The following is a 60948-nucleotide window of genomic DNA, read 5'->3' as shown; positions in this document are numbered from 1 at the left end:
CTGCCGTGGTGCCGGGCTTGGGCCTGCCCCCTCTGCCACAGGACATTTTTGGCCATAGTCCTCCAAACGCAGGACTTGCCCCCACCTTCTCTGGGTGGGAGCAGGTAGGGGGAGCACGGGGCGGGCAGCTGTCCTGCCTGGGCCAGGTCTGTGCTCTGCTGGGAGATGATGTCCCAGGGTAATAGAAAGTAAAAGCCAGGCAAAGCCAAGCACCGCACGGCTTCACGTACAGCCAGTCTCCAGCTCAGCCAGACAGGCACCAATGGCACGAGGTAAGGTGTTTATTTCTGCCTCTCCAGCAGGAAGGGGGTGAGATGCTGAGGGCTCCGAGTCCAGTTTGGCAGTAACTGCGTGACCTTTGATAAGGTGAGTTGGAAGAGAAAACGATGGAGCTGCTGATGGGAAACCAGCCTTCTCCTGCTACCCTGTGCTTTCCTGTAGGTGATGTGGCTTCATCCTCAGCCTGGGGCTGGAGAGTGAGATAAGAGCTACGGATGCACTCGGCTCGCTCCAGTTCCTCAGGCGCTCGGCTAGAGTTCATTCTTGCAGGAACCTGAGAAGATGAAAAAAACCAAAACCCAATCCAGCAATGTTGTTAGCCGGGGTCTGGTTTGTCTCTTTCCCTGAGAAGGATGAGGTTGACCTCAGCCTCTGTGAATGCCACCCACACTTTCTGCTTTCCTTTTGCGAAGCACCCCCAGGCTGGCTCTGTCCCACCACGTTTGGGAGCGTCACCCTCCCCTCCCTGGCATGCTCCAGTCCTCGACAGCCTCACCTGGGCCTGGGAAGCATCCCGAGGAGGGGGAGAAAGCCAGTGACAACACCACTGGCTGCTCTAGGGTGAGACCAGGCTGTCCCCACTGCAGACAACCTTGTACCTTCAGTGGTGGTTTAAAGAAGATAAAATGTTGGTTTTTTTTTAGTCCTTACACCTATCCCCACGGGGCAGATAATTGGAGGGTGCAGTTGTATCTTAGTATTCAGTTGTGAAACGCTTCACAAGGCACAGAAAAGGGATGGCTACTTAGATCTTCATGGGATGCCCTGCAAGCCCCAGTGCTTGCTGGAGGATGAAAGGACAGTGTTGTGTCCTCCAGGGACTTTCAAGACCATGAGAGAGGGAGGGAAAAAAAACAAGTCTTACTTGCCGGCACAGACTTGGCAGAAGTTAATTTCAGGACTTTGGAGTCATCCCTTGGAATAAATCCATGTTACCTTGTGATACTGCTCAGTCCTTGGTGCTGTCACTAATAATATGTACGGGGCACTACAAGGAAACTCGGTCTGCTGGAACACTCGGGGGTTCTGATGATCACCCCTTTCTGAACTGGTTTTTAAGTGTCTATTTGCAGGTATTTTGTCTTCAAACAAGTTCTTTGAAGTCTTTTATATCTAAGCCATTACTGCAAGCAGTGAACTGGGACTGGGTATGCACTGAAACAGTTTCCCCTGAGTGTTCCCAAGCACTCTCACCCCTCTCTGCTGCGAGCACCAGGCTGCTGCTGCACACCAGCTCCCGAGTCGGCCCGGCCATGCCTCGTTTCTGGGTGTGTTTGGAATTATTTAATGGGGAAATGAGCTGCAAAGAGCTGCCTATCAAAACAGTGTTGATACAGGTTGTTCTCTACTCTGAGTTGAGCTGCAGGGAGGGGGTTGCGCACATCCCAGTGACCCGAGGGGACACTGCCCTGCTCTGTGGGGGAGTGTGCCAGGCAGGACCCCCCACACCTTCAGCCATTTCACACGTGACAGCTCTCACCAGTGTCTCTTCTTCAGCGTTTGCTACTTAGGAGACCCTCTCTGGTCCACTGCTTGGCAAAGAGCTGGGCTGTAGACTTCAAAAAGAAATGCCTAAAACTTCCCAGGCTCATAAATCTGCCACCTTCTGCACGCTCCCTAAACTTTCCTGATTGACTTTTTGGGCTGTTAATTTCCTAAGAGCTGGGGTTTCTTTTGTAAGGACCAAGTTATAACGGTACAGGAAGGGAACACAGCTGGTGAGGGTGCTGATTGCAAGGCATGAACCGCTGCTTGTAGCGGGTTCCCTCCACTTCTGCCCCAGAGCCACGTTTCCATGTGCCAATCTTATGATTTTTGGCTGCTACAAGGGCAGTCAGATGGTGCAGCCATAGAAGCAGCTTTGAAATGAAGCTAATGGGCTGTTTGTGTTCATCTTTTATTAATTACAGGCTGCTGAGCTTGAGGGAGATAGAGATTAATAGTGGCATGTGTGTTACTGATCTCGCTGGCCCGCATCTGCTCACTGTGGCCAGCGTGGGTGGAGTGAAATACTTCAACCCTGCTTTTTCCAGGCACTTACATGTCTCCAGCCGCTCCTCGAGGAAGGAGATCTGCTCGCTCAGGGAGTCGATTCTGTCCAGTTGCTGGAGGGAGTGGGACAGGCGGCTGATGGGGTCTGCGCCGACGTCCTCGGGCGCAGAGGGCATGAGGTTGTGGAAGGGGGCCAGCACCAGCTGGAGCTTCTGCAGGGAGAAGGGGAGCCATGAGCGTGTCCTCAGCCACAAGGACCACCCAGGGGGTGTAGCACGCTGTCTGATGGGGTGCACCCCACGGGGGCGGCACGCGGGGCTTTGGTTGTGTTCAAAGGGCCGCGGGGCTGGAAGAGCTGCAGCGTGGGCGCTGCCAGCAGCGCGGAGCACAGCTGGGATCGCTGCGGCACGAGGCCAGCACGGCATCAAAAATAGAGCCGGGGAGAGGGAAACCCTGGCTGCAAAGAGCCCGGGGTGGGAGCTGGCTGACGTGGCCTCGAGCTGCCACAGGGCAGGGGTGTGTGCTGAGAGCTCACCTGCTCCAGCGCTTCCACTCTGCTCTTCAGGTCTTTCATTTCTTCCTTCATTTCACTGGGGGCACCTGAAAAAGTGGCCAAGAAAAGGTCAGTGAGTAAAAGCTCATTGCGTGAGGTGAAGCGGAAGGCGCTGGGGAGAGACGTTGCTGCAGGGCTCAGGTCAAGCTCTGCTGCTTTCCTCTCCCTTCCTCGTGAGCCCCAGGATCTGCCCCGCTGGGACCAGCCCCCAGAGCATCAACCGGGTCTACCGGCTGCTGCAAGCGCTGGCATCTAGTCCTGCTGCTAATGAGCACAAGCCTCTCCTTGCTGCTGGAGTACCTGCAACGAAGAGGGGAATTTTTCAGGCAGTGGGGTGATGCTTAAAGGATTAAGACGTCTGGTGAAGCCTGGCCTTTCGTGCCTGTGTGCCACATTAGTTAGCATCCGGGTCTGCCCCGTCCTGGGGTGGGCACAAAGGCCCCGCTGAGGGCCCTGGACAGGGGATAAAGGCAGGTGGCTTGTGGGGCACGTGCAGATGGTGCCCTGCTCTTCCAGGTGTTTCCCACGTGATGCCCGTGCTGGCCACAGCGCATTATTACTCACGGTACGAGTTTGAAGTGTCACAGCGCGTACCAAAAGTAATAATGGGCTGTCACCAGCGGTGCCCGCTGCTCCTCGTGGCTCCGGACTTGCCCTGCGGGAAGGACGATGACGATGACGATGACACAGAGAACAGCTGCATCCCGGCCACTGCACACCACGGATGGGCTCTGGCACCCTTGCAGATGGAGAAGTGGCTGGATTTGTGCACGGGGAGGTTGTTTGGGTGGTAGAGGGACTCCCAGGTCACTGGGAATAAAGCTGAGAGGTTCTGGCTGTCGTCCCCTCTCCTGTCTCTTGCCATTCCTGCTCCAGCCACCCTGTAATGCTGAGTGTTAATCCCAGCTTCCATCGAAGGCCCGGAGCAGCCAGGTGACTGCAACGGGTGACAGGTTACCTGTTTGGCTGATGGTTTCTGGCTCCAGGGCTGGCACCAGGGGCTGGCACACCCTGTCGTCTGCAGCGAGGCTGAAGCCGTCCCGGCAGGCGCAGCGGTAGCTCCCGGCCGTGTTGATGCAGAGCTGCCCGCACCCGTGGCTCTGCCCGGCACACTCATCCACGTCTGGAAGCACAGAGAGGGCTCAGTGAGGCCAGGGGTGGTGAGGAGGTGCTTACTGGGGGTGAGGGGCAGGGAGGGCTCAGCCTGCTCCCCCCCTACAGCTGCATGGGCTCCTGCAGGGTGGGGGTGCGATGGGACCCCAGACCGAGCTGGCGTTTGTGCTGGGCACAGCTCTGGGTGCTCTCGGTGCTGCAGGGTGTGAGCACAAGACCCACCAGCACCTGGGAGAGCCTTTTCTCTTGCACCTGGGTGGAGTAAGGGAGATCTGGCCTCCTCCCCTCCACCTGCTCTACCCACAAAAGAGCCAGAAACAAAAGCTGTGGTCAGCAATGTCCCAGCTCTGGCCAGGCGGGTGCAGGCAGCACTCGGCTCTCATCCCGGATTTATGGCCAGGGTTTTGGTTCCAGCCAGCCGTGGCAAGGAGCTATCAGCCTTTCAAGTGTGTACAAAACCCAGTAACCTCTCCTCACACGGGGGAGTTATTAAAGCTGTTCCCACAAAGCAAAATGAGCTGAACCGCTTCCCACGCCCAGGCGAATCAGTTTTAGGCAGTGGGAAAAATCCTTCCTCCCCCTGCGCCGGAGCTGTCAGCGATGTGCTCAGCCCTGCCTGGCCCAGCGTGGGTCAATGCCACCGTGGCAGGGGTTTGCACCACGCTGGTGTGCTGGGGGCTGCAGAGCACCGCTGCCCTCCCCACTGCCCCATTTCCCTGCGCTCTGGTGAGGAGCATTGGGCTGCTGGAGAGGAGCTCGGTGCCTGGAGATCACCAGGCTTTCCCTCCACCCCCGGATATTTTTGGTTTAGTATCTGCAGTAAATGGGTGTCTTAGTTTACAGCGAGAGTTTACAAAGCTTGGGAGATAGACACAATCTCCAGCCGACCCCACAAGTGTAACGGCTGCTCTGCAGAAAGCCTTTTGCTGTCTGTGCGGTCACGGCAGAGCACAGCTCTGCTCACGCTGACCCAGCAGCGGAGAGAAAACGAGGTCAGAGCTCCTCCGGGAGCTTCCCAGCTTCTGTCCATTCCTGGCCAGACCATCGGGCATCACTGCCCTGGAGCAATACGTGGGGGGGTGGTGTGTGTGTGGAGGGGTAACGCACTGGTTCCCCTCTGTGGTCTGAGTAGCACCAGGTGTGCGCCCAGGCTTGGTGAGGAGCCACGGTGCTGGTCCCCGTCCCCCACCAAGGGGTCGGTCCGTGGGCAGAGGACCCCCAGAGCCCTGCAGCAGGCCCAACGCAGGGAGCCCAGAGGGGAGCAGCACGGCTGGTACCTGTCTGGCAGGCTCGCCCCATCCAGCCGAGCGGGCAGGCGCATCTGCCGGGGAAGGCGCAGCTCCCGCCGTTCTGGCACGGCACCCAGCAGAGAGCTGCAGGACCAAACACAAGCACAGCATCACCGGGCAGCTCTGGGGGTCCCAAGCTCCCTCCCCTGTCACTGTGGGTGCGTGTACACACACAGTGCACACACACACACACACAGCGCAAACCACACACCAGCACCAGCCCGGGGCCAGGATGCTCCGCTCTGAGTGATGCTGCGCTCTGAGCTCGTCTGGGGACGGACTGGCTGCTGCTGGTTTGCATTTGGTTTGTGCTGTACATCACAATTGCCTCCTGAAAGCATCCCTCTTCCATTACTGCTGATTTATATGGAAAGGACTTGCTCGTTTTATTTATCCTCTGGTAACTATAAAGTTAATAAGCGATCCCAAAGGACAAAGGCCTGTGAGGCAGCAGAGGAAGGCTGGGAATTAATCAGAAATTGAACCACATTTGGTTGTGACATCGAAAATTTAAATGCTTTTCTACAGGGAGAATCTGCCTGACAGGCAGAGTGCTGGTAAATGAGAGAGCTGGCTGTGGGGCTCACCCAGGGTCCTGAGCCCAGGGGCTCTGCGGGACGGGCAAGCGCTGGCCCCGTGGTGGCACAGCAGCCTCTTACCTCTGTTGCAGCTGAGTGCGTGGCTGGTGGCTCTGCTCCAGCCGGGACAGCACGAGGCCGCAGGCTGGGGCAGCTGCCTGTACACCTGCCGGTAGGCAACCTTGTAGATGGTCCTGCAACGCAAAGATGGGGCTGAGATGGGTGACTGAGAATCCACCCCCAGCCCCCCAGCCCGCTCCCACGCCAGCGGGTCAGACCCCTGTGCTGGTCGCTGCCACGCTGGGACGGGTCCGGCTCCCTCGCAGGGACCAGAAGGGCGGCGCGGGCAGGTGGCCTCACCTGTAAGTGCTGCAGAGGCGGTGGCCAGGGCACGTGGTGAGGTAGGGCTGGTAGACGGGCTGGACGTGGGACTCGGCATAGGTGGCCACCCGGCTCTGCGGGGCCGCGGCACAGACCCTGCGGCTGAGCAGAGGGGAGCGGGTCAGACCCCGGTTAAAACCAACCCACTGCTTCTCCCTTGGGGGCAGAGGGGCTCCACCGATCTACACCAGCCCAGGACGCGGCCTGACAGCCCCTCTCTGCAGAGGGCTATTTAAACAGCAGTGGCTAATTGCCCGAGTGACCCGGGAGGCTACTTCAAGCCTCCTCATACGCTCACCCCAGCACAGACCCTCCGTCCCGGGGGAGCAGTCGGGGCCCAGATGTAGTGGGGATTTACTCAAAGCAGTTCTCCTTCCATTCATCGCCTCCCTTCCCCTAAAGTCACTCACTTTCTGGGTGGATTTTTCCTGTCTGAGACTTCTGCACTCCTGAAACTGATGCCCCGGTGATCACCAACAAATTAATGATTTCACAGGAAGGGTCAGGCTCACCACAAAAAAAGGAGAGGCCAGATGAAAGTCGCTTTCCAGTCTTCCCAAGATAACTGTGATCCAGTCAAAAACTTTGCCAAGGTCAACAGCCAAAATGCTCTTGGTTAAAAATTCTTTTTTTCAACATTTTCCAGCCCAAGCAGGTCAGCCCCACTAAGGAACTCATCTACATGTCTCAGCCTCCCAGCCCAATTAGAAACTAGAATAAAAAGCCTGGGAATTAGCATGGACATCAGATGGCTTCCATTAACTCCAGCAAACTCCTCTCAGCCTCACAGATTAATGCTATAGGAGATGCAATTTTTAAATAGCAATTGTTTGCTTTGCAAAATTTAGAATAAAGCTATAGCTGCAGCCTGTGCGTGCAAGCGAGGAATTCAGCTTGTGGGTTCAGTCACGATCAGAATGCAAAAGGTTTAACACTAGAGGAGAGTATTTCGATGTAAAAACAAACTTTGTAGAATATGTGAGCTGTATGTGGGGGAGCAGGCACTGAGCTCGAGCTCCTTTTGGCTGGGGAGAAACTGGGGCACCGAGCTCTGGGCTTCCTCTGAGCTGTGCCTGCCTGGGCTGTGCTGGCATCCAGGGCGCCGTGTGGGACCCGTTTGCTGGAAAGGGAAGGGGAATTGCTGGAACTGGCATGACAGCAAGGTTGCGCCTGTATTTTTGTGCAAGGATGTGCTTTAAAGAGACAATAACAATTCAGAAACAGTTCAGGGCCTGTTTAGTTTTTGACTCTCCCTGACAAAAAGCCCAGAGTGTCTTTGTGTCCCCTCCATGGAGCTCAACTGAGCCAGGGCATTTCTTCTGAGAGGTTTTTTTGCTTCAGTGACAAAGCAAATAACCACCAGTGAAGGGCTGTCGAGCCCCAGTTGCCCTAGGAGCACTCGGATGAGCCTTTTCCCACCTCCTCGCCAGCTGCCCGTGTATGTGTAGCTGGCTGGCTGACCCAGGCTCTTCATCACCCAGAGAGGATGCACCTCGCTTACCCTGCCCGGGCAAAGCCGTCCGTGCTGGTTGTGCTGAGGATGAAGAGGAGTCCCGAGAGGAGGCAGCCGATGCGGCACATGTCCTGTCTCTCCTGCGGCACCCTGGGCTGTGCGGTACGACCGAGTCTCGCTCTTCGGTGGGAAGCGCCGGCTCCTACCGCATGTCTCGCCCTTCAGCTGGGAACCCTGCAACCGAGAGGAGAGCAGTGTGAACATGTGGTGTCCATCCCCAGCTGGTGACATCCCATGGAGCCGTGGGGACAGGGCCAGCCCCCGCTCCCAGGGTCAGAGGGATGGCGCTGGGTGTGCACAGACCCTCCGAGGGCAGCACAAGGAGCTGGGGCAGGAGCAGACTTGCTGGCAACAGAGCAGGGTGATGTGCCAAAGCGCAGAGGGAGAGGGGACATGAGGGACCTATGAACCCCTCGCAAGACGGGCGCTCCTCCAGGCACAAACCCGCTTTGCCCCACTCGAGTCACCGGCGTGGCAGTGGTTGACCCCGGCGGGATGCCTGTCCCAGAACATGGGAGATGCTCTCCTGGGCCAGGGACCAAGGGACAGGGGAGGGACCTGTGTTGCCCTGAAATACGCTGCCAATTCCAGGCAGTGAGGGCAAAACAATGCCCTGTAATTTCTTAATCCATACAGCATTGTAAAGCTGCATTTTCCCACCACATAACACACTGAAATCTGATCTTCTTCTCTTTAAAATACAAATTCTTGCCAGAGAAAAGTGCTGTGAGGGCCATATGTACTGTCTGCAGAGTCAGTACTAACCGAGTCGCAAATAAAGAGGCTTTGATTTTCTAGCAGAGGACAAATATGAAACAAGGCTGAAGAAGGTCAATAACAATATCTAATTTTAAAAATATCTAATTTAAACCAAACAGTTGGCCTCCGGATGGCAGCAGTTAAAGGAGGAAGAAATAAAGAAACCCACCTTAAATATAGGCCAATTAAAGAAAGCATCAGTCTTTCTGATTAAACCTTGAGAAAGAAGCGGCTTTATGGGGAAGCAACACAAAATGAAACATCCTTCTGAAACTGGAAATACGGTGAGCTGCAAATAAACCTTCTAAAATCCCCAGGTGATGCGGGATTGGGGATTGCAGGTTCATCCCCAGACTCCTTTGGGACAATTCCTAACTCCAAGCCAAGCTGTTGGGAATAACTGGCACAACTGGCGGGCGGCTGGCTGGGCAGCTCCTTCCCCTCCCCACAGCCCCCGAGCAGGTCACACGGCTCTGCCAGGCTGAGCGATAGGGAGGTTTCATGTCACAGAAAATCGACTGTATTGCTATAAAACGCAATTGGGACCTCACTCAGTCCCTGAATTCAGCAGTTCTGCGGAAGCTGAGGGTCAGGCTCCAGGACAGGGAGGGATGGCCACGTGCCCACCCTGCTCCTACAGCCATTCGAGCTATTCCTATGGAGCCGCAGCCCAGCAAGGAATCGCAGATGCCCAGACCCACCTTAACCTCCGTACAGCTTTGAGGATGTAAGGAGGATTTTGATGATATAAAGCCTATAGTCCTCCACTCTCCTCCAAAAATAGCGATAAATTTCATCTTCTAATGATTAATATGTGGTATCTCCACCATCAGGAAATCAAATCTTGGTTAACCTGCAGGAAAGTTTTTAAAAGCAGTGAAGAAACTGTCCTTCTCCCCAGTCCTTCTGGAGACATCCCAGGGACACGAGCGTACACAGATGTACTAACTCCCCACTGCTCAGCCAGCCACCCTTTCCCAGGGCTATACTGGGACACTTCCGTGCCTTACAATCACAGATCCCCAGGCTGGCCGTGCTTCTCCAGAAGGCTGCAAGTCAGACTCTGCCAACCATCTCCGTCCTCCCACGGGATTCCCGTGACTGCTGTGGGAGCTTTCCCTGTGGGGAAGGCAAGAAGTGCAGGGCACAAGCCTAAAATATAGACGGTTTGGTTTTTTTGCTTTGAACTGGAACAGCATTGCCCTACCTCAAGTGGTCAGAGTATACCCCTGGGTCATAAAATTATGGTTGCTTCATGCCAGAAAAAGTTTCAAAAGCAGAAAATATAATAGTCTATACTTGTATTTTCTATGAGTTTATAAAAATCAGCCTCTTTAAAGCCGCTGAAAATCCTCCAACCTGTTGCTACTACCTATTGTAATACTTCTCTTTTAAAGCACATAACTTAAGGAAAATCTTTCATGATTAAGAAAAAAAATAGTGGTTTTTTTTTGTCACTGGCTTTCTAGTCTCTCAAATGAAGAGGTGAAGCCCTATGGGCTGACAAGTGAAACGATGTGGGTGCATCTGAGCTTCTGCAGTTTCTGGGGGCAGCAAAGCCTCCTTGGCTGGCCATGTGCTCCTGCGAGGCTGGGGGTCCCTCTCCCACCAGCCAAAAATGTTCCTGTAACTCTCCTAAGTCTGCTCTTGCCTCACCCACTGCAGCAACCAAGGGGAAAACACAACCCACCGTGCGGGTGAGCAGTGCTTTGTCCAGCTCTGCCCATGAAACCAAGGCTAAAACTCCAGCTGATGGCAGCAGCAGGACTTGGGGTCTGTCTGCAAAGCGGTGCAAGAGAATCCAGTCCCTCACGAGGATGAAATCACCCTCCCGAGAACCCAACAACTGCACTTCGTCAAACAGCCTGGCCTGGCTCTGCAGGTGACACCGCTTCTCCCGACTGCGCGCTGGACCTGGTCTGCACCCTTAGAGCCAAACCCTCCCGGAGAGGGTCAGCAGCAGCAGCAGGGAGATGGATCTTCCCTTCCAAACACCTCCAGCTGCTCCCTGCTTAGGCTGGGATGGAGGCACGGCGCAGCGCAGGCACAGGGATGCGGGCGCGATGGAGCGGGGCATGGGGACGCGGGCACGGCGGAGCGGGGCGCAGCGAGAGGGGCACGGCGGCGGAGGCTGCGGGGATGCGGGCACCGCGGAGCGGGCTGCGGGGGGCCGGCACCGTGCGGCAGGGCGCAGGGACGGGGACTGCAGGGACGGGGGCTGCAGGGACGGGGGCTGCAGGGACGCGGGCACGGCGGAGCGGGGCGCAGGGACGCGGGTCCCGGGGGTCCCGGCGCAGGGATGCTCCCCCGGCCCGCAGCAGGCCGAGCCCCGCTCCGCCAGGCGCTGCGCCCCCCGGGGCAGGGGCAGCCCTGCCCGCCGGCCCGGGCACCGCCCGCAGCCCAGCCGCCGCAGGGGCACCTCCCGGGACGCCCCCCCCCCCGCCCCCGGCCGCGCCGGGACCCCCGGGAGCCCCCGCTGCGGCAGCGAGTCCCGCTCGGCCAAACGCCGCCCCGCTCCCCCCGTCCCTCCCCGCCGGGGGATGCGGCCGCGGCCCCCCCCGGGCGTGCCGGGCCCCGGGCGGCGCCCGCCGGGACTCACCGGTGGCGGTGCCGGAGCCGCGGAGTCGCCGCCGCGCCGCGGCCCCCCGCGCATTTCCTCCCCCGGCCCGAGCCGGTCCCTCCGCCCCGGCCCAATGAGCTCCCGGCGGGGAGGAAAGCGGAGCCTCCCGGCCGGGGGGGAAGCGCCGGGGCCCGGGGAGCCTCCGCCTGCCCCCGCCCCGCCGGCCCCCGCCGGCCGCCACCTGCCCCCGCGCCCCCGCCGAGGTGCCCCGGCTGCCCGGGGGACACGCAGGGACGGGGCAGTGCCCCCCGGAGAAGCCCAGCCCAGGGTGGGGGCCATGCTGGCGTTGTGCCCCATACGTTGTTGCTGCCACGCTGACCCCGATGGAGAGAGGGCTGCAGGGGACCCCTGCCCTGGCATCCACCTGGAGCCTTACCTACGGCGGGCTGAGCCCCGCTGCCCCACCAGACCGGTTCTGTGTGCCCCACACTCCGAGGACACAAGGTCTCTGGCCCCCTGCACAGACCAGATTAATGGCAAGAGAAGGAGATGCCACCATAGCCCCCAGACCCTCGCCCAGGAGTGTTCAGGCTCCCAGGTGAAATGGTCCATCGCCAGTGCAGTGGCCAGGGCAAATTTATTTCTCATTGCTAAAAACTACTGTAGCTGGTTCTGCACTCCCCAAGAGGACACGTAATTATATGAGGAGACATCATCTTTCCCTAGGTTAGAGACCTAACGCACCATACTGGTCCACAGCTTCCCACCGTGCCCATTAATCCCCCTAAGCTCATTACAACAGCAAAGTCCTCCAGAAGCAGGCGGTGAACTGCCAGGACAGGGAGGCTGGTTTCCAGCGAGCCCTAAAGGATGCTGAAAGGATTCCTTGGCCACCCCCCCAAGCTGTGGAGCGGCGTGAGATTGACCAGGAGAGATGCCCAAATTCAACCGACAGACCCACGCAGGGCACAGCTCTGCCCCATTGCCAGCACCTGCCCAGGGACAGATTGGGCTGGCCGATCCCCAGCTGCCTGCAGGTTTCTCGTGTTAAATGCCCAGTTATTTATCGAAGAAAATTCTGCAGTTTGGTTTGTGCCAAACTGCCACTTATTTTGTCTGCATTTTTCATTGGGAAATTAGAGCACAGAGGCTTAGTGTTTTTTTAAACGACGTAGGCACCTACCCACACACAGAACCAGCCGTACAGATAGCAAGGGTCTGATGTGCAAACGAGTGGCAGGATACAACCCCTGTGGAATATTTGTTCCCATTAAGCTTTGCAACTTTTTTGAAAGCACGTGGGCATTTAAAAGAAATATTTACCAGTTAAACAATAACGGCTCCAAAAGAGCAATTGAGATCCCTGGCCCGTCCCCTCTATTTCCTCATGGATACGCTGAGGCTGCTGATTGAACTGGAGATGTCTCAGGCCACGCTGCGCTCTCCAGGGAAGCTGGTGGATGCTGGATGTGCTGGTGTGGGGCTCTTGGGTGGACCCGTGTAAAAGGAGCATAAATTGCTTTGGTGAGATCCTCCCTGGGGAAGGGAGCAGAGCAGAGGGGAATCAGCTCTGGGACGTGCTGGTGAAGATGGAGCTCGTTGCCAGGGAGGAAGGAGCACACGGGAGAAGGGATCCCTCCCAGCAGCGAGGGAAGGGCTAGCTGATGTGGGTGGGAGTGCAGCTCCACGTTACTCAGCATCTCACATGGCACAAATAGGTTTGCCTGCTCTGTCTGGATCCAGCCTACCTCTGGGGAATGATTTCAGCTCACTTAATCTCACAAGCACAAAGCACAGGCAACTTTTCCCAAGAGCCTTGAAGGGACGGTAATTATCTCATTATGTAGAGAGCATTATTGTCTTTTCTGGTGTATGGGGGAGATGAACAGTTCCTGATACCCAACTTGTCTAATAATTGCAAAATGCAGTTGGAAGCCAATGTAAAGCTTCTCCATCTGACCATACTGAAAGCACAGGATCTAATTTCACAGCCGAGACACTCACCTTATCCGTGGTGCTCCATCATTTGTCCTGGGCAGGGACTCTTTCCTTATGGAACATCTTGGTTTCTTACTGTAAGAAGAAAAAAAGCCTGCTGTTACCCTCCCCTTGTCGTGCAGGCAGAGACCAGTGATCCAGCCCTTGCCCGTGACGGACCTGGTGTGGGGTTCCCTGCATGCTCCCAAAGGTCCTTGCAGAGTGGGGTGGAGGATGAAAGCAGGATCGTGGCCACAGAGTGCCCCAGTGCATTGGCACTGAGCTCACACCGCAGAGGCTCCCTGGCGTGCTGGAGAGGCACGGACACCGTGATACCAGGGGTAGGGCACGGAGAGCACTGTCCCTTCCCTCCTGCGCAGTGCAGATTGCACAGCGGGTGTTTTAGGAACATCCTATGGGGGTTGATCCTCCCCTTGCTCACACAAGCTTGTAGTGTGGGTCACCCTGCTGTGACCCCGGTGGGAAAGGCCAGGCAGACCCGCGGTGCCTTTGCACCCTTTGGGGTAGAGCAGGCAGGGGTACGAGCAAGGACCGAGCAGAGCAGAAGCCCTGGCTCCAGCTAACACAGCGCTGGGGCATCGCTGAACACCGAGCTGTCCCCTCCAGCAGCCTCCCCAGGGCCCAAGGCTGGGATTTTCCGAGAACCCAAGAGAACGGGGTGCCCTGATCCTGCTGACACTCACCGGGGTGTATCCGAGTTCCCTTACGCTCATTTGTGATCCCATCTGCTGTACCCCAACACTGTATTTTACCATCTTACACACGCTCATTTAAGGACAAAGACCCCTAACTGCCCAGGCAACCTTTGCTCGAGTTCCCGGGATCCCAAGTGTAAATTTGGTGGTGAGGAAGGGGATGGGCTCGCTGACACCCAGCATCCCACACAGCACTGGGCTTCCAGCTCCTTGTGGGACAATGACACCCAGCGCAGGACTAAGCACACCCCGTTCAGGGTCTCCGTTAGAGCCTTCTCAGCCGTCAGACAATTATTCCCCGTGTGTTGCAGCATTTTAAAATTCTGCAGTTATTTTAATGGCAAAATGTTAGCTTTTCAGTTCCATTTAGTGGGTCAAATCTTTGCTCAAGCAAGTGCTCGTGTCAGCTGCTTAAGAACTGCACATAACCCAGTAAAAGAGCATTTAATCCTCCGCTCATTGGGAGGGTTCAGTGTGTTATGTACTAATATTCATTATGCGGGGAGGAAATCCCCCAGGACACAGCCTGTCAAAGTTCCCTTGGAAGCAGAGGAGTGATGCCAGTTCAGAGTGGGGGAAGATCAGATCTGTTGGCTCTGTTAATATCGGTGTGACGAGCTTCTGACAAAGGCGGTAAGGGATTTTGGCTCCTGACTGCAAGCCTGTCTGAATTTGAAGTCCTCCCTGGGCCGGTGTTTTACATGTTTGCTCCAAAGCTTTCTCCCTTGCACACTAGAAGTGCACTCCCACGACATCTAATATTAATGCTTGTCTCCAGGCCAAGAAAGCAATGTTTCTGCCCAACCTCCCTCCTAGATTTAACAATGTCGAAATCTCCTTGCCTCCCACTGGTTTTACCACCAGTGTGAGCTGAGGCACGCTGAGTGCTGGCCCAGAGCAGGTCTCAGGCTGAGCACCAGGCTGGCTGCAAAGGTGAGATGTTCACCCACCTCCCCGATTCCTAGAGCCTGTCTCACAGACCTGCCAAGCACATTGCACCCGCCCAGGCAGCAGCGCCAGATCCGACATCACCCCGAGAGCATCCGTGGTGGACTGAGGGCTGGAGGTGCGGGCTGGGCTTCCAGCCGGTCCCCCATGTGGTAGGTGAACTGGGAGGGGGTGAGGGTGTCTGGGGCTGGGGTGGGAGGACTCAACTTTGCTCTCTCTCTGTGGGCATGAAAAAGGAATGATTAACAGAGGAGACAATAGGAGACCAGCACTAAGGTCCCACACCAGGAAACCTCTCTTAGAGAGGAGGGCTTACTACCCATCGCAGTGAACGGGACATGCCCAAGCACACGAGTGCTTCCCCAGACTGGGGCCAGAGGTGCTGAAGTGGCAGATGGAGATGGATGGATTGGGGGACAGACAGAAGAGTGACACACATACAGATGCAAAACTTTTCAGCTACTACAAGCCATGGCTGACCCCGTACCTGCTGCGTACAATGGGCTCTCGCTGGCCTCTGCAGGGGTCTTGCACAGAACTGGAAGTACTTGCTAAAGCAACAGGAATTTTTGGTGCTTCTGAAAAAAGGGGGAATGGCTTTTCCTGTTTTAGGACAAGCTCTTCTGCTCAGGCTTTTCATGAGGCTGTTTGTAAACTTTACGCTTAAGTTTAGGCTTTGGAGCAGCCCCTGTTCTGCAGAGCTCTGTAAGGAAAACGACCTCCCACTATTGTATTATGTCCCATATTGTTCTTGGTTGCGTCAGCTGCAGACCACTTATCTCAGTGGAAATCTAGAGGAGTCCATTGATGTCAGTGGGATCAAAGCAGGTCAAACCAAGAAAAGTACTTGGCCCATAGCTCTCGGTCTGTCGTCACCAGTTGCCCAGTGCTGTGTGTATTATGACCCAGATCTGATTCCCACAAAGTGATTTTTTTTTTTTTTCCTAAGGACTTTGCAAGCATTAAGTGTCTCGGGACCGGTATGTTACAACTTAAGGCGATCATAGACACATACAGCAGCCTAGCTGTAGCTGTGCAAAAACAAACATGTGAACAGGGCAACATCCTGTAGCCAGGTTTATTTTCTCTTATGTGCACACAGATGAGTTCTTATTTACATTTAGAGGATGCAGTAATGGCTGCTGCATAAAAACTGGGAAATTATTCAACTCACCAAGGAATAAACTGAATTTCGCGGCTTTCTGTGAAATTTCCTTGGCAAAAAGTGGCATTAGTCAGCGAGGAATGGTCCCCCTCCCCGCCGTTCCCCTCCGTGTTTTCCCAGTGAATCACTCCCCAAGGAGCACATGAAAAGTGTGGTGGGAATAGCTGTGAGCTGCGTGCACGGCTCGGTCCCTTCATCACGGCCATCCCAGCGAGCAGCTCCAGAGAGAGCATTTTGTGCAAGATGGTTTTTTTTGCTCTGATTATCCTTCTCTATCAGGAGAAAGTCTCCAGCTGCAGAAACCTGCACTAAGCAGAGCTCCTCTCTGCAGTCACCTCCCAGGCTATGGGCAGGACGGGAACCCAAGCGTTTGCCTTGTGAGAGAGGATGGAGAGTGAAATAACATTTCTGATCATCCACTTCTGCTTGCAGAGACCCTTTCCTTTTCTTTCTCTGTCTGGTCTGAAACCTCAAGTTAAATCTTCCCTTGTGTTTCACTATGCCCTTCTGCTGCTGGTGTGACTGAGAGTCAGGTTTGTTTACTCTAATTTGTTGCAGTTTGTAAATCTGTCTCCCCAGAGCCAGCCCCATCCGCAGCAGCAGAGTCTGGGAAACGGCTCAGATCAGCCTGCAGCCCAGATTCAATTTCTCTTCCTTACCTCTAGGGAAACTTGTGCAGAGCTGGTAGTTTAACAGCATAGAGGGGGACTAACTCAATCAGCAGAATGAATGCCTCGTCACAGGGAATAACATTCAAAATCTGCCAGCGCAGACGCGGTGTTTGCTGCTGCTACCCAGAGGAGAGGCGGATTGTCGAGGAGGCTCAGGATCCAGGCACCGCATCTGCGCTCCTGTCTCGCATGGCTTCCCAAGCAGTGGCAGAGCTTCCCAATCTGCTTTTAAATTAATTTTGTCACTGACAAAGCCTTGTTATTTCTTCTTATGTCTGATTCTCTGCCCAGTAATGATTCCGTGATTGTTAGACCCTGGGAAAAAGTATGCCAGGTTATTTCTGTCGAGAGCCATTCACTGGCATGGTGCTGCTCCATATTCCCGCACTGCCAGGGTATCCCAGCTGCTCCTGCCCACAGCCATCCTTTTACCTCCAAATACCCCCCGTGCCTCACTGAAAGCCTCCTGCCTGCCTTGTGTAATGCCACAGATCAGGACGGTGGGACCCACAGGTCTGCAGGTAGCTGAAAACAAATAGCATGCAAATCACCCAGCTCCACAGTTATAAATCTGAGAGGCTTCGCTGAGCTCCTGGCATGCAAACACCATCACGCTCCATGCTCGGTGGCTAGCCAGGGCAAGCCTCAGGTCCGTGTGAGAGCAGGGACGGTCCCTGCCCGCAGCCCCATCCAGCCCCGCGTCCTGCCCGCTCCCCGGGGGCCGAACTCTGCCGCGGTGCAATCCGAAATCAGCAGCACAGCGTAACGGCTCGGGGTCCTGCTGCGTCGAGAGCGAGCGGCACCGCTGCGTGCTGTGCAGAGGGGAGTGAGGGCGGACGGGGGGAGGATGGACAACGTGGTGGTGTGTCAGAGGTGTTCAGAGAGCAGGCAGGTGGAAAGAGAGAACGAGTTATGGAAAGAAAGGAGATTTGCTAAGAATTTCCAGCTATCTCGCAGGTGTCTGTGCAAGCGTTTGGAGCCTTCCTCTACATGCACAGGAGGTAAAATTTACCCTCTGAGCTCTCTGCTCCTGGAAAACGTCCTGAGTGCCAGTGGGGTGAATTAAAAATAACAGTGCTGCAGGTTGGGCTCTGCTCTGAGTGAACCAGAGCTGGAGACGCTCCTCGGCTCGGCACGTGTGTGCCTGACAGCAGGGCCAGCCTTGCTGGGAGCAGCCGAAGGAGGCTTTAAAAACCTTTTTGCTCCAACAGCCCTTTGCCAGCGCTGTGTGCGACCAGGCTCCCTCCATCATCTCCACCTGAGCTGGGGCAAAAACCCACCCGCACCCCATGGGGTCTGGCCTGGTGCGGACACACTCCCGCTGCCCCCAGCACCAGCTCCCCATCCCATCCCCTCTCATCCCATCCCATCCACCTCATTCCCTCTGCAGGGACGGCCATTGTACGGTACCTGCGGTGCCCCACTGTCCCCCGCCGCGCCAGGAGCAGCCCCGCTGCCGTGCTCCCCCATGGCTCCCGGCGGCCATCCCTGCCCGGCCGCCCCGGGTCCGGCGGGCCTGGGCACCCGCCTCGCGCCCCCGGCATGGCCAGCCACCGGCCGCGCACAGGCAGGAGGTGGCTGCTGAGGTGGAAGGGCGGCTTTTTATGCTTTTCTTCCTGTATAAATCAGGCCGGGGATGGACAATCCCAGACAGGACTTCCTGTGTGTGTTGTGTGCTGATAACGGGCGCCGCAAGGAGAACAAACACGGCCGCCCCGCGTCTGGAGGGGGAGAGGGGCCACAGGGCGGCACCCCCACACTGTGCCCACTGGGGATGGCCATGGGGTGCAAACATGGAGAGGAGGCAGCCATGTGTCCCTGGGGACAGGGGAGGGAGAGGGCCGCCCGCTTGGGCTCCCCGCCTGCACCTCGCACCAGGCCTAAGATGGCTGCTGCCCCCCCGCCCTCCCACCTCACTGGCACGGGGCACGTTTTGGCAGCCCCCACCACAGCCACACCTCATTTCCCCTTGGAAGGGGCAGGTGGGGGGGCCGATGGGGACCCCCGCAGCGCCAGGGCCTCCCTCACAGCCCGTGCCAAGCATGGCAGGGCCGTCGGCCATCTTCTCCGGAGGGGTCCATGTTGGCGTTAGGCCCCAGTGAAGCACGTCCTGGGGTACTTGCGACCCCCTGGAATTTGGGTTACAATGCAGCAGTCAGTCAGTTTGTTGGATGTCTTGTCACCCCGTCACACTGTCCCTGTGTTAGGCAAGAGCGAGGTACGGGCAGTTTGGGCCACTAAACCTGCAGGACATCACCCAGCAAAGATGGCGTCTTCAGCGCCGGGCAGCAGAGAGAGGTGTGGAAACAACTGCCCTGGCTCCGTGATGTTCAAGGCCATTCTCGTGCAAAGCTGAATGTGAGTTCAAATTAAATATATGTGTATGTGTGACCTTGGTTCTGGGTAGCCAAAGGAGGAACAGCACACTTTTTAATTGGAATTTGAAACTTTGATCCAGACTTTATGCTAGGAAAGGAGACACTTTGGAACACGGGGGCTGTGGAGGCGGTAATTATTTCTCAATTCTCTCAGAGGACACGATCAGCCCACCAAGCGAGTGGTCCCATGGCTGCGAGACCCCCACGGCAGCCTGTGTGCTTTCTTCCTGGCAAGGCAGAGCGCACGGCGCGGGTCTGGGGACGCGTGTCATCGGGGGCTCCCCTGGAGCAGAGCCATGTCCCCGGCTCGCGCCGCGTGTGCCTGGATCCTGCTGGTCTGTGCAGTGCAGAGAGCTTGTGCGCAGGCTTACGGTGAGCAGAGGATTACTCCCACCCTTATTCAGCAAAATATTACCCTGGGCAAATCCCCTGGGAGTTGCAAAATATTCCTGTGTTTATTTATATAAGTGCACGGCTAAAGAAAGACCCCACTTGTTTTCCTTGGCAGACGGGTTTTTAAAGGCTGTTTTCTGCTGCCCATCGTTCTCTCCAGCAGCAGTAGGTGATTTTATACTGTGTGCTGCTTGCCACGGGCATTGCCAGCTGATGGACTCCATGGGAGCGTGTCTGTCCAGGGGAGTCTCTTCTAGGCATAAGCGTGTGTCTGTGCTCAGTCGTGTGTGTTTGTGTGTGCATGCTACACTAACCTGGAGGGAGGGTGCACCTCTGTCCGTTTTTGTGCTCAGTGCTGAGCTGAGTTTTAAGCTGCAGCTCTCTGAGGAAAGTTACCGGGCTTGCACAGATGGCACACGCTGCCTGCGAGAAGAGGCAGCATGGGATGCTCCTTTCAGATCAGAGATGCTGGACACTGGAAACTCAGGCCCAGAGCTGACAGCTTTCTCCACCATCAGCAGACACACAGGCTCAGTCCTGCATCGTGCAGAGCCTTCACAAAGGCTCCCAGCATCCTCAGTCTCCTCCTCACCTCCTCCAAACTGAAGCCTGTGAACTCTGGGAAAAACTCTAGACCCAAATTTTATCAGTTGCAGCAACCACCACTTGGCCCTATTCCATCTCTCCCATGTCCTCTGCCCCAGGATGGACGCAGGTCACGGTGCATGGCTGGGACATCGGCCACCCACACCTCCCCGTGCACGCGGAGCTGAGCACGGAGCGGGACTGCTCTGGCCTCGGCAGCAGAGCCGCAGGAGTGAAACGGGACGTGTGGAAAACGCTTCCTGTTTACTCAGTTTTTAGTATCTCTAGTAGTAGCTGCTGGAGCGGGAAGCGGTCAGCAGGGGCCATACGAACGGGTGTTTTTAAATTTAAAATCATGACGCTTCATCTTGCAGAGCTGCCGCTACCCTCCTGTGGCAGCTGGTGCTGGGAAAACCTGGGCGTCAGCCAAGGCTCCGTTATGGTGTGCGAGACGGAGGGGGCCGCGGGGTGCTGGCACCGCACACCCGGCCACGTGCAGCCATGCCCACAGCCCTGCCTCTGCCTGCACCTCCCCATGGTCCCCAAACCTCCTGCTGGCCTCCCCAGCCCACCACAGGGTGACCTTTTCGGTAGCCCATGGTGACGGGTGGCAGCGGGACCCACCAACAGCTGAGCACGAAGACGGGCAGGAGGCCCCGAGCCAGGACACTTTTCCATGCAGCCCACTCCGACGCTCTGCCCCGGCTCAGCATGGCTCAGCCACATTCAGGGCCTGTCAGGCGTGAATGGAGTAGGGGGATGGAGGGGGCTTTAGCTCCTCATTAGCACTAGCCAATTAGTGTGGCACGCTGCTCCCCTGTCAGCTGATGTGGCCGCCGTTGAATACCCCCTGCCCACGCTGATCCCTTTAAGTTTGAGTCCATGATTTGTTTATGATCAGTTTTCCTCCACAGTTTTGCTGCAGGAACTTTTCTTTTACATGTGTCTTTCCCCTCCAAGTCTCAGCTGCTCCTGAGAAACAAAGTCCTGTCTGGTTTGTTTTATTGGCCCCTTTGGGCTGCTCTCTGGTAGCGTGCTGCTGTTTGCTGTCATGCTGCAGTCAGTCAGGGTTTAATCAGCATACCAGCGAGTATCAGGGAAAATGCTGTCCTGCAGCAACATTTGATACTTTAAATAACAAAGTCAATTACCAAGCAGCAATCAAAATCAGATGGCAAAACCTCCACATCCAGTTTGTAAGGCTTTTGCCAGCGCAGTGAGCCGAGGGCAGCCCGGCTGTGTCTGGCAGGAGCACACAGGCTGCTTGCAGAGGGACATCATTTTAACTCCTAATTTTAGGTGTTGTGAGCTTTCCCTGGGTTTAATTCTCTTCTCAGCAGAAGCAGCAGATGCTTGCTTGAGCCTGAAAGTGCGAGAGGAAACAGTATTTCAAACCTGAGCCTCTTCGGGAAGCAGGGGAGGAAAAGCAAAACCTTTTGCTGCTCGTCCTCCACTGAACCTGGGCTGCCATCCTCATGCTTTAACAACCTCTTGATTTCTCCAGCCGCTGAAGATGCTGCACATGGGATGCACAGGGCACCTGTGGGGACCTGGAGCCAGCTCCTGGTGCTGCTCTGCAGCGTGCCCATCCCATTGCCAGGGTGCTCAGGGCCACCAGTAGCAGGGCAAGACCCCCAGCAGCCAGGTTTCAGCACTGGGGACCTTTCTTACATGCCCTGTGGACCCCACCAACCCCTGCATGAGCTGCACCCCAGCCAATCCATCCCCTCACTGATATTTCTTGTGAGGCACCAGGTCTTGCGTGCCCAGATCTCATGAGCTCCTGGGCACTTCTAAACCCTCCTTGGCCGCTCTCCAGCCCATCCTTGAGGCGAGGATGCTGCTGAACACAACAGGCGACAACGCTGGGTAGAGTCCAGCCCAGAGATTATGGTGTGCCTCCTGTGCACCGGGGCAGGACGGAGGAGTTTTGAGGGTGCCGTGGGAATACCCGTGCAGTGCAGACGTAATTAATCAAGTTCAGAGATTGTATTCTTCGTTAGCGCTTCTCGCTGTGCAGGGAGAGCCTCAGGAGTCTGGCAGGCAACCGCAGCCTGGCTGGGAAACAGATTTATCTTCTCCTGCTGAAAATCTTCTATGAAAAGGAATTTTATCCACGTTTTGAAGAGAATGTTACAGATTTCAGAGAAATCGGAATTCAGGAAAAAAGTCCCTCTGAAACTATCAGAGTCTCCCAGTTCAAAATTGAGTTTTGAACTTTAGAGCCCCAAAGTTTGAACAATTAGTTGAAATTGTATTTTTCCAACTCAAATTTCCCTAAGGGCTAAAAAAAAGCATTATTGCTGAAACAAAATCTCGCCAGTGAAGTATCTGGGGAAGCCATGGGCTGGGGCACACGCTGGCTGGTTTGGGATGGGGCCATGCAGCATGCTGTGGGGTGATGAGCTGAGACGGCCAAGAGGCTTCTGCTTGCAGAGTGGTTTTGGGGTCACTGTGCAGCCCTGTGCCCAGCGGGACCCTCCCACCAGGCACGCAGAAACAGCACTGGGGAAGGCTCTTTTGGCAGAGCTGTTTTGGGAATATTTGTTCCCTCAGCTTTTTGATTATTTGTCTTCATTTAAAAAAAAGATCATAAAGAGAGGTAAAAAAAAGATGCTTTGGGATAGCTGCCCCTTCCGAGGTCTTTCCCTGTTGTTGCAGCTTGCCCAAGGCTTTTCATGTCTCAAGATTTTTTTATCTCATGGTAAATGCTTATTTTATCTCTGGCAGTAAGAGTTAAAAAGACTCCTGATTTTCAGCACTTGGGAAGCACCATGCAACATCATCCAGGGATGGCTGGATCCGCCATCACACTGCCAGGACCAGAGGCTGCAGATGCCACCGAAGAGCGGCTGGGTCTCTTCCCCAGGAGAAGTCATCTTGGGCCTGCTTTGGACAAAGGCCTCCTCTTTGTGCAGGTCTCTTGTTCTTCATGAAAGTCTTACCTTGTGCAATGAAGACATTTTTCAAGGTGTCCTGACACTCACAATGCCTCTTGTCCCTTCCAGCAGTACTAGTAGGTGCTCATTAACACCAAAGGCTAATTGCTACCAATTTCTTAATGAGATATTCAACAACATATTGCACAAGGAGCTGGGGTTGTGATGACAGAAAGCTGGAGGTTGACCTCTATAATGCCGACTTTAAGTAGTGCTTCCTACAGAAGATGGCAGGTTCTTCCAGGACGTCTCTAACATGGAAATAAGCCAAAGCAAAAGCTACGTGCGTGAGCAACCGGCCCAGGGCTCGGGACACAGCCCCCAGCCAGGGAAGTGTTGCTATTGCAGGCAACACCTGAGTGCGTGCTTAAAGCCCTGCACGAGCTCCTGTGCTGTGTCAGAGGCGCGGGGGAACCTCAGCGCCAGCGAGCTGGTGTCACCAAAGTCAGCTTGTCCAGGCCCATCAATCAGCTCCAGCAAAATTCAGACTGGCATCAAAAGATCAGCCAGACCTTACCATAAAGCACCTCGTGCTCTGTGCTTTCCTGAGTCAGAGCCGCCCTGAGACACTAGTGAAGCACTCCCACACACGTAGCTGCCAAGGGCTGTGTGCTGGTTACCGAGAGAGCTTGTGTGTGATTTCCCATGAAAAATGCATTCCTGCAAGAGCGGTGGTGGGCAGCCCTTGGTGTGCTTCATCCGAACGACCCTGCGCGCTCAGCCTCCCCTCTCACTCTTGTTCTCCACAAAGAGTTCAAGGAAAGCCTGATAAGAGAGGGAGAGAAAGTGAGGGAGACAGGGAGCAGAGACTAAATATTGTGCAAGCTGGTGTCTTGCACACAGGCAGCAAACCCTGGGCTGGGGAACAAACTCCCCTGCTCTGCAGCGGTGCGGTCTGGGGTACCGCTGGGACCCCAGTGTGCCCAGGGTTGGGGAAGTGGCCATGCCTTGCTGCTGCTGTTGTGATAACATCGAGGACAGAGACGGGAAAAAGCCCAGAGCCTCCTCCTTGCTAAGCCAGCTTGGCAAAGGGCTGCTTTATCTGCCCTTTGGTGTGAGATAAGGTTTCAGTGTTGTCCTGCTGGAGCAGTTTTGTATCACTCACAGATACCTCCCCGTGCTGCAGAAAGGTATCAGGCATTCAGAAAATATTTGAACAAGACCGTATCTTTCTGAAACCCGTGTGCAATGGAAAGACACACAGGGTGGATTAGATCTACACTGCGGGGGTTTCAGTGTCTCCTTGTCCATGCAAGGACAAAGCACGTTTCCTCAGCTTGGGCTGCGGGGGCCTCTCTCATTGCAAGTCCCTACGGAGAAGAACTACCACAGCCTGAACAGGGACACGAGTGCCTGGGCTCCTTACTGGGCTGGGAGATGTTCCTCCATGATTCCCTGGGGTGTGAGGAGATGTGGTCCCTGGTGCCTGCCTTGGAGACAGCTCCCACCAGCACAGAAAGATGGGAAAACATTTTCCACTGCCAAAATTTCACTCAGTTAACCCAGCTGCCCCTTTCTTGTACGAGGATCGTCTATACAGATGGGTACATTTACAATCATTCTTTTATTTTTTACTATCCTTTAACAACAGAGTTCAAATCCTCAATGCAGAACTTCTCTTTCAGCAAAGATCCAAAATATGCATTTTGAATCTTCCCCACAATGTAACACCAAATGATCAAGCGAGTAAGAACCACCCCAGACCTGCCTTCATTCTGAGGATGCAAAAAGGAAATGTCCTCTCTCTGCTTCAAAGCTTAATGGGTTGCTTTGGTGACACATTAATATCTTGAGAGATAATCAAGGTTAACGTTTGTTTTAGTGAGTCAGTGAGAATTGTATCTTATTGCAACAAGCCACATACTTTAATGTCCCTGACATACACACGTATTTGAAAAGGATAAGCTGGATTTCTCCAGGATGATCTGTCACCACCTCAGAGCTCACCTCTTCTCCTTGTGCTCTGCCCTCCCCAACAAGGGACCTGGTTTGGAAGACCTTCAGTGACCATTTCTTTCTATGAAATCCTTAAGCAGCACCATGAAGACTGGCTGGGAGGAAAAGGCATATCCTGAAAACAGAGGGTAAGGAATAAAAGCCATCCCTTTGCAGGGTCTGACACAGAGCAGTCGTGCGATTCAGGTGGTGCAGAGGCATCAACCTCCCGGTGCCTAAAGCCGAAGGCTTGACCAGCACCTTCATGCTGGCTCACACAACGCTGGCTTCTGGGTGAAGGCACCGAAAGGGGAAGCATTTCCCTCTCTCCACAACAAAGGTATTTGCGTGGCACAAACTGGTGTTAGATCCTGGGGTGGCAACTACTTCTGGGCTGCTCCATCCTTCCCCAAAGTCCTGAGGGCTAAGAGCCCTCCTCCTCCCTGCCTGCATCTGGCACTCCCTTTCCCAGCAACTCTTACTGGTCGTTACAGAAAACAATAATCGAAATTTTAAAACTGCCCAGTTACAGAACAAAACACTTGCAACTGATTAGAAGTTTTCTACATCAAAAATACTTGGTGTATTGAAAAATGCATTCAAAGGGCCGGTGCTGATCTCATTCCGTGGGACTAAGTCCAGAGAAGGTCTCCATGGAGAAGACCTGAAGGATGGACAGGACGTTACACTACCGGAGTTCTACAGAAACGATTAAGCCAAATAACATGCAGCTGAATAGAGCTCAATGTCTTTTTATAAAATTAATAAGGCATGTAATAGATAACTGTCTCCCCATTAGTGGATCTAATACCTTGGCTTAAAAGTCCTACCCAGGAAACTCTCATGGCTTTTCTGCTGACTTCGCTGGATTTCAGCAACATAATAGAGAAGTGGAATTCAGCCTAAAAGTCAGACAGTGAATGCAGAAGTCAAGACTTAGGAAAAAGATACAAAAAAAGAACTGTTGATGTGTCTCTCCTCCGACACGTCGCAGCGTATCAAAATGGCCACTGCCTTTATTTTGTTTAATCACTTATCTCCATGGAGGGAAGAGGAAATTCCCAAGCACGCATGATCGTTAAAAATATTAGCCAGGGCCTGGTGATTATTTTTGGTAGCTAAAAACTTCCTGACTGAAGGGGTTTGGGTTGCGTTGGACTTCAGTAAATGTTTTAGTATAACTTTCATAAATACCCATTATACTCACATCAGTGTGGAGTTTACAATTCAGCAGGGAAGGGCGGGGATATGTTTCTCTTTCTTTTGTTTTGCCGTGCAGCATGCTAAAGTGCATGGCGCTACACTGAATTAGCGTTTAGCTATTTTCTTGTATCCTTAAAAAAAGGACCAGTTCACACAGTCAGAAATCTCTGTTTCCTTTCGGGCAGGAAAAAGGAAGTGAATGCGAGGGGCAGATTTGGAGTTTGCTCGCAAGAACAATTGAACTCCCATCCAGAGGGGAAGGGGATCTGCGTCAAGAGGAATTCACTTTTTTTTTCTTTTTTTTTTTCTTTTTTTTTTTTTTTTTCTGGAAGGGAAGAGAAAATGACCTTTAGTTTAAAAGCCTGAAAGAATAAAGGTCTGAGCATTTAGAGCTGCCTGCACAAATATAGTCATAAAGGCTTTTTCCTGACAAAGGGCTCCCACAGCCGCTAGCTCCGTCCTTCAGCGGCTGGGCCCAACTGCAAACGCTGCACCGCCTGCTCCCCTCTTACTTATCCTAGGTGAAGGACGTCACCAAAACCCGTCAACAGTTCCTGGCTAGGAGGGACAGTCCCTGGTGTTTTTTGCAAGATATTTACCATTTTTCTCTTTGTCCCTCCCAACGCTGCCAGACTAGTGGGTCAGGTGAGACTTGGTGGATGGGATTCAGTGGACCCCCTTGCCTTCCTCCTCAGAACTCCTGTTTACAGCTGCCCGTACAAGCAGGCAAGGCATCAACTCAACCCGTTACGTGGTCAAGACCTCACACTGGCCCCACCATTTTTGGTCCCTTTTTAGTCAACCACAAAACCCTCTTCCAGCTTCCCTGGGAAGAAGATGTGAACTGAGGCCTCAGGGCCTTGACTAAGTGTCAAAACATTATCTGTGTGGTCTCGTCTATGAATCCCAAACAGTTTGGTCCTCAGCACTAGGCTCCTTTTTAGTGCGCCCCGAATACCTGCATTTTTCTCTGTATTTCTTTCTCCCCACCATGGAAGCCAGATTCCCAAGGAAGCTCCCAAGCTGGAGAATACAGGAGTTGAGACCTTAAAAGATGCTTAAGCATCCTATCTCCAAGGGCACTAAGCACTTCAGGATCTTTGAAGCAATCAGCCCCAGCGCTGGTCAAGGCGAGCGCCGCAGCCTGTGACCTCCTCGTGGTACCCAGCGCTTTGCCAGAGCACTCCTGGGTAAAGAGCATTAGCTTACAACCTGCTGCAGCCAAAGGGACTCATCGCCCTTCCCTCCTTCTCACTGCTTTTCACAGCATCACTCAGACCTGTGCCAAACCCCAGGGACAACACTGCATGAGACGGTGGAGGGGTTTCTGCCCTAAAACCAGAGCTCAAGCTAAGAACTTACACCATGCGTGCTGCAGCAAGCGCATCGCTTTCCCACGCCTGCTTTCCTCCGGGGCCGCAGGTAATAAACAGGGGCCTGAGGGAGCACAGGGGATCCAGCTCCAGTTTGGGTTCCCACATATTCACACAAGTTCCTCGGAGCAGTTTTTCTCCCATCCAAGCAAAATATTTGCTCAGAACGTGAAGCTGCGGCTGGGCAATGTCAGCAGCAAATGTCAGCAAGTGTCAGCAGGAGAGAAACTAATTAGACAAAATGGGCCAAATTTCTCCCGGGGGGAGCTCCTCTGTGATCACTGCATGAAGGATGAATGTGGCCTGATGGTTAAATAGATTATTTTGTGCTCTCTCATTGCCTCTATCCTGGTTTTATCCAGGCAGGCAGCCTCACTGATTTGGGCTGGAGCCAGCCTGCCTGCCCAGGGGCTCACCTGGCTCCGGTGACTTACCCCGGGGCAAAGCAACCCAGGCACAGAGCCCCCTGACAGCTCATCGCAGGCACCTCACAGCTGAGCTCGGATGAAATCACCTCTTGATACTAAAGCTGCGGTTCTCCAAATATATCTTGGCAGGCTTCCACTTTTCTTCTCCGAAGTTGTCCGGCCTCAATGAGTGCAGCTGGAGGGATGCCCCCGCCAGCGCTCAGAGGGACTAAACCGGAGCCGATAGCGAGCCAGAGGGACAAACACAATCGCTTCTGGACGGGTTGGGCATCATCTCGGCTAAGGTCATACGTCTGCAGAGCCTGGCGCTAGGCAAAGGTGCATCTGGAAACTCGGTGGCTGCAATGACTCACTGCGGGAGGAAATGGTGTCACCCGCCAGCTCCCCGCAGCAGGTCTGCTCCCTCGCCTCCGCCGCTCCTGCCAGCTCCAACACACACTTTTACCTTTTGCTACCTAATATTTCAGACCAAGCCCCCCAGCTGAAGCCTGAGTGTAACAACTCAGGTTCTGCGTATGGGTCTGTTAGCATCACGGGAGCCAAGCTGGGCGAGCCCATCCCTACATCCAGCGTGGGATGTCAGCAGAAGAGTGGTGTGAGCGGTGTATGGAGCAGTGCAACACGTGGGTAGGAGTTTGCCAGCTCCATGGTGTTCTGTTCTTATTTCTCTTCCTCTTGAACTCCCAGCCAGCACCTTAGTGCATAAAGGTAATTCATTAACCTGCAAGAACAAGGAGTCCTTAACTTTCCCCTAGTCACTGCGACAGCTCACAGTCATGCCGGTGTGTCGGGGACAGGCTCCCGGAGCAGTGCCAGCAATGCAGGGGATGTGTACGTAGCTCCGCAGGAATGCACCCTCCGAGCAGGGGCTCAGGGAGAGGGAGGGCTGCGGAGGGACAAGGGAAAGGCGCAAAGTCAGGAGAGCCCAGAGAGCATCCCCGGGGCATGGTCAGGGAAAGGACAACACAAATCACAGTTCACCCCGCTCGTACTCGCTGGCTTTCCCTGGTGGGGCTATCCCCATCGCCCGAGAGAATGTGCTGCGTAACAGTCAGGCTGATGACACAGAGACACCGCTGGTTTGCAGGGTCAAGCCAGCAGCGGGTTATTTGAAGAGCAAGGAGCTGGTGTTGGTGGAGTTGGATGTGTAACGCTGGGTACCAGGAGGTATTTTGTTCCTCTCACAGGAAGGATTGGTTTAGCTGAGTCACGGCACTGGGTTTGGGACTCCAGGCCAGATTGGGAGGACAAGCAGTACTGTGGTGGGACCAGGCAGGCTGTACCCTGTGGGGACGCTGAGGCAGGGCAGATTGCGACAGGATTGTGAGTGCTTGTGCAAGGCCAGGGACAGTGGCAGAGCTGGAGGTGCAATGAGATGCTCCATATCACCCACAGCGCTGCAAAGACCCTCGTGAGGCTGGAGTAAGCTCATTCCCTCCCCACTCCTTTCTTTGCCCATCAGAAGGCAGCAGAAGTCAGTCCCAACCAGGGCTGTGCACAGCCATCAGGATTTCTACGCCACTCCGGGCACACAAGAGTCACCCAAGTGCCCCAACGGAGAGGAGACAACTTGTCTAGCAGAAACCCTGGGAACAACCCAACTTTCTTTGAGCAGCGAAAAGGCACCTTCCCTCTACTCCTGGAGGACCCGGGGCTCAGTGAGGCTGCTGGGGGCCATGCCAGCCCAGCACACTGCAGAGAGCCTTCAGCTGCTTTATTCATAGAAATCCACCCTGCACACTGGCCCTGGAGCTGCAGCCTCCCTGGCACCCGCCCAGAGAGGGTCTGTGCTCCCAGCAAACAAGCAGGTCAGCAAAGGCGCCACCGCTAGTGTCACAGCAGGAGTGATAACATCTACTTCAGTCAGTTGGTAGCAGAGAAATCAAGTCATTGGAGCAGGACATCGTCATGTGCCCAGTTCCTCCTGCTGCACAAATGAACTCTTCAGTTTGGATCGTGCATCTTATTTTCCGTAAACATACCAGATTTTGCATCCTGTTGCAGGACAGCACTGCTGGGACAGTGCTTTGAGCCTTATCAGCCTTAAATCCGAGTTTTACTGAGATTAGTCCCATGTACAAAGCCACCAACACTCAGTAGGTTCTATATGAGCACAAAAATCAGTTGGATCAGGATTCTTGTGGCACACAGTGAACTAAATTACTTGTCTGTTACTTCTGAACTCCTCTTTTTTTTTCCATTATTTGCTTTGTTTTGAATTTGATTTATTTTTCTGCTATCATAGGAAGCAGCTCGGAGATTGGTTGTGACATACCCTGGGCTAATTCAGTGGAAAGCCTGTTTTCAAAAGGAAACATTTGCCATCTTGCTCCCAGCTTTGATTCGCCTGTCCCTGCTCGCTTGCCAGAGCTTATTCTGCAGCATTAATAGGAAAGTTTCTTTGCACAGAGCCAACCAGCTATTGTGCCCAAGTGATTTTGTTCAAGGAATAAAAAGCACATTCACTCTGTGTTCGAGGAGATGACATTTGTTTGATTGGTGTGTTTGAGAGCTCGGTGGGGAATATAGCAGAGAAAAAAACATTCTTGTGAGGAGCTATTTCAAAAGAAAAGAAACAAGAATCCAGGAGAGATAAGAAAATGAATGTCTGCAAAATCTGGGAAAGTCTTGTGCAGAGGGACGGAGACAAAGTACGAGAATGCACTTTATTTGTGACAAGCTTTCCATCCTGGGCAGCCAAACAGGACATCCTGCTTCAGTTCTCCTTCCTCTCTTTAATTAGAGTTGTGTTCAGGACACTGCCATTAATGTCGTCTCAGCATTTCCATGACAAAGCCCTGTTTTTGCGGGACTTTAGGAACTTGGCCCCAGAAAAAATCTGTTATTAGCGCAGAACTGCTCAGCCCGGAGACTGTGGCAGGTTTGCAGCCAGTTGCTGTGACATTTCCATCACAGGGAGCCGATGCCAGCTCAGAGCGAGGTGGCCCTGTCCGGGCCGTGGAGGCTGTGGAGGAGACCGAACCCCATCTCCGGACACGATGGGGTTAGCGTGGGCTGTGCACCCCAGCCTGTACCCGAGCAAATGTCTCTGGTTTGGATCTGAAACGTGGCACCCCTCTGAAGTCCATAATGTCACTGAAAACACAACGCCCACATTTCCGAATCTATAAGTCATTGTGGAAACCTCTGTGTTCAAATAATTTTAAAAAGCCTGAAAAGGAAACCGGATTCTCCAGCAATGGTACTTTTACTACCTGAAAGTAGGGCCTGGCTACAGCCCTCCTGGTTGAACTTGCCCCAGAAATGGAGACCCCTAAAAATCACTCCAGGAAGAGCAGATCCTCGCGGTGTAGCACTCCCTGCCCTGCCCAGCCTGGGGACACGCTGCCGCAGCTTCTCTGACCTCTGTGGCTGCTGCAATTTCACGCTGAGCCGAGACATGGAGCGGCAGTGACAGAAATCACTTGCTTTCCTGCTGGCTCCTTAATTGCCGCTCTTCCCCTCTGCTCGGGGCTGGCAGCTCCGCTCTCGCAGGGCTGAGGCTATCGCTGCTGCTCTTTATCAATCCCACGTGTTGGAGAAGCTGCTGTAAATGGTGCCTTGTCAAACCTGCTGTTTGCAACAGCGAAGCAAATGAGACCAAAGAGGGTTGTAAAAGTAATCAAAGAGGGGCTGAAACCACAGTGGGTCTGTGTGGGGGCTCTGGGCTGGGGCAGCGCTGGCAAAGAACCTGGCTGACAAATGAGCTATAAAACACCCATGTTTGAAAGATACAGAACTGCACCTTAAACACCAGGACAGTCTGGGTGGACGTTGAAACCTGCTCTGGTGATAAACCTGATTCCCAGCATGTCCTGTTATACTGTATAAACTCCTCCCTTCAAGTCTGCACGGCAGGACCCGGGGTTTGTGCACTGGCTCTGAGCACACGGGCAGGAGAAATCCTTGTTCCCATCCCACCACTGGCCCTGCAATGCCAGACCATGCAGAACGTGCTCCACTGAAATGGGCAACACGAGAGCAGGACAAGCCATAGCTCAGTCCAGCCAACACCTTTGGGGCTGGTTTTGGCTTGAGAAGTGCTAAATATTATTAGCAAAAAGAAAACACTTTTTTTTTTCACAGTGGAAAAAACAGTCCTTCCAGTTGAAAATATTATTGTGATTCTTCCACTCCTAAAGGGAGAGAAAACAGATTCCTTTGTTTCTATTGAAGTTCCAGGTGCATCGCTGGCATCCAGAGCGGAGCGGGCTCTGAAAGAGGCTGTAAAGCAACATTTCAGCACAGGATACTCCAAAGCAGACAGGGTTAAGCTAAACATCCTTTTACTGCTGCTCTTTCACTTCCCATTTCAGGGAAGATGATACAATGGTCCTGCACCCTGCACTAACGCTGTGCTGGGGGCATCCCCTCCCTGTGCAGTGGTCCCAGTTCAGCCACGGGAGCGGGGCTGCATTCCTCTCCCTCAGCCCTGCAATGTGTCGGCTTCCTGAAGCTCGGTGGCACAGCCAGGCCAGTTTGTCCCCTGTCCCAGGCTTGCGTGCCCACCGGCCAGGGCACCAGGCACAATGCCCTGCCCTTTCCTACCCTCGCTGCCGCCCCACGGCACGGGGGGCTGGATCGGGGCCGGGAGCCAGCGAGCCGCCAGCGGTGCTGCCTCCGTCCTTCCTCACCCAGGGCTCTGCTGAGAAGCCGAGTCCGAGAAATCATCTGATATAAATGAATGAACTGAGTGAGGAAATGGTGGAAAGCAGATGGTTTGGGGCTCGTTAAGGCGACTGGAGCTGTTTGACCATTTCCCACCCACTGGAGCAAGCCGGTGTGGGTAAAAGGCATTGATGCTGCCACGCTGGCTGATGAGCTGCTCCGCATATGAGAAGCCCACCCGGCTTCTGGATGTTTTAGAGTGGGAGATTTAGGCTGCGCTGGCATAGGGCTTCCCTAGCAGTGCCCACCGACACCGGGCACTGCCGGGAGAGGCGGCCAGGCTCTGTCCCCAAGCCAGGGCCCACCGAACCGCAGCGCAGGGCGAGGCAGGGCAGGAAGGCAGCCAGCGGAGATGAGTGTTTCCTGACTCTCAGGAGCGAAACAGAAAAGCGCTGTCACTCAGCGGCCCCTGCAAGTGCAGCAGCAAGATAACTCCAGACACAGCCGCCATCACTTCCCCCCTTTGTCCCTGGCTTTTTTCAGGCCTTCCTGAGCAGAAACGTCCCATCTCCGAAGGAATGTCGTTGCCGCCGGCCGCCCACGACACGCCGAGTGGCTGCAGTGCCCGCGGCTCGCTGCCGGCTCCGCTGGGACGTGGGTGCCCCGGCAGCCCAGCGTGCAGAGCAGCTGGCAGCCCTGGGCTGGGAGCTGCCGAAGGAGCCTGAGGAGGATGTGCGAGCCGTCCCAACATGGTGGAAATGGGCCGCCACATCCCCCAGTTTCCTGGCCTGAGTCAATCCTGAGTGCAGGAGACGAAAGACAGTTGGGGGCTTGTGGAAAAAAAGCCACTCAGGACTGTCCTACGCGTGCCTCAGGCTCCCGGGACAGCTTGGGTCCCTGCCAGCCTCAGCCAATGCCCCAGGCCCTGGCTGGAGGGTGCTCACAGGTCATTTAATGGCTGTGGCAGTCCTTGCTTCTTGCCTGTCCCTGGCCTGGCACCCGCTGAGCCAGCCTAGGGTAAACCCCAGGAACTGCTGCCCCTGGCAGGGAACACGCATCCCCTGCATAAACCCTAGATCTGAAAGAAGGAGCACTTCCACCCCTTAAATTAGCCTGTATTTTTCCCCAGGCTCCTTCTCAACAGAGGGCTCTAGGTTTGGCTCTTCAGATGCAGCTCACCCTACGGTGAGGACCAGGGTGGGGTGACCCTGCCAGGGTGATGGGGATGAGATGGAAGCCCCAGTCCCCAAAGCCAGGGGCAGGCAGGGCGGCTGCAGGAGCAACACGCAGTTGCGGAGGAGCAGCCCCACAGCAGATGCTTTTGCTCCCAGAGCAGTGCGGGGCCAGAGGGGCCTCGATAGGAACAAGGGGGCAATGGGGCACCCCCAGACAGGGCCCTTGGGTAGCACAGCACCAACGTCCCCAAAGCCAAGGCTGGAATGCAACGAGGCTGTTTTATTATCTCCCTCCCCGCTTCTCAAGGACAAAATAATCTAACGGTTGTAGAAACACATTTTTCACCAAGGGATTCTTCATCAGTGCTTGTTTCCTCTCCCAGCCTGTTTCCTGGAAGCGGTTTGCGCTGACAGAGGAGGGCAGGAGCCGCAGAGCTGCTGCGGGATGCAGGGGCTGCGTGCGTGCGGGTGCACACACATTCCTTCCACGCTCAGTGGCCTGGGGTTACAGTCGTGCTGGGGACATGCTGCACTGCTGCTGGCCACCGGCTCTCCATGTCTGGAAACCCCAGGTGATGGATATTTGTTGGAACAAGACTTTTTTTTATATTTATCATAACACGGAGGCCCAAGCACCTTGCAGACAGGTCCTGGTGTACATAGCCCAGAGCCCACCCGGCGTCAGAGCAGAGCGTGCGCTGGCACGGCACGAACAGCCCGTGGCTCCCGTTATAAAACCCTTCTCGCAGGCGTTTACAGCTCAGCCATAAATATTTGCTCCTGGCTGCAGTTTTCCCAGGCAAGATTTCAGCCCAAGAGCAATTGCTCATGGAGCTAGCTGTTCCCTGGTTGTTTACTTTTAGAGTTCCCCAGAGTTAAACACAGCTTTATTCCTAAAGCAACTGGAATGGCAATATCTATTATCACCAATGATTATAATAAATATAAATAAATGGATCTTGTGGCAACCAAATAACAAAAAATGATCCTGTGACTGGTGCCACTGATCAGACACCAAACTCAAGAGAGCAGAAGTCTTGCCCTCCCCTGTACGGGCCGGGGTCATACACTCAGACAAGGGCTTCAGGGAGCATTTAGCCGCCCTCTGAATACTGAATTCTGAATACTGAAGGCTGCAAAAACTGTCTGTACAGTTTGGTTTTGACTGGCTTCAGGACGTTTGTGCCAATCCTTACAAGTCCAAAGCAGATGAACACTGTACAGGACACACTAAATTAAATTATTCCCCAAGGAACTCCATCAAAAGCACTACATTTTGCATCTTTCTTTTTGAAACCTTACCTGTGCCACCCAGCCCAGACCAAGGGCAAAGCCGTTCCCCACATCCCCTAAAGTAACCCAAGTCCAGATGACTGGGGTGCAGACAGTGAACGCAGAGCAAGGCTGGTGGAGGCAGTGGGACCCCCCCCCTCCCATGGGTGCAGTAGGGAGGGCTCACATCACCCTGCACATCACTTCCAAAATCAACCCATGGACCTGTCCTTTCCCTGAGCAGCTCCCACCATGGGGTTTTGCCCCTCTGGGCTAAGTGAGGATGTCCCTGCATCCCCCCTCTGCCACCGGTGGCAGCCAGCCTGCCCCAGGGAGGGAGGGAGCCTGCAGCAAGAGGAAAAGGATATGGTGCTTCTGGGAGCTGCGGCCGTTTGAAGGCTGCGAAGGGAAACAGGCCAGAGGGTTATCCAATCTCTCGGAGCAGACATTTCCGCCTGGCACGCCCCAGCAGCACAGTCACTCCGCTTCATTAATAAATCACTAATCCCGCCTGCTGCGGCTGCCTCGGGGAGGAAACGGGAGCCGGTGCGAGCGGGGCCGGGAGCGGGGCGCGTGTGCGTGTGCCCGTGGTTGTGTGCGCACGGGGAGGTGTGCAGGTCACATCCAGGAGACCCACAAAGGCTCTCCCGGGCATGCGCAGCCCTTTCACAGCTCGCCCAGGTCTGGCCACGTGCAAAGGATGCTAAGCCGGCACATTGGCCATGGTTCCCTGCGGTCCAGATGACCCAGGACCACAAGCACACGTGTCACAACCTGGAGATGGGCAGACACCTTCCTCCTCCCAACTGTCGCAAGCTCCATTCCCCCTTCCCAGTTGCCTCTCTATATTTATAGAAAGCCAGCGCTTTCCAAGGGCTCCGAGGCTCTCCAGGACGCTATTTCAGCCCTAAACAATGCGAGCAGCATTGTTTCCCCGGGAACACAAATGCAGTTTATACAAGGGCCACTTGGCAGTTTGGCGGATTATCAGCGGGCAAAGGCAGGGCTTCCCGGCCCTCGGGGCGGTGGCTGCCCAGCAGCCACGGTGAGGCCATGGCCAGTGCTCAGGTCCGAGCAGCCACGTGGGCCCAGGCGGTTCTCCGAGTGGGCGCCGCTCCCCCAGATGCAGCTTGCTGGGACCCAAGCAGCCACGGGAAGGGCTGATGCATCCGCAGGTAGCGATTCAGAGCCGGGAACCAGAAATCCATCCCTGGCTCTTCCCACCGCAGCGGCCTGGCAGCAGCGGGTATTTCAAGCGCCCGCCGCGCAGGAAGGCATCCTGGAGCAAACCCTGCGGCGGCCGCGGCGTGTCTTTACAGAGTAAACACTGGTGTAACGGCGCGGCGCAGATGTTTGAGCACAGATAACACTGGGGGTCCTGCTGGACCCAGCCACGTGCTGCTCTGCATCGTGGCACTGTGGCTAGTGGCCACATGAATGATCCCTGGCCCTTTCTCCTTGGGCACATGCTGCAGGGAGCCGCTCTGCACGGCAGGGGGTGACCAGACTAGAAAAGGGCTGGCTTGCAGCCCCCCATCCCTGTGGTGAGCTGGGGTGCCCAGGATCCCCCAGGCAGACGGAGGGCACAGCACAGGGCAGGGGTCCTCACTGTGCACCCACCCTGGAGTACTGACATCAGCAGGATACATTAATTTTGGAGCTGGATGAGCAGTGTGTACAATGGGCATTGCTCTCTGCTTGGACACATCCTAACCCGTTCCCCGGTGGTATCCGCAGTGCCCCAAACCCATCGGAGCTGGCAGGGGTGATGGCAGACCCCATGGCACCTAATCCCACATGGGGTGCGAGGACTCCCCACAAAGACACCTTAGCTAATGAAGGAGGACAAGGGCTGCCGGGCACGTGGCTGCTCGAGACCCAGCCTCCAGCAGCGTGATGCAACGAGCCTCGGCCCCACACCTCCCCAGGACGTGAAACACTAAATGAGACAAATTCCTGCCACCAGCACCGTTTCCTGTTTTCCTGCTGCAATGGATCACGCTTCCCCGCAGTCCTTGACCCTGGGAATCGGGTGCGAGAAAGGATGTGCCAAACCACCCCCCCCAGCCCGAGGCGTGCAGGGCTGGGCTTGGGGGCTGCCCCACGCGCCCCGAGCCCACGGCCTGTTTGTTTGTCCATCTGTGCAGACACAATAGCTGTGCGATGCCTCCAGAGCAGGTACGGCTGCCAGCTTCCTCTGGGGAGAGGATCTGATAGCCGAGGGGGGAAAGCAGAGCCACAGAACAAAGCAAAGGCCAGCACAGGAAAGCAAAGCTGAGCCTTTGATTCAAACCCTTTTTTCCCCACTCCAAGCAATACAACAGGGTTGTCTTCTCACTTGCACTTCCCCACGATTGCAGCTAGGAAACGATGCTATTGTAAGTTTTCTAAATTTCAAAGCGTAAAGTAAATGTTCATCAACCCAAAATTATGGGGTTTTCACTCTCTTTTTCTCGGTTTGACAAGAAATTTCAGTGCTGGTTTTGTTTCATTTTCCATCTATTACAGGAGTGTAAGAGTCAGAAATCCCTCCACAGACAATTCAAACCCAGGTCTCCCCCAGCCGGCTTCAGAACAGGAAACCCCACACACCCATGACTGCGATGAGGACGAGCCAGAGAGCAAGAGACGTGAGCAGGGCTCTGGGGAGGGGGATGTACGAGGGCAGTGGGTACCAGTCTTCAGCCACTACCGAGCAGACCAGCTCCTGTGACCATTCTTGCAAAGGGGGACTGTGACAACCATTTCTCCAGGGGTTGAAGGGCGGCTTTGCAAGCACAGGTCTTCCTTTAACCCAACACTGCTCAGCCAGACCGCTCGGCAGCACCAGAGCATCCTTCAGAGGCATCATCGAAAGCTCTGCAAAAGGGCTCAGCTCCCACAAAGCAGTCGTGAGGACGCGCTGCCACACAAATGCTCTGGCCAACCCTCTGAGACGCCTTCCGACCACACACGGCTGAGCGCTTAGCAAAGAGCGGGTCGGCAGCGATCACCCCTGCTCCCAGTTTGCAATCACAGCCAGAGAAGAGTCTCCCCCTCCCAGCTCGCCGGGCTCACGGCTCCAGTTACAACACACTTAATCCTTGAGCTGGTTTGACACTGCGGCTTCGGGCTGATTGCATGACCCAGTTGTGAGACAGCGAGGCCCCACTGAGCTCAGAAATGTTAAATACATTGTAATTGGACCCCCTGTGCCTCCACTTTTCTTTAGATGAAGAGGCCCTGGTAAGTGGATTTTCCAGAGCGTTCCCGTGCCGAAGTGGCAGCCATGGCCCTGGAGTGTGGCTGATTCTCAAGAAGATTTGGAGGTTCTTCCCCATCTGCCTGTGGCAGCACTGCTGCAGGGAGGTCTGGGTTGGCCACATCAATTGCAAAGTGAAGGAAAGCAAATCCACCCGTTCCTGGTTTATCCCAGACGGAAACGGGAGTGGGGCTAGATAAGGAGCGAACTCCCCGGGGAAGGGAGGGGAGAGCTTTCACTCCCTGTTCCTACTTTTGCTTTTTACTTTTCTGTACGTTTCATATCAAATCTCCTACACAATGCTGCCAGCTTGCAGACCCCGACGAAGGGATGCTGCACCGCAGCCCAGGGAGCCTCTACCGATAACTATCTCTGCCTGTGCGCAGTTTTAAGCATCCTGCCAACACACACCAACTAGCTGCTGTTGAATGTCACAGATAAGCCACTTCTTGTCCATCCTGGGGCACCAAGGAGGGCAGTGAGTTGGTAACACATCTGCCCTGATGTGCAGGAGGCTGCATGAGGGAGCAGAGAGGGCACTCGTCCCTGCTGCACACCTCTGTCTCTCCGGGTAAGGCATGATCTGCCTTTGCCTGAGGAGACTGGAGGCTCCTTGGGGCAGAGCTCTCTCCGTGGCCATGGGGCAATGCTCCCAGCTGCTATTCTGATATAAAGAGTAGCGCTTCTCCCAGCTCTGGAAGCCTTTTGCTCTTTGCCAATGCGAGTGAGTGCTCCTCTCGCAGCTGCTGTCCTCTCCGGAGGGTCTTTGAAGGCCATCGTCACAAAATCAGCAAACTGGGGCAAGAGACTGTGAAAGATAGGCAGGCAAAGGAAACAGATGCAAGGGGAGCCCTGTAACAGCCTTATTTTGCTACCAAACTCTCCAAAACATTGTGAGTACAAACCCAGCAGGAGTGTGAAACATCTCCTCAGCCTTTTGGGGGCTTTAAAAAAAGCCAGGTTGTTCTCCTGAAGTTTCCAGACTCGCATGTCACAGCCAGCAGGTCGAGCTCTTTGGAGAAAGTGAGTCAGAAGCTGCTCGCTGGGATGGGGCCGTGCAATGGCAGAGGTGGGGGGCTGGCAGTGGGTGATGGGGGGCACCCACTCGGGAAGCAGACGAGCTCCAGGAATGTTTCTGACATGGCTGTTGTGGGCTAGACCTCAGATTTGATAGCCACCTGCATAGAAACAGTGTTGATGCTCCCAAAAATCCTGGAGCATCTTCCCTGGGCTGTGAGCTGCGCGGGTCCGAGCCAGCCCCCTGCACACCAACGGGAGAGCTCGTGGCTCCACTGTGGCTGCTTGTCTCTGGCAGTGGGAGGGTAGGATGTGTCCCAGTCTTGGGGTCAGCTGAGATGGGCTGCCTTGACATGATATGCTGAGGCACTTCAGGGAGGGAGATGCTCTCGTTGTTTGCCTTCCTTTGAAGTAAAAACCCTCGAAAAGGGAGGAACACCAGAGCCTTCTCCAAACGCACTTAATTAATTCAACTTGTCACATTAACAACATCAAAACAGGGCAACTGCAGCAGAGTCTGGGCCTCATCTCACACCCACTGAGCCAAGAGGGCTCCGTAGAGCTTCCCCCGGAGCTGGGCTGATCGGCTGCGGTGCAACAACTTGGGCAGGATGCAAAGGACTCAAGGCACGAGTTGTGCCTCCATGGCCTTTGTACAGCATCATGCACAACGGGGCCAGGTCCCCACCGACGATACTGGGAGCCCACTGGCAAGATGGACTGCTCAGAGCCCTGCGTTCTCTTTGCTGTCCTGCTTCCTCCAGCTGGCAGGTTTAGTTCCCTCCTCAGTGTTTCTGTATCCATGAATTTGTGTGTGCCCTTCCCCAGGCGCTGTCAGGGAGCAGTGTAAGGATGTCTGTACCCCAAGGTCACACCATTGTCTGGCCATGCACCGTTGCAGGCAGCAGCCCGGTGGGCACAGCCGCCCTGGCACCCCCGGCCCCCCAGCCTCTCGTCTCCTTCCTCCCAGCGGCTGACCCCAGCTGATAACCTTGGAAAGTTCTCTCTGACCTGGAGGAGCTGGGAAGGTGAAAGAGGTTGACTTTTAACCCCTTGCTGTAATTCATCCTCCTCCTAAACATGCTGAGCTCTGCCCTGCTGCCTCCTCTACACCGACCCCGTCCATCTCCCTGCTGCTGGAGGGGCCACTGAAGCTGGAGGCCCCCAGGTCCTCCCACGAGTCCATCTTACATGGAGGAGGAAAGAGCTTCTCTTACAAACACAACCTTGCCTGGACCCACAGCTGCTTCTCGCTGCAGGGCAATGGGACCTCGGCAATGGGACCTCAGCAATGGGTCCCTGGCCAAATGCGTGGTGAGGCTTGATCACTCAAGGGAACCTGGAGGGCAGAGCAGTTATGACAGGGCTGCAGGCAGTGCTGCTCAGTGATTGAACCACAGACCTCGGCCAAGTCACCAGGTGAGACAGACCCTGACCCCTTCCCCTCCCAGCCTGTCTAAAAGGAGCCGGCGAGCAGCCCTGCACCCAGTCGGGACCTGGTGATAAACATGGGGCTTTGATGTGGAGGGGAAAGGGAGCCGTCCCGTGCAACCCCTTATCTCCCTTCTCTTCTATCCCTGGTGTGAATGAGTGGTGTGGGAAAACACACTTTCCCAAAGGCATCCCTGGAAAGGAGAGGCTGGGCAGAGGGATGGGTGCCCCAAGAGCCACAGGATGAGGGGACAGAGTTTGCAGCCCAAGCCCTGTACAAGCCACACACGGGGAGGCACTACGAGCCACCCGCCTGTCACTCCAGGCCCCGGGCCTCGCAGGAGCTCAGCCACAAAGCTGGGACACACAGGCTGATCAGAGGAGAGCCCCAACGCCGCGGCGGGGCCCCGATCCCCCTGCCTCCTTCTGCCCTCCTCCGGTGGCCGTGGGAGGTTTTCCTTGGATCATTCCCATCGGCTGCGCCGGCTAAAGCCTGCTTGTTCACGTGGAGGCAGACCTTTTAGGAAGCCCCCAGCGTGGTGGGGATAATTATCTTGTGCGCCAAGGACTGCCCTCATTATTTGTTGTTAATACTGGACGGGGTGTTCCCAGTCCAAAGAATTACCATAAGAAATCCCAGCCCTGATCCTGCCAGGCGCTCTGCGGGAGTCGTGCAAAAGGGTTTGTGGCGTCTGGGACTAAATATAGAGCATGACGCGATGAGGAGGAGGAAGCAAGACCAAGAGTCGGGAAGAGGAGAGGCGCACGTGCAGTTCCTTGGACAGAGGGGAGTTGCCTGTACGTGCTGCCTGAGTCTGCCTGCACCCGCTCTCTCCCAGCACGCTCAGGAAGGAAAAGCACACCGCGCCGTGGCTGCTCGCGCGCTTGTTAGGGCTGTTTGCATCAAAGATCTCTGAGGGAAAAGCACCCGTCTCAACTCTCGATGCCATCCACCACAGGGACACCGGGACCTTCCTGTGGGAAAACCCGGGAGTGAGGGAGTGTAGGGGCTGGGAGCTGCCCTTCACGTGTGACCGCTCTCCAGAGGGAGAGACAGCAGAGAGGAAAGGAGATAGCTGCTGGGAGGAGCTTTGGAGGGGCAAAGGAGTTTGGAAATGGGGTGTGATTTGGTGCAGAAAAATCAGTGTATCCCATTGCCTCTCCGGACAGTGCAGGCAGGAATGTCCTGAGCTGGTGAGTGGCTGCTCAGCCCCTGCCACTGCTGCACAGCTGGGTCCTCACCTCGGGGTCACACACCACAGTATCTGGGCTGCAAAAGGCAGCAGGGAGAGTTCTGGGGGTCCAGAGGCTTTTTTCGACATTGTTTTAAACTTTAGAAACACATTTCACAAAACTTCAGAGGAGAAAGTGTATAAAGTAAGGAGGAGCAGCATCTTCAGGTGACAGGAAGGTGGAGTGGGAGAGCCATGCTAGCAGGAGCTGAATGGTTTAAGAGCAGAGGTTTCCTTGGTTTTACAAATAAGAGATTCAAAGTTTGAAAATGAGTGAAGCTGTCTGCTTACGTGGGTCAAATTGAGGCAGTAGCTTCACAGAGAAAGGGGAAGGAGAATAGACGCAATAAAAACACTGAAACACTTTGCACCAGGGCTTGCCAATAACAAGTTTAATTCTGGAGCTGCTAAATGTTTAGTTTCATCATTTTCAGATATGAAATGTGCTTTTGGGAAGCGGCATTTTCCATGAGAAATTGGTCCCAGCTTAAAAAGAGAGAGAAAAATCCTTTGAAGGATATTAAATGGCCCCCAAGAAAGAAAGGAAGGTTTTAATTCCATGTGGAGCTCAATATTTGCAGAACAAACCAGAAAAGGAAACATGACAGAGAATCTCTCTTCGGGTCTGAGCCTGCCTGACTTTGGTCTTGCGGTTTTCAGTTCAGCTACAGAGTAGGAACATCCTTTTCCCCTCATTTCTTCTGCTGAGCCCTCAAGTGCAGCCCTGCTGCCAACATGGGCCTAGGACCTCATGGCCCAGCAGTGCTCGTTGGAGCTGCAGTCGGGTGTAATTAATTCACGTTGGGTACTGCTGGTAAAGAGCCTTCCACAAACTCCAGCTCTCAGCTGCAGCTGAGGTTATTGCTCTTCCAGGCTCAGCCATGTGTTTCTGCTTATTTGCTCTGTGTGCCAGCAGAGCCCCCATGTCCAGATACATTATGTTTGCATATAAGCTGCAAATTTGAGTTTGATTTGGCGGGTTGGAGCCCTGGGGGCCTCTTGGCTGCCTTTGAAATAGTCGCTGGGTCTGAAAGGTCTCTAATGCATGGAGCTGTGTGGCCCAGGAGAGGTGCTGGGGGGGTGTGTGGGGAGAAGACCAGGAGGAAAGAGGAAGGAAAAGGAGAGGGAAGGTGTGGGGATAATAAATGAGAAAATCCAGTCGGGAGAGGGACCAGCAGAGCCAGCCTCCTCGGGGCTGCCCCCAGTGCAGTGCACTGCAGAGCCTGTCTCATGGCGGGGACATGGGATGCTGCCCGGTCCGCAGTGGCACAGCCAGTGTGCAGGTCACAGCAGACACGGCTGGACCCCATCTTTCCAAGTCCTTTACTGAGGGATGTACACAGAGCTCAGCATCCCCAGCCCAACAGTGAAACTCCCTTCCTCGAGGCAGCAGGGACAGAGCAGGCTCTGGCCACCTGAGCAAGGCAGTGACCTCCTTGTCTCGTCCTACAGTGCGATTTGATGATAGCTTTCGCAGAGCCCAGCAGCTCCCGTCCCCGTCCCCCTGCTCTCCCCCCGGACCCGCAGGACTGCCATGCTCTCTCATCCTCCGGCGTGCCCGTCTGAAACACCCAGCAGGAGGCTGGGAACGTTTGGCTGCTCTCCCAAGGAGATTTTCCTTCATAAAACACAAGGCAGGCGGGGGCTTTTCACATGCGGTGGGCATGGCTGAATCCCTTTTCTCAGCAGCCAGCGGGAGGAAAATGGTGGGGGGACAAGAGACAGGCCGGCCCATGCCCCCTCCTGCAGCCAGTGGGACGGCCAGCGCCTTTGTTCAGTTTCCAGAGATGGAGGCAGAAAGAGGACGTTACAGAGGGGTAGAAGATATAATGATGGCCCTGATTGCAGTGAAGGAGCAGTGTGGGGTGGGAAGGCTTTGGGCCCCCGAGGCTGGGGACGGGCGAGGTTTGGTGGTCACTGCTGGTGGCTCTGGGTGGACTGGGTGCAGGGACAGGGCTGAGCCCCTCGCTTTGGGCACCTGTACGGTACCGACCTTCCTCCAGTCTTGTCCTGTCGTGCTTGCAGATGGTATCTGGGAGGAGATGGGGCGCCCAGCCGGGCCCACGCACGTGGGCCATGGGGCTCCCACACACCCCGGGGAGCAGGAGCCAGGCAGGGTCTGGAGATGCCCTGCACCCAATGGCCCTGCAGCTGGTTTCTGCAGCCTCAGATTGGGGCAGGTTCCCCTCAAAAGTCCTGTGAGGAATTGAGCTTTTTGTAAAAAAAGAAATCATAAACCAACACTGTTGTGCACTTTGTTGTTTCTGCACTGCCTCACCCCAAAAGGCTCTCGGCATGGAGAGGAGCCTGCTCCCACTTGCTCGCTCCTGGGTCTGGCCTTGCCCCTGCCAGCCCCTCGTTTTCCCCCTGAGGGGGGGACAGGGACAGCGATGGGGACGGGGCCACCACCCGCCCCGGGAGCGGGGGGCAGCCTGGCTGCGTGTCACTAGATGGCGACGGTGGCTCAAAAATAGCTGCCAGGGCCTAGCGGGGCCCAGCCTGGGGGACCCCTGACATCGCAGGGTGGCCTCGGTGACCCCCGGCCCCACAGGGCTGCTGGAGGGTCCCCGGTGCAGCCCCCGTGCCCCCCTGGCACCCCGTGTCCCACAGGCGCCGGTGGAGGCCGCCACGGAGGCTGTGCGGGCCCAGGCCGCTCTGCTGCCGTGAGGGGAGAGGCCTGTGGTGAAACAGCCGGGATGGGGCGTGGCCGTGCGTCCTGCAGAGACCACAGCCGCCCTGAGGAAGAGGAGGACATGCGGGGCCGTCCTGCCCGCCCAGCCCCTGCTGCCCAGCCCAGCTCGGGTGCACAAGCGGTGCCAGAGAAGGAGGGCTTCGCCCGAGGCCGTGGCGGGAGGCACGTGGGCCTGCAACGCCATGGCAGGTGGCGTGGAGGAGAGCCTCACCCTCCCCAGGCCCTGCTGCTGCCTCCCAGCCCTGCAGCCGCCCGGGCAGAGCCAGGAGAGAGGGGCTCTCGCCAACACTGTCTTGCTGGGGAGACAAAGGGGCGATTGTGGCTGGGCTGGAGCCTCATCGGCTGCCGAAGAGCTGGGGCAGCCTGAGCTGGCATGGCTCCCCTGGCCCCCGCAGCCCCACGGGGGATGAAGCGGGTCAGCAGGGTGTCTGTGGGGCCCAGTGGTCTGGCACCGCTCATCCGCCAGCGTGAGACCCTGCCCGTGGGTATTCACCCAGGTACGGAGTGTCACCGCCATCACCCAGGACAGCAGATGGCACGCAGGGACGGGGAAGGGGGGCCCATGTTGCAAACACCCAGCACAGGCCGTGCTTATCTGCCAGCCGCTGAGTTGCCCATGATGCACATTAAAGTTGTGAGCAAAATATGCTCAGTTGGAGAGAGAGAGAAAGACAGGCTTTGAGTTAGGAGATGCAAGAAGGATTTTCCTGAGGGAGGCCTAAAGCAGAAAGCTGGTATCTTCTGGGTCATGAACAGACTCACATGGCAGGATAAAACACCTCTCTCCCCTTGCCAGACTGACATATTTTTTAATTCACTACATTTTAAACAAGCAAAATGTTGTGGAAAGTGAAGTCAGCCTGCCTCAGAAAGCCAGTGGGTACGTGACATAACTCTGACGAGTGGTATGGCATTGTCCCACATCTGCCAAGCTGATCCCAGGGCTAAACCTGTCTCTCACTTGAGGTGTGTAAGTTTTGTTTGTCCCCTTCCTTCCCATTTTACCAACTGTTGAACCAATTCCTGTCCTCTGGCTTTCATACCTCCTTAAACAGGTCACTTCGGCACGTTTCTGACCTATGCTGCTCTGGGTTCATGGATTGAGACATTCCCTCCTGCCTTAATTCCCAATGAGAGCAGGCTCTGCATCGCTTAACCAGGATCGACTCTTCCATGCGTTTTCCTCTGCACCTCCAGTGTCTTCTGGAAGCCTTTGGGAGCTGCCTACCGCAATGCAGCAGTAACAGTGAGACAGGTTTTACCCTCCTGGGAGCGGTGTGAGCTTGCAAGTCCTCCAGCAGGACATTCAGCATGTGCCCCATGGCCATCAGCCCCTCAAAGTCCATCCAGGCTTCTCCTTGTGCAGCTCCTTCCTGCAGTGCTGCTCCTGAGCCACAGCACAGCCTGATCGTGGCTGACAGCAGAGAGGAGGTCAGAGAACTGCATCCCTCCCGCTCACCCCCTCAAGGAAACCCAGGTGGAGAAGTGGAAAAGATCTCATTTCATGCCTAGACCACCCCGGGTTGAAGGGAGTGAACCTCCCACGGTGGTCTAAAACACCCTGCAGCACAAGAGGAAAACCCTTCACACCGCTGAACCCCCCCCAGCATGGGCAGATGCAGGCGAGGAGTGTGGGTGTGCACCCACCCGGGGCAGGGTCTGGGGTCCCCATCCATGCCAAATCATGAGTGATTCCCTGGGAGGTACACAAGCCTCAAAAATGCAAAGCAAACACCTCTCTCGGCAGCAATTCCCAGCACAGCCCCTGCCAAACTCCTGTCCTGCCCGACAGTCAGACCCATGCCACGGTGTTCATGTTCCCAGTACGGCCAGTTGCCTCCAGCACGGGGGCCTGTTACTGGACAGATCTGCAGCTTTAAGGCACAGCCAGGCCACGGAGCAGGTTGCTCTTCCCAGCCTCCAGTGACCTGCCAGAGTCAACTTAGCTGAGAGTAATTAGTGTGGTTATCAAGGGAAGAGGTGGATTAATGTGGGAAAGTCATTGATGAAGGCAGAGAAGGGCAGATGCTTTCCTGGAGTCCCCAATCAATACAGACCTTGGAGGATGAATGAGGGCTTCAAAGAAAAGCATCAGTGAACAATTGAATGCTTTTAGCTCCCGGATGGCTGCTCTGCCTGAAGCAATGAGTGAAATATGGCACAGGGCACCCCGCACACTCTAGCAATTATCCCTTGCTTGTGCCTCTGAAGGAGCCTCTGCCCACCGGGCACCCATGAGAGGGAGGAGGACGCTGGTGGGGTGTGATGAAGACAGGCACCAAGGATGCGGATGTGGCTGTGAATTTGTGAGTTGGAGGGGCTGAGAACTCCCTCCAAACTCCTGTCACCTCTTGTCCCTCTGGCTCTGCCTCACACCTTCCCTCCCCGGGAGGGTGAGTGGACACAGGCAACATGAGTGGGGCTGTTGGTGACCACGGGCGTGCAGGGCTCTCTGGGGCAGCCACAGCCCCGAACGTGTCCCACACAGGGCAGTGGGCAAGAGAAAACCCTACAGCCCCAGGTCTCTGAGCCTGAGCAGCACCCAGCACCACCCGCTCTCCTGCCCCATGACCATGCCCTGCCCCATGCCACGCAGCAGCTGCCAGTGGGCTGTGCTGGCGGCGGTGCCAGCATCCCCTCCTCCCGCTCCATTTTGCTTTGCTTTAATTGTGCGATGTAGAAAGTGGGTCAGGAAGAGCTGGGAGATGCCGCTGGGAGGGGAGGGAGGGAGCTGCAAGGTCTTGGACTGTGCTGCAACCCCGTGGCAGCGCATGCAGGGGACGTGCTCCCCCAGCCAGTGGCGACACCGGGCTGGTGACCACCACGGCTCCTGCGTGCCAGCACTCCTGCCTGCAGTGGACATGGGATACACACGGACATGTCCCCATGGCCAGAGCTGGCCCCTTCCAAGGCAAAGCCTTGTTGGTCTCTGAGGTGCAGCGAGATGTGGTTTTCATTGCACTGAAGGAGAAACTGAGGCACAGAGCGGGGAAACAGCTTGCCCAAAGTCAGCAGCCGTGGTAGGAGGAGAACATGCCGGTGCTGCCGTACCTGCCGGTGGGTGGGTGCTGAGTGACACGGGTGGCACATGGGTTGTTGGCCGTGGCCCTTAGCACCATACCGGCAGTGGTTGGTGCCAGAAGACTACGGCTACATGCCGTCGGTGGAGCTGGGTCCTCGTGGCCCAGATCCCGGTCACAGGGAGCATGGCTTAGGCGTGGGAGGGGAAGGCAGAGCTGCCCTTGACCCCTGTGCCGGCAGGTCCCCACTGGCAACAGGGCAGCGCTGTGCCCAGCCGGGGCTCACTGCATCCCAGCTCCTCTTCCAGCACCCAGTGGCTTTACTAGAAAGCCAAGCGGGGCGTGAGGGCTCTGCAGAGAAGGAGAAAAACCAAAACAAATCAGAGCATGGTTTTTTTTGCACTCCCAGCCCAGCTCCCAGCCCCGCCTCTGTCATCCCCGCTGGAATGTGCCTCTGAATTCCTCGCTGGCTCTCTGCGTGCTGCTGCCGGCTTTGCCTCTGATTGTTTGCAGCGATTGCGCTTTTCCCACACTCCAGATCATGGCTAGGGATCACCCGTGGCTCCGTGCCGGCTCCGTATCACCCCCAGCACAATGTGCAAGCGCAGACTTAGGCAAAGCGGCAATTGCAGAGAGCCGGCGGGGTGAAGTGGGTGCTGCGTGACTTGGCCCTGAGTCACCGCGCCGGCTCAGCCTCCCCTCTGATCCCGGTTCAACACCTGCGCCCAGCACAGGGCGGGCGGGCGGCTGCCTTTTACCCCTTCGCCCCCACGTCGGACACCGCTGCAGGGCTCACGTGGGCTTGACCAAGCGGGGTCTGGGCAGATACCAGACGAGTAGGGCAGGAGGTGGAGATGTGGCTGCTGCCCTTTCACATATTCCTCATCGCTTCGGCCTCAGTCGCCATCTCAGAGTCCTGACACAGTCCTAGAAGCGCAGTCACAGTTTTAGGTGCGCTTCTTCCCTGGTGCAGAGGCTGCAAATATTGGGATTTCTTCGCTTGCCAGTGAAGCTTTGGGAATACTTTTCCATCTGAACACCTGGACTTCTGCTCTCTGCAGGCCACGGAGGGGGAGGTGGGTGGCTGCAGGGACATGTTTGCCTCCCGCGTTTTGTTTTTTCTGGCTGGGGCCACGTCCCCCTGCCTGGTGTCACTTCCCTGCTCCACACACACAGGGCAGCTGCCACTTCCATCAGTGTGGACACGCTAGGGAGATACCCGTGCTCCAGTGCTGGGACATCGCTAGCAGCAGGATGGCCCAAAAATGGCTGAGACCAGATGTGGTCACACAGATCCAAACTCTGTGAACATCTGACCTCTAGGCTTGAATCCACCCACGCTCCCCATTGCATCAGCAGAGCACCTGGCAGCCATTTCTCCTTCCAGCACCCCAAAGTGCCCTTATCTGCATCAGAAAGTGGGTAAGAAGACCTAAGGAGAGGTGTTATCTGCTGTGGACATATGGGAGGTCAGGAACCACCTGGGAGTGAGCGGCCCAGGTTGACGTGCTGAATTCAGGCTTCCCAAAGCCGAGGCAGCCTTCATCTGCTCCCGTTAATGGACTGCATTTCACACAGTGACTCCATAAAGTAGTTAATCCTTATCTGCAGTGTATAAAATGATAAACTGCACGTGATTAAGACCATACTGCACAAGGCACCCGGCTCCAACAAAACAGCATCGCATCCCTGCAGCCCTCTGCGGTCAGCTCACCCAGAGGACCCAGCACCCCGACCCCAGGTCCCTCGAGCTCTCCAGGACCAGACAGCAGGGACTTTCCAGGGGTCACCCATGGCCCTGAGCACCCTCCAACCTCTTATCTCCCAGCCCAGCTCTAATCTCGGGGCTCAGGGCTCCGAGCATGAATAAACTCACCTGTTATTTGCAAACAATTCACCCACAAGTACTCGACAAACAAAAGCTTGTAATTAAGCAAATAACACTGAGCCCTCTCCTCCGTTATACAGTGCTGTAGACTGACTTCTGTTTGAATTGTTTTATTGCAAAGAGTTTTAAATCACTCTCTTTATTTGAGATGAGGTAAAGGCTAAACACAGGAAAAAAAGATCAGGGAAAGAAGGTCTGGATGGGCAGCTGCCAGGGCTCAGCCCTATCGCTGCTTTTCTCATAGGAAACCCCCATAAAAGCGCTGAGAACAGGACACCCGCAGCATCGCCTTCTGTTCTGCTCCTATCGCAAACCAAACATAGTGGAAGGTGAATGTAAACAGTTTCTTTGGCCCGATCAAATCGCCAGATGTCAAATTAGCACACTCAGTTAAGCCTCGGCCCTAATTGCGCCGTTTGTCTTGCTGGAGCAGGCGGCGGCACAGCACGTCGTCCCCCCCCAGCCCTCTCGGGGCCAAGGGCTCCTGGCCCCCTGCTCCCTGCCAGCCCCGGCGCTGGGAGGGGGTCCTGCCCGCCCAGGCCAGCACTGCGCCCTGTGGACTGGGGATGGGGCAGGATCCCAAGTGAGAGAAGCCCTCCGGGGGTGATTTCCCACCCTGTCCTGCCCAGGCACCCCCAGTTTGGGGACAGGGAAGAGTCGCTGCAGGCTTCCCCCAGAGCAGCTCCCCAGAGCAGCATTCCCCCACCCCCAGCCCTCCAGTCCTGACTCCTCCAGCGAGGTCTGTTTTCTTTGGGCACCACGTCCACTTCTGGGGCACCAGCCAGGCGGGAGCCCTTCTCCTCCAGCCCCTCTCTGTGCTGCAGTCCTGCTGGCTCCAGCGCTGCCGTCCCCAGCCGCCCGCTGCCACAGCACCCGGCACTCGCCTCTCCCCTGCTGCTGAGCACAGACGAGCTCGCTGCACGTGCTGGCACGCGGCTCAAACCCGGTGTCGATGTCAGCCCCGGGCGCTGCTGGCAGTCCTTATCGCGTTTTCTCAGTAGCTCCCTCCTTCCCCACACAATGAAGGTCAGGGTGCAGAGGGACATTTGGTTTCTTGCCATCAAAACAGCACAGTTTTGGGGTGGTGGTTTTTTTTTTTTTCCCTTCTTCCTGCCCATCAAATCCCAGCTCTCCATATCCAGCAGCCCCAAGGCGAGGTGGCCAATGCGGTGTGTGGATGCTGGGTCAGGGCAGTCCTGAGCCAGCCTCGAGCCAGCCCCGACGGCTGCCGCGTCGCAGCAGAGCCCTGCGGTCTGCCCTGCGCAGATGGGATGCCGCTCGCACAGACTCCCACCCGGGCGAGCTGGGAAATGACCAAAACGGGAAATTAATGTAGCCAACAAGCTTTTGCAGCTTTGCCTATTTTTTTTACTGCTTAGAGGTTTTTTTTTTGAAAGGGCTCAGATGTTCCCACGAGTGGGAAAGCCTGCCCTGGAGCTAACCCGTCGGGACATCCAGGCCTGGGGGAACAAGAGGATTCTGATGATTTTGAAATAAAACTATATTTTCCATTAGAAAAACAAGTACTTGGCTGGCCAAAGACAAATATTTTGAGTGTTGGCTTTTAACGCTTTGGGCACCAGCCATCTGTGATTTTCTATTTAACAAGAGCTTCTCACCTTGCAACGCTCCTTAAATGTGGGGTTGCTGGTTTTTTAAATTAACTTGAAATCAAACCAAAAGTGGTTTCATTGGTCCCAAAAGAACACATTTTAATGGTTGGCTTTGTGAAGAGAAGCTTTCTCTGGCCGTGTGGGTTTTGCACAAGCCAAACAAGCCTCCTCCTGCCCTCTCGGCTTGCCGGCACGGCCCCCTCGGCCACGCCACCAGCCCTCGAGCTTCCCCCGCCTTGTGCCCAGCACAACTCCATCAGCCTCCTCCGACCCGGGACTGACAATCTCAAAGCTGTTTGCTGCCAGCAAGTTTCGTGCATGTAGGCGGTGGAATAAGAGGTCAGAGAGGCCCTATCAGTGTCGCTGCTAGTGTCACCTCGGAGAAAGAGACTGCCTGGGGAGCTCAGCCTTCTTATTAGACAGCAGAGCACCCACGCACGAGAAGCCATCCGAGTGATAAGTGCGTAGGAAACCAGGCTGGTTTCCTGTCTCTGCTCTGCTGCTCCCGGCGCTGCTTCGTGCCGTGAGCCCCGGACAAGCCCCAGCTCCCTCCGTGCCAGCTCCCACGCAGCGCGGCACAGCCGTCCCACGGGGCTCCCGGCAGCTCTGCCCTGCTGAGGGGCACCAGCAGCCGCCCCCGCCGTGGTGCCCATGGCTGTGCAGCTCTGTCAGGAGTCACCGCGGTATCACATAACGCTTTGCTGAGCTCTTGCTTCCCCTGTTGATAAGAGCATGCTCTTGGCCAGTGCCCAGGGCCAGGTTCTCCGTGAAAAAGGCCCAGGATGGAGGCACAAGCTTCCCTGGGAGCTGAGGGAGGGGACATCTCCTTTGCTTGGGCTTAGCAAGACATGGGAAGGGTCAGATTCATAGGACCTGTGGTCCTGGCGGCATCAACCATCATGTTGTGATCTCCACAAACTTCTGGTGGCAACGTGGCCCAGGCAGGGAACCAGCTCTGGGCACCAAATGCCTCAGCCTGGCCTGTGATATGGAAGGCGAGCCCAAGGCATCCCCCTCCCCAGGGCTGCACTGCCCCTTCCCATGGCACGTGCCACGCCGTGCCATGCCATGATGTGCCATCCCATGCCATGCCATGCCGTGGTAAGCCATGCCACATCAAGCAGTGCCATGCCATGTTGTGCCACGCAGCTGGCCAAGCCACGCTGTGCCACGTTGGCCAAGCCCTGGTGCAGGCAAGGAGCCCCGAGGAGGAGAAGGACCAGGGCTCTGCAGGCTGGCGCTCGCCAGGGCTCCGAGGAGGAACCTCAGCTGTTTGTGTTCAAAGCCATCGGTGGCTGGGGCCGGGAGCGCTGTGGTGGCAGGAGGGTGTGGAGCAGGCTGGCTGAGTTTTCAAACCCATTGGTTCAGCGAGGAGCCGTCAAGGGAGGGGCAAGGGAGCAGCCTGCCTCATAATTGTGTTAATTAACTAGGCTCGCTCCGAGCAGGATCCCACACTGAGCACACCGCGTTAGGGGCTGTGCTGCCCACGCCGAGAGCAGGTGCCTCATCATCCCCTACCCGAGCAGATGTGCCTGGCAGTGTCACCATCCCCTCCTGTCCCCACCACCCAGCAGGAGCATCCAGCCAGGCCTGGGCCATGGTCTGCTCTGAAGGTGGCTCCCAACCAGCTTTTCCATCCCCGGCAGACAGCAAGGGTCACACCTGGGGTCACCCTGGGTGTGCAACCCTGGGACTTGGTGACTTTTGGGAGAGGAGCAGAGTAGTCACACACTGGTTCCTTGCAGGCTGTTGGGAAGGGAGGGTTCCCAGTGGTGCTCACGGGTATCATCAGGGTCCCTGCATCCTGTCAATCAACGGGGTAGCACCGGGCTGCCAGGACGCTGCTGTGCTTTGCAGGACCAGGCAAGGTGGTGTGTGTGGGATCTGGCCCTCGGGCGTTCGCTCAGCCCGTGTCAAAGTGACGCAATGGAAAGCGGCAAGCAGGAGCGTGCCTTGCCCCTACTTGCAGCTCTTCCAGCTCTAGGGCTCGATGGTGGAGATAAACAGCCTTGATGGGACGGCAGGACAAGTTCCAACACTGCTTCCCAGTGCCTGCTGCCAGCTTCGGAGCGTGAGAAAATACCAGGCAGGGAGGGAAGGATCAGCATCGCATGGATGTTTAGAGATGATTGATATTTTTATGGTGAAGCTGGGATTTTTGGGTTCCTCCATCCCTCCACGTGGCAGGTTCCTAGGCTCGGGCTTGCACACACGTGTTCGGCACAGTGCTGCCCACGGGTGCTCAGCGACATGCCAGGGGTCGGGCTGCACCCCGACTTCTCCCCTGTGCACCCGCAGCTGGGTGCAGGCACCCACTGAGGCCATGCACAGCTCCACACACGGCTCCACAGCCCCAGCGCTTTCCCCACTCAGCACCAGCGTCCCTGCTTGAGCAGAGGGCTCTGGCTAAAGAAGCAGCAGAGACAACTTGTTGCTTCTTAAACAGGCAGTGAAATAACCTTTCTACTTTGCTCTGGGTAACTATGCCATGGGGATCAGAGGGTCCCAGGGTGGCCCCACTCCCCCTCCTCTCTTTGGCTGTCTGCGTTTATGGCAGCTCTAGAAAGATCGAATCCCAGGGGACGGTATCTCCCAGCCTGCTGGGGAGGACCAGACTCCTCGAGATGCCCTAGGACATCGCGTTCAGCTCCTTCCACCAGCGCTCCCTTCATACCGCTAAGAAGACAGAAGCCAGCCTGGGGAGCGCAGCCCTCCTTTGCTGGCAGGTTGTGGGACATGTCCGGGCATAAGCCAGCTCCCTGCTGCAGACGATGAGCCACGGCGTGCTCCAGAGATGCTGCCTCTGTGCAGGGCGTTTGGTGTGGGCAGGAGCTCCGGGACAGGTCCCCAGCAGGGCCCTGTGCCTCTCCAGCTCCCTTGGGAGAGGGAAAAGGTCCCCTCTCTGGGAAAGCTCCGTGCCTGCTATTCAGGGCTGCATCCCGAGGTTGTCTAGAGGAATTCAGCCTGATTATCATTAGAATAAAGGCCAAAGGAGCCCAGCTCTCCCCCTGCACTCTCCCTGCTCTCAGCATCCCCCGGTGTTCCCCCACTGCTGTGCTGGGAGCTCTGCCCGGTGCAGGAGCACGCTGCGGGGCAGGCAGGGCTGCAGCGAGAGGTCCTTGGCCGGTGTGAAATGTCTCGTCCTGCAGGAGAAGGGCCACGCTTCCAGCAATCACATGTTGGTGCTCCCCAATGAACACACGTTTCATCAGGTCCCAGGCCCTCCAAAACCAGCTGCTCTCCTGCTCTCTGTTACCAGCCTGCCCCATCACCACCTAAAATTCAGGAAGGGAGAGCTGTTACAAGGCACGTGCTCCAGAAGGATGGAGGCTTGATCCAAAGCCTAGACATCCTGGAGCATCTTGTCAGTGCTTCCACTGGGAGGTGGGTCAGGAGCAGATGCAGCTGACTGGAGGGGGGCTGCTCCTTCCCAGACCTACGAACCTTCCCCAAGTGAGGCTGCAATTGTGAAAAGGGAGTTTTTTCCTAAATGGAGATGAGGCTGAGTCACAGACAGCAGGATTTGAACTAGAAAGGCACAACCTTTTTCAAAGTCAATGTCCTTGTAGAGCAGCCGCTCAGGGCAAGGAGAACCTTCAGACCAGCAGCCCCAAGCCCAGCATCGCCTCCAGCAGTCCTGCACCGCGCGTGGATGCTCCAGAAAAGGGGGAGGTAAATCCGTCTGGGTAACTGGGTGTTCTATCAATTAATTGGGAACTGTACATGGTTCCTATCGTTATTTACTTCTGAGCATGCAAAAGCAACAACCACGCACCTCGGAAGCAGGGCACGTGCTTTTTGCCTCCAGCGCTCCCAGCAAATGCGTGTTTCCGCTCGGGTCCCGGAGGTTTGCTCTCGCCTCCTTATCAGAGCTGGGACACGTGTGGTTTTTTGATCGGGAATCGTACCCCCGGGCGCTCCACCTGCCAGCTCCCCTCCACCGCTCCCCGCGGAGGAGGAGGCTCCGCACCGTGGGATTTCTCATCTCCCAGAGCAGCGGCGTGGGGAAGCGGCTGTGCCCGGGCACGTCCCCGCAGCAGGCAGTGCTCGGCTGCCCCAGGCTCTGGGGATGCGCACCTCCATGGCCGTGAGCTCACCCCAGCTGCTGATCCCAACTCAGTCCTTTCCTCTTGCCCTCCTCAAGCCAGGACCTTGAGGGATGGGGGCTGTCTGAGTGGTGGTGATGTAGGGGAGCGCGAGTAGGAGGGTTCTGCCCAGACATGAGGCTCAGAGCCCAGGCAGGGCAGGCCAGTCTCTTACACTGCCCTCAAACATCTGCACAGCCATGGTTTAACTTTCCTCTGGTCCCACTCCAGCCCTCCAGCTGTTTCCTTGCGGGTCCAAAAGCCGTTCATGAGGGATATGACCCTGCAAAGACCTGCAACAGGGCTGGAGCAGAGGAAATATCTATACCCAACCTTTAAACCCCCTGATTTTCGGAGAACTGATCTGCAGGTACATGACTGCAACAGCCTGTCCACATCTTCCTTGTGAGCGAGCGATGCCAGCAGCGCCCGGCCCTGCGGCTGGAGGGCTTGGCAGGTCCCCCCCGTCCCTGCCACCACACGCTGGCCTGGGGCGAGGGCGTCTGTCAGGCAGCACCTGATACATGAGTTTACCTGGAAAGCCCCAGCCAGCCGTGCCAGGACGAGCAGAGGGGACACTAAGAGCTGCCCTCTTGCGCTCGCATCCCACCGAGCCATCGCCTGCCCCTGCCCTGCCCAGCTGAAAAGGGCTCGATACCGCCCCAGGGAGCTGCGTGGGGCTGGGGCTGATGTACCCAGGCTGGGGCGATGCCTTGGAACAAAAGGTTGGGAGTTTAATATTACACCAGGAAAACAACTTACTGGAAACGTGCCACCGTTCATAAATAAATAGGGGACGAGCCCTGACAAGTCCAGCTCATAGCTCTGGTGACACTACCGCTCCCTCTTACCCATGCCCTTTAAAAAGCCCTGTAAGTGCAGATGGAGCATCCTCCCTCCTGCGCTCTCCAGGGCCAGGGACCGTGCCCGGCAGGTAGCCACTGCACTGGCCAGCAATGGTGGCTTTTTCCCAGGGACTGACCATGGCTCATCCTGGCAAAGCTGTGACACTTGTGGCCTGACACCCCAGCACGGCCACTTTGCCCATCCTGCATCCCCCTGTGCCGGGCACCAAGCACACTGCTGCGAGGTGGGGAGTGGTACCCGGGAATGGGATGGGGTGACCCTTCCCCAGGGAATACCCTTACCAAAGCCACCGGGGAAGCTCAGGGCAGGGAGAAGTCGGGTGTCCAGATCATGCTCAGTCCCTGCAAGTGGTGATTGATAGCTGTCAATCAACAGATGACACAAAGGGAGATGGGAATGGCAGTTTGGGTGCATCTGGCCTCTGATGGGAGCCTGGGCCAAACATCTGCCTGCCAGCCTGCTGATAAAAAATGGTGTTTTCATAAAACTGAGATTTGGGGGCAGGGTGCGTGGGGGGTGATATTTCCAACAAAACTCTTCTCTAGTGCCGGAACAGCAATCATTTTTATCACTTTTTGGCAGCCAGCCAGATTTACAACGGCCTTTCACTGAAGAAACAGAGCTTCTGTTTGTTTTCGGGGCATCCTCATTCCCAGGGTTTGACAGAAATGACTATTTTCCCCCCTTTTTCTTCCAAATGTTGACACAGGAGTGAAACGCTGCCTTTGCTGCCGGATCGCCGGCCAAGCTGAGAAGGGGAAAAGCGCTGCTTTGCCGGAGGAGAAGCCGGGACGTGCCTGGGTTTGCCTGTGCCCCCCGGGATGCTCCACCCGGCTGGGATTGCTCTGAGCTTGAGCGGCTGCTCTGGCCCTGCTGCACCAGCACCACGTCCCGCACGGTCCCAGGAGCTGCTGCAGCCCGGGCACCGTCACGGGGAAGGACAAACCCAGGAGGAGCAGCGCTGTCCTGCCCTCCCTTGCTGCCGTGTTGAGCAAGGAGCCATGGCCGGTCACGGCTTTGCAGGGATCCCCATGGTGGTCACAGATTTGGAGGGACCCCCAAGGTGGTCATGGCTTTGCAGAGACCCCTGTAGCCATCTCAGTCCCCACGTCCAGAGGTACCACCAGTGCCCAGCCTGGCACAGGGAACAGGTCCCTCTGCAAAGGGGGTTCCCCCGTGGGACAGGGGGTGAGGAAGGCATGGCCCAGGACCCCTGGGCTGCAGGAGCCCGAGCACTGAGCCATGCCCAGACGTGTTTCTGCCCTAGAGCAGGGTGCCGATCTGCAGGCAACCTCAGCAAGACCCATGGGTGAAAGGCTCAGCTCTGGGTTTTAATACACCCACTTAAGCAGGGAACCCCACTTTCTCCCCCAGACCCTGCTCACCCCTCCAGCTCTGCAGCGGCCTCTTCCCAGGGAGCCTTTGGGGCTGCTCATGGCCCCGACACACCGTCCCCAGCCCGTCCTACCCCCCCAAGAGCAGGAGCCCGTCCCTCGCTGGCAGCAGCCCAGCCGGGGGCTGTGCGGGCGGTGGGAAAGCAGAGGTGTGTGCACCTGCCCGTGGCCCCAGGGAGGTGAGCGGCTGCGCAGGGGGAAGGCAGGGGCGGGCGGGGGGAGCAGCATCCTCCGGCTTCGAGGGAGGAGGCTGGAGCAAGGACAAGCCAGGGGAAAAGACCGGCTGAACTCATGTCTTGGTCCTTGGGCCAGAGCACCAGGGAATGGGGAGGACGGGCCACGGGGCACCCATCTGACACCATCCACGCACCGAGGCTGAATCCTGCTGTGAGACAGGTGCCGGCGGGAGGCCGCGGGCCACCCCGGCATGTCCCCGCACGCCTGCCTGCGTCGGTGTCTCCTTCTGCAAGAAACTGGGAGCTGCACCAGCCTCCCCATCTCCTGCCCGCTGCTGCCAGCGCTGGGTGCTTCCATCCCCCGGGGCCGGGTGAACCACGCACCCCCCTGCCCACCGCCTGCCCACGGGCAGTGGGTTGCTCCTGCATCCCCACCAGTGCTGGGCGCAGGGGTGCCTGGCCCGGGCAGGGCTAATGTTGCAGCCTGGGGTGTGCAGGGCTGCCAGCTGGCCCCCGCTGAGGCTGTGGGCTTGCGTCTCCACTCTTGAGGGCTGATGGTTGCTCTCAGACCCAGGCCAGAGCATCGGGGAGCTCCCAGCTCTCTGCCCACCGTGGCAAAGCCCCGGTGCTTGGGAAGCTGGAAGCACCCTTCCTCTGGGTAACGCCAGTGCCAGATTCCCAGGGAACTTGAAACAAAGCAAAGCCAGTCCAAGACACGCAGCTCCAAGCTCTGTAGCTGGAGGGCACCGGGGGGAGTTCAGGGGGAGAGAAGATGAGGGGAATCCAAACCTCTTTTTGCAGCCAAGGGCGCTTTTTCCCAAATCCTTCACAGCTCTTGCATCAGAGGCTGTAATTACCGAGACTTGCCCTCTCTGTCTGCACGAGGCTGCTGTGCTGGATGCTGCCCCAACACTTTGAAGTCACTCTTTGCAGCAGGGTGAAGGTTCGTTAACTCTCTCGGGATGAGCAGGGTGACCTCCATCGTCTCCTGGCTCATGAGCAGTGAGAGCACCTGCAGCATCGTGGTCAGAGCGTGGCCTCCACCGCTGCGGCCATGACTTAACAGGCTGCACATCGGTGCTGACCGCCTAGCCCCCCGCGTCCCACCGCCCTCCTGCCCTGCCGCGCCAGAGGAGACGGCAGCCCTGCGCCCAGGCTGTTCGCAAATGGTGGCCAGTGGCGTGGCAGGGTCCAACGCTGCGTGCCCGGACGTGTCAGCAGATGGCAATGTTTCTGTGCTCTGCGTACCTCCGCAGATCTCTCCTTTTCAGCCCACAGCCCGCTACCAAACCCCGGCACCATCAGCAGGACCCCCCCGTGGGGTCCAAGCAGGACCCAACCCAGAAAGGCCAGAGGTCCGATGATGCTAACATGCCCAAGCACCTCCAGCACCCTGCTAGCAAGGTCTCCCAGCATTTCTCCTCCGTCCATGCCCAGGACGCGGCCGTCTCATCCTCTCCCTTGTGGCGTTACTGTTTCTGGTCTCAGCCCTGGCCAGGAAGGGCAGAGGCAATGACAAAAATAGCCAACAAGCTGTTCAATGAAACCTTTTCAGACGCTTGGGTGTGGTGTAACTTTTAGGCAAGAGAGCAGGGGATTGGCTTTTTCCGTTCGGTGCTGCTCCCCTGCACTGGCTCGGCTCAGCTCGGCTCAGCTCAGCTTGGCTGTGCCAGGGAGCTTGGGAGCGCTAAGGCAAGCAGGCAGGGGCAGGGAAGAGAGGAAGAGTTGGAAGGCGGCTGTCCCAGCAGTGGCCTCAGTAAAATGTCAGCCAAAACATCCCTGTGGGGAGCTCTGAAATGCCAGGTCTGGACCCTCCTCCGGCAGAAGCAGTCCCTGCGCGGTGCCGCCGGCACCCGGCCGCAGCTCAGCCTGCCTCCTCGCAGTGGGAGATTGCGATTTCCCAGACTTCCTCTTTTGGGTGAGATTTATGAAGGTCTGGTCACGGCAATTAGGAACCAGGAGTGACCCAGCGAGCCTGCCCCAGGGGGTAGAAATAGCTCCGGGTAGTGACTCAACGGCTTGTGGTGAACAGAGCCCTGAGGCTGCGGACACGCTCTGGGCTGGTGACGCTGCCACAGCCCGGTGTCACCCACGCTGCTGCGTGGTCCCATCCTGCAGATGCGTCAGGAACCCGCTCCATCCCACTGCCATATCCCCTTTCTCTGTCTAATCCCATCAAGTAACAACCTCCGCTGATGCGAAGCCCCGAGCAGTCAGGCACACTCCACTAAAAGTTGTGTGTCAACTCTGCTGAGCACAAGTGTCTGTTGAGGGTGGGTGGTTCCCGCAGGGTAACGTGTGCTTCCTCTGTGCAAGCTAAAAATAGATGGCAGAGCACGACGAAACAAGGTGCTGGGTGCACCTCTGCAGGCACAGGGTACGGGGAAGGAGGATCTCAACACAGCTCCTGAGGAGGTGTTGCAAGAACAGCTTAATTCGATGCAACATGTGCTCCAGTTTCGGGACTCCTTTTTGTTTTCACAGGAGATTTGCACTTGAAAAGCCGCTGTCAAATTTGCATGTACAAACATGTACGTAGTCAGTCCAGAAACAGAAATGATGCCCTCTGGTTTCCAGAGCAAGCCCTGCTTCCTATTGCGTACCTGGCCTGCACCCCTGCGGAGCAGCTCTGGGCTGGTGTCCCGGGCTGGTGTCCCGGGCTGGTGTCCCGGGCTGGCCCAGAGCTCTCGGTGAAAGTAGTGTGGCAAATCCACCCTCGGCACGTGTGCTAGCTCCGTACATCATCACGGAGCGGCCCATGAGAACCCTCAGAGAACCCTCTGCTGAGATTCCCCAACAAGCAGCAAGTGTCTTTGCAATGGAAGGAGCTCGTTTCTAGTGACGCAGCCCCGAGAGCTCACGCCATCCATTGCAAAAGGGGCTTTGACCATGAACTCCCACTCTGGAGGCCGACTTTGCATTCCTGACTTAGGAAAAACAGCGATGCCCCTGCGAGCCAGCTCCTCCAGCTGCCGGCCCTGACCCAAGCCAGGCGCAGATGCTCTCTGGAACAGGAGCAGCTCAGTGCACATGGCCCCAGAGCAGAGCAGAGCCGGTCCCCGGTGCCGTCTGTCGCTCCTTTGGTCCCTCAGCCCTCCTGCACATCCCCAGCCGAGCCACCAAGCACAAGCAGCAGCGGCAGCGCCGGTGCCAACTTGTATTTGCAGATACGGGGAAACGTGGTTTGCACTCCTGCAGCATGGAACTGGTTTTGCAGAGCAAGGCTGGCTCCCCATCATCCCAGCACCATGCCAGAGGAGGAATGGGGGAAACCACAACCCTGGCCGGCCCCGAAACATCCCACTGCCCTGGCTGCCGCCCGCATCCAGCCTCACGCACACGGAGCATTTGCTCCTTGTGGTTTCGGTCAAAGCGAGCACAGAAACCTGGCCACAGCCGGAGAGGATTTGTGCCAAGAGCTGATCCTCTCCCACTCGCCGCTGGAAGGGTTATCAGGACAGGAGTGAAATCTGGAGCAGGGCCGAGGTGGGAGAGGTGTGGGAACGCAG

General features: G+C 56.2%; 1 protein-coding gene across 3 annotated transcripts; it reads right to left on the bottom strand.

Annotated features, from left to right (window-relative positions):
• Positions 1 to 261: 261 nt before the first annotated feature.
• EGFL7 (EGF like domain multiple 7) lies at positions 262 to 18053 on the bottom strand. 3 transcript variants are annotated; one of them, XM_068414202.1, is made up of 11 exons: positions 17905 to 18053; positions 13022 to 13090; positions 12341 to 12553; positions 7687 to 7872; positions 6165 to 6287; positions 5886 to 5998; positions 5215 to 5310; positions 3783 to 3947; positions 2807 to 2871; positions 2321 to 2483; positions 262 to 553 (listed from the first exon to the last, which is right to left on the bottom strand). In XM_068414202.1, the coding sequence occupies exons 4-11, from the start codon at positions 7764 to 7766 to the stop codon at positions 531 to 533; spliced, it is 828 nt and encodes a 275-aa protein (XP_068270303.1). In that variant the 5' UTR covers positions 7767 to 7872; positions 12341 to 12553; positions 13022 to 13090; positions 17905 to 18053; the 3' UTR covers positions 262 to 530. The 3 variants fall into 3 exon arrangements, with proteins under 3 accessions (XP_068270303.1, XP_068270302.1, XP_068270304.1); XM_068414201.1 differs by lacking the exon at positions 12341 to 12553; XM_068414203.1 differs by lacking the exons at positions 12341 to 12553; positions 13022 to 13090; positions 17905 to 18053 and adding an exon at positions 11057 to 11133.
• Positions 18054 to 60948: the final 42895 nt, after the last annotated feature.

This window comes from Nyctibius grandis, chromosome 16 (assembly GCF_013368605.1).
Source record: "Nyctibius grandis isolate bNycGra1 chromosome 16, bNycGra1.pri, whole genome shotgun sequence".
NCBI lineage: Eukaryota > Metazoa > Chordata > Aves > Nyctibiiformes > Nyctibiidae > Nyctibius > Nyctibius grandis.
Note: the sequence above shows the minus strand (reverse complement) of the source record. Positions and strands in the feature narration are given on the sequence as shown.

Bases quoted from the DNA above. Each gene is read 5' to 3' on its own strand.
- EGFL7 (XM_068414202.1), bottom strand. From the start codon at position 7,766: ATGTGCCGCATCGGCTGCCTCCTCTCGGGACTCCTCTTCATCCTCAGC. The intron at 2,484-2,806 runs GTGAGCTCTCAG...TTCTCCCTGCAG, and splicing joins GAGTGGAAGCGCTGGAGCAG to AAGCTCCAGCTGGTGCTGGC. The intron at 554-2,320 runs GTAAGTGCCTGG...TCATCTTCTCAG, and splicing joins CGAGGAGCGGCTGGAGACAT to GTTCCTGCAAGAATGAACTC.